The sequence below is a fragment of the Vipera ursinii genome (assembly GCF_947247035.1).
Source record: "Vipera ursinii genome assembly, chromosome: 1".
In the NCBI taxonomy this organism is placed as follows: domain Eukaryota; kingdom Metazoa; phylum Chordata; class Lepidosauria; order Squamata; family Viperidae; genus Vipera; species Vipera ursinii.
The window spans coordinates 30,657,399-30,725,163 of NC_139512.1; the positions used below are offsets into that span (position 1 = coordinate 30,657,399).

Sequence of the window (67,765 nt, forward strand, 5' to 3'; positions counted from 1 at the left end):
CGGGGCCAAAAAAAAAAAAACAAAGGCGCCAAGGAGGGCCCGCTCAGCGGCGCTTCGGAAGGCCCGAGTGGGCTCTGCCGCTTCGTCTCCGCGATCGCGCGCGAAGCCAAGCTGGCGATGGAGGCAGCCGGCAAAGGCTCGGCTTACGAGCCTCGCGGAAGATCAGCCACCCACTCGCGGGAGGGGCGGAGCGGGACGCCGCAGTGTCCACGTGGCTCCGCGCCGTGGTTAATCCCCGCTGCACCTGCGGCTGCCATGGTGGGGGAAAAGGAACGGTGGGTTAAGTTTTCAAGGGACGAGTTACTCGCCTTTTTTTTATTTCCCTCCACCCCACCCCACCCCACCCCGCTCGCTTCTTTTTCCCCAGGGAATCTGAAGCTACTTTGCGCACATCAAAAGCCTTGAGTATTTGCGGCTGAACTCTGAAAATCGCTGACCCGAAGGCAGCCCTCTCAAAGCACCAATCCAAATGGAAGCGGGGGGGGGCAGAGATTCATTCGCCCCGACCCACCTTTATTCAGGGAGGCGTGCATCACACGCCAATTTTTTTTTATTTAGGGTTTTGATGAACACACGACAAGGGGAGCAATAGTCATCCCTGGCATTCCTTTAAGCCAGTGGTGTAGCGTGGGGGGGTGCAGGGGGGGCCGGGCGCAACATTTGGAGGGGCGCATTAGATGCATTTTACTTTAATTACATCAGTATTTTCATAACAAACAATACATGTGCTTAGGGGGTAAGGGTTTCTTTAACTAATCTAGTGGAAGAGACTCGAGTGTTAAAATCCACGGGTTAGGGGGCGCAAATTACTTGCCTTGCCCCGGGTGCTGACAACCCACGCTACGCCACCGGGTGAATGTGATTTATGACAGCCTTTCTGGGGTGAGAATTGCAACTTGTTACATTGTATGGAGGGGGGAGGGAACTTTAGTCTTGGGTTCAACTATGTAAGTGCTGATACTTTGTTTCCTGAATAAAATGTTCTTTAAGGAAGAAATCTTTGCCTTGAAGTTCTTTTAATTGGTTTCATCTATCGGAACCATGACACCAGGTTTCTTGGAAACAGCCAAACATCCAGACCATACTGAGCCATCAAAATATACTTGAGTTGATTATATTCATCTGAATTAGTGAGAAAAAAATCTGTTTGAAATCTGCCTTAAAATAGTCATTGCAAAGTAATTGATTTGAAATGTGTATTCTAGATTTCACCCATAATTTGCAATAGAATGTATTGTCCCATATTTTAAGCAGAGTTAAATATATCCATCTGACATAGTCATTAAAACATCAGGTTAGAAACTGGGAGAGTGTGAATTCTAGTCCCACCTTAGGCTCAGAGCCAGCTGAGTGACCTTTGTCTAGTCACTTTCTCTCCACCTTAGGAAATTGTAAACCACTTCTGAAAAATTTTGTCAAGAAAACTGCAGGGACTTGTCTAAGCAGTCTCCAAGAATCAGATATGATTGAATGGGAGGAAAAAATATTCAGGAGCCTCAATATCAAAATTCAATCTCTCACCCAGTCAACCTCAGAGACATGACTTGCTCCTCACCATCTCAGAAATGAAACAATGTAAGACAAAACCAGCAATTGCAAGGACTTTAATGGAAATAAATAAAACTTTTCAACAAGGCCCACAAATATTGATAGTCTACTGAATTCTCATTCCACATAGATATAGCTATTAAAATATAAACAAAATCCAACTCTTTACATTGTTGTATTGCTACAACAAAGGGACGCGGTGGCTCAGTGGGTTAGGATGCTGAGCTTGCCAATCAGATGGTCGGCAGTTTGGCGGGTTGAATCCCGAGTGACAGGTAACAGAGTGAGCACCTATTACTCGTCCCAGCTTCTGCCAACCTAGCAGTTCGAAAGGACGTGAAAATGCAAGTAGAAAAATAGGGACCACTACAGTGGGAAGGTAACAGCGCTCTGTGTGCCTTTGGTGTCTAGTCATGCCGGCCACATGACCACGGAGACGTCCTCGGACAAGCGCTGGCTCTTCGGCTTTGAAACGGAGATGAGCACTGGCCCTTAGAATTGGAAACGACTAGCATGCATGTGCGGGGAAAGCTTTACCTTTACCTTATTGCTATATTACAATCTAAGAGAGATAGAAAAAATTTATCCCAATGAATCTTATAAGCCAATCACTTACCAAAATCCTGAACCACCCATGTAAACTCTAAGAATGAAATAAAGTTGTTTAGAATTATTAAAATATCACCAGTGTATAAAAATTATTTACATTCAAAACTGACCAATGCAGTATCACTAGACTACCAAAAATCAATTGCTAAGTGTTCAAGAATAAAATAAAAAAGCAAAGAAGAAAATGGATACCATGCTGTAACTCAAAGGCATCAGAAATTAATCTGTTTATTACAATTCTCACAGGGGAGTGCAAATAATACATTTCCAACCAGTTAATAAAATACTGGGAACCCATATCTATTCATCATTTGCTTTAGAAAATTAATCTGGACCCTATCAAAAGCTTATTCAGTATCTAAAAATACTGCAGTGTCCGTTCTACCTTGAGCTATATCCAGCATATCTAATGATAAATGTGAATTATCCGATGCTTGTCTATTTTTAATAAATCCAGACTGGGCAGGACAAATTATGTATGGTAAAACCTTCTGGAGTAGCCTGGCTAATAAAGCAGTTAATATTATAGTATCAACATTAATTAACGAGATAAGTCTATAACTTGTACAAAATTTAGAATCTGTACTAGGTTTTAAAATTACCATTATATTATGCCTCATAAAAAGGAGCTGTTTACCTGACTAAAAGAGATATATTATACATCTTTGTAATAGTGATTTTGATAAAAAGTACACAAAAAGATATAAAAACTAATATAAACTAAAAAAGAGTAAAAAGAAAAAAATAGAAGGTGCAGAAAAAAATAGAAAATACAGTAGAAAAGAAAAAATAATAATATAGTAAAGAAAACCACCGACTTCTGGACCTGGACCAAGACCAGACCAGACAAGAAGTCCACCTGCCCGACAAAGCCAACAACAGGGATGACTGAACCTTCAAAAGCACCTTCAGGACCTCTGATCAAGTGTTTCAGATGTGGCCAGTTGGGCCACCGGGCAGTGGTTTGTCCAGTTCCACAAAAAAGCATCTCAGCTCCGCCAGAAAGGCAAAAGGGAAGCCAGCCACCCGCCAGAGACAAATCGAATTGGATTACTCAGGAACAAGCTACTCAAGTCACCTCACGTACTCGAGAGAGGGTCAAGGCCCCAGCTGAAGCTGCCATCTTATATATATAAAGAAATCATTTTCACCTTCATTACAAGTACCGTATAAACAATTTTAGTAACTTATCACCTTCTCTTAAAATAAACAAATAATCTCATCTTTCCATATCCCATCTCTTATCTATAAACAATTCCTTAAAGCCTCATCATTTTGGTTCTAATTAGCAAAAGTCCATTAAGGGTTACTAGACATAACAACATATCTTCTTTAAGGGTTGATCAAATAAACTAACTTTACATTCCTTCCTCTTACTTTTAACAGTCTTGATCCTTAATCTCTTCTAATGATATCCTAGCACTTGGTTTCTTTTTGTTTTTTCTTTGTCAAAGTTCTTCAAAGCTTTAAAAGACTCTTTTGTAAATCCAGTATAACAAAGTTATCCAAATCATTCTCTTAGGTTGCTACCCCTTTTAATTATTAATATATTGGCCAGTTTCTTTTATATGTCCAATATACCATCTTTTTCCATATCATTCCTGTAACTTGTCATTTTTACATCCACTTTCAGATTAGTCTATGTCTTGTCCAGCAAAATCGGTTCTGCATCCACAATTTTTTTTAAACACACTATCTACAGATGCATACTCTGAATTAATTTCTGGGCCCATTGCTCAAAAATGTCCTTAAATATATGCAAAGTTAAAATGCTTGTTCCATTCTGTAATATTTAATGTTATTCTCCTTTTATTGCAATCTTTAGTTCCTTTAGTAAAAGTTTTTTTTAAAAAAAACAAATACGATGGGATGGGAGTTTGAAGTGTCCAAATTTCAAACTCCTATCATGTTTTTTAAAAAAATCAAAACAAAAGCATTTTTCAACAGGAAGGAGTCTTATAATTAATTCCAAACTCTTAGTTCAAATCCATCTGGACTCCATTTGTAACTTTCAAAAATCAAAGTTCTAACCCCTCTTTTGCTGTTTATTCCAAAAACATTTTTTTAAAAATCCTTAAACTTGTGTTTAAAATTTCTTTACTAATGATTGACGGAAACTCATCTATTGCTGTGATTGTGTCAGTCCAAAGATTCCTAATAGCTTAAAAACAGTTAACAAGCAATTTCTAAAAATGACTAGAAAAGGAAGTATGTGAACTCACTATCCTTTTAAAGGCAATGACTCTAGTTTGAGCAATTTTTTGACTAATTTCCAATAACTGAAAACTAATTTCCTCAAAAGAATTTCTATCTGCTCAGAGTAAAAAAAAAGCATATTTTTACCTTAGTTTATATTAGAGCATTATAAATCTACTTAATAGGGTTTTTTACATAAACCTATCAGTTATGTGCTATAAAGTCTTTCTCAACTCTTAGCAACCAGATAGATTTCTTTAACTACATTTTCCATGTGCTGATAATGAAGAAGCATTAAAGTTCTACATATCTCTAACTAATATTTTAAGTTAGTATGATTGGAGCATGATCTGATCAGTGATATCTATCACGCTGTAACTGCCTTTCTGAATTATTTTTTTTATTTTATTTTAATTCCATTTATATCCCGCCCTTCTCCGAAAACTCAGGGCGGCTTACAAGCTTAGCAGTAGCCTTCATTCTATATATATGCCTGCTTATTAGGGCTTTCACACACACACACCCAAGCGGCATTATTACAAAGTCAGCTTAATTGCCCCCAACAATCTGGGTCCTCATTTTACCTACCTCGGAAGGATGGAAGGCCGAGTCGACCTTGAGCCTGGTGGGATGCGAACCTGCACTAATTGCAGGCAGCTGGTGTTACTTAAGGAGGCATTAGCCCACTGCTCCACCAAGGCTAGAAGCATCTTCCTAATATGTGATGTGATCCTTAGATAAGATAAACTTAGCACTACATATGAATGGAAATGAAATGAAATGAACCTTTATTGTCAAAGTACAACTAGGTGTACATTGAGATTAGTTGAGCCTCCCTTTGTGCTCCCACCCCCCAACACAAAGTGACAACAAACCCTCCACCTTACTACACCATGTGAACCAACTACACCACACACCGGCCTCCCAAGTCAATTCTGCATAAAATTCACAAAAGTTATTTCTCATTCAAAAGCCTAACAGCCCACGGATAAAAGCTGTTGGTGCGGCTGGCTATACTCCTATATCTCCTACCCGATGGTAGGAGAGTAAAGAGATACCATCCAGGGTGTGAGTCATCCCTGAGAATGGACATTACGATAAATAAAAATGTTATTGGCATTTTTCTTTCTCTTTTTCTGAACTTCAACTCTAATATTGCCAATGATGATAATCTTCCTTATTGTAATATATTTTGCTGTGAAAAATCTTTTGAATCTCACTTAGAACATAGAACATAGAAGGGTGGGAAGGGAGCTTGGAGGTCTTCTAGTCCAACCCCATTTCAGCAGGAGACCTTTTACCATTCCAGACTGATTGTCCAATCTCTTTTTCATAAGTTGGCAATAAAAAATATTCATATTTAGAAAAATCAACTTTAAGAGAATATTAACTTTTTATTCTATACAGTTCATGTGAGATTGATCAGGTCTGCTCGCTCTTGTTTGCAATTAATTGGATGCTTTCAAAATGATTCTTTAAAAACGATTTCTTTATATATATAAGATGGCAGCTTCAGCTGGGGCCTCGACCCTCTCTCAAGTACGTGAGGTGACTTGAGTAGCTTGTTCCTGAGTAATCCAATTCAATTTGTCTCTGGCGGGCGGCTGGCTTCCCTTTTGCCTTTCTGGTGGAGCTGAGATGCTTTTTTGTGGAACTGGACAAACTACAATAAACTACAACTTTTTTTCTAAAGCAGTCTCCATTATATTTATTCCCAGCTTGGACTGGACCCTTATGAAGATTTTTCTTTCAACAGCTTCTTAAAATACTTCCATGGAAAGAAGGAATGATATTGCTGGAATGGCAAGGCCATGTTGCTAACAAATGTATTCATCTGGTTCTCCTATAATAGAATTTAGATTACATCTCATTATACAATGTGTGTTTGTGTGAGAGAGAGGAGGGGGGAGGGAGGGAGGGAGAAAGACAGAGACAGAGATTCTTAAGGGAGTTTTCCATAAAAGGAACTCGTTTAAATTAGAGAAGGGTTGTGTAACACTGAAGCACAAATACAGACAGTGGAGGCAAAGATATGCTGAAAGAGGGATGGGGTTGCAGTTTCTCCTTTTAGACTTATGCAAATGAGAATATACAGTACATGTGATTGGATACAGAAGCCATGTATTTCACTGCATGTAACCTATCATGTAAGTTACAATGTAGTAAGGTCAGTGGGGCTATTAGGTGTAGCAATGAAGGAAGAGGGCAATGGGGTTTTGAAAGAACAAAGATGAAGTGCTTCGTGAAGATAGTTTCTGTTTAGGAAGTTCCTTTATTTTCTTTTTCCAGACTTCAGTTCAATTCTCAGTATTTTTTCATGGTTATCAGCATTACTCAATCTTGTAAATGTTTTATGTCTAAGCTAATAGTTTTGGTTTCCCTGGGAAAACATTTTTGTGATGGGGATACTGACCTAATTTCACATAGCTGAGCTCCATGTTTTATTTATTTATTTCTGTGGAAGATATATTTGGATTAGGGGTTTTTTATATATTATAAATATTTTATTAATTTTCTAGTTTTACAGTCAAATACTTAATAGACAATGTCTGGGTCCATTAGTAATTCAGTGGTATATATTAACTTCTTCAGTCTAGATCCAATATTACACCATTATACTTCTTCCAGAGTACCTGTTTTCCCACACTAGGCAAATACAATTCTTATTGTTATTAATAAATATACAATTGAATATCAACATCTTTGTTACATTTTTCTCATAATATCAATAATGTCACTTTTAGATAACTTTTCTAACCAAAACATATCTTAATTGCATTTGCACTTAATATCCATATATTCAATCAGTATCCTGTTTTTGCTTTTTTTATTTTAATTTCCCATCAGCGTTCAAAATGTCTCTATTATTTATAATTTCAAAGTAAGTTATATTTGGGTAACCAAAAACTTCCCTTATTTAAACTTCTTAGCATTTTCCTGTTTCCCTTTCATACCAAAATCTAATATTCTAATTACAATTCTTATATTTCTAATTATGATAATACTTCTATTTCTAGCAATTATCTATTCTCCACCATATTCAAACATCTACTTAATAATATAATATCCCATCTAATGGATCAAAACCTCTATTTTCTTCAGTCTTACTCTAGCTTTCTTCCTTTGCCAATTAACTTTCCAAGTCAATGCATTTGAATCATCAAGTAATTTTTCCTCTGTTTTTGTGTATATTTTTTAGACTAAGAAAGACCATTTGATTAAAATATTTTTGGAAGAACGAACCCATTGATATTCATTAAACAGCCTTCCTCCTTCTCCAATTCTCCACAGTTCTCTTAACAGCTCTATTTTCCATTCAATCAGTTCTTCTTCCTTTTCCTCAAATGTGTTCTGAATTCTTGATTGGTAAGATGTCTTTTCCATTTCCGATATTATCGCTCCATCTTCTAGTTCTTCAGTTGTCTGAATCTGTTGGTTAGTTCCTTCCTTTAGATCCTCCATCTTTGGATTTTCTTCCTCTAGTTTTCCTTCTATTTACTGGGTTGCTAGTTCCTTCTTTATAGTCCTATTCTGGGTTTGTAAATTTAGATTAGAAAATTGTTCTTTTATCTCCTTTGTGTTATTTCTAGTCTCATCATGAGCTAAAGCAATAGTCTCTTGTATTGATTTCAACATGGAGAGAATTTCTTTCTGATCTTCATCCATATTTTCTTGGTGGTGTATCAAACTGAATATTTTAAGGACAGGTGTTAGAAATGTTTTATTACCATTTAAAGTTGAGTATGGGATATTCATTTCATTTTTTGTAGGTGGTCTTTATAATAAAAATTGTTCATCAATCAAAGATTTGTAATCCAAAATATTCCATCATCTCAAGCAGGGAAATAGTTTCACAACACAGCTCTGAAAGTCAGTTAAAATTTATATTCATAGTTCAGGCAGGCTGGTTTCAAAGTAGTTCATCATCTCTGCCACACCAATAATCAGCCCAAAAGTTTTTCCCCCCTTTTCCCAGCTGCAGTCTTCAAAAGTGAAAGTTTCCAAGGACAGCAAGAGTCTTATTTAAATCTGGGCTTCAAGGCAAGTTTCCTTTAGGCATAACAAATTGTAGTGCCATAATTCTCCACTAGATGTCATTAGCGCTGTTTCCAGCTTTTTAAATCCAAACTTATATTACAAGCTATTCAAATCTTTTTTTTAAAAAGTCTCAAAAGCACTTTTAGTCCCCAAATTTCAAAGCCATATATGTGTATTAATTACAAATTAATCTTGTAATGTTCTCTGTTTCCCACAAGTAATAAGTTCACTGCTTTTCTTTTCCTGAGAGAATGGGGTGGAAATTCCCTTTCCCTCTGTCACTGAGGAGGGTGCTTTGGGCAATTTTTTCCAGGAAGAAATCTTAAAGTCATAAAGAGAGGATAGGGTCTCACCCAGTTTTATCCACATTGCTGAGAGGTTGATTATTGGTGCTTATTGTCTTCCATTGTCAGCAGCTTCTGACTGGCTACATGAAGCCCTCAGTTTGGAGGGCTTCCTTGGATCAAACGGAAGGGCCACCACTCTCCTGCAATCAACGAAGTTCCCCTCCTTGCTTGTCACCTCTACGGGGTGACTTTAGACCCTTTCCAGAGTCCCCAGTGGGGTGAAATCGAACGTGAAAGATGGAAACTCATCTTTCTGCATCCACCGCAATGTCAAACTACAAGCCTGGATTAGGGATTTTTAACTTGACCCCCCAAATTTTCTTTCTGAAGCCAATTTGTGTTTCTCCTCAAGGAGCCTTTTATTTTGTGGAAAACCAAAGGAGTTTGTGTTTTGATGGTAGCCTTTTCCACTGGAAAAGAATGCATTTCCCCTATAAATATTTATTCATTTGATTCAAATCCCACCTTTATTTTGTACATCTTAAGACATCCTACATAATTCTTCCTCTTCCTATTTTCCCTATATCTACAATACAAACCTGTGAAATGACACACTGAGAGAGAATGACTGCCCCAAAGTCACCCAGCTGGTTTCTGTGCCTAAGAGAGGATTAGAACTCATGGTCTCCCATTTCTAGTCCAGGACTTTAACTATATAATAAACTGGCAATATAAACATGTTGAATACTGAAAAAGCCCAAGACCTACAGCAGAGCTGGATATTCTTGGACATTTGTTCAGAACTGTCAAGGACCCCGGAGGACTGAACCTGGATCAGTTAGGCCCACACAACTGTCCTTCCCCCATTTTTTCAGCATCTTATGTCTGTCACTGCATGTACTGCCCCATAGTAAATATGACCCAGCTGAAACAGTGTCGTATGAAGGAAAGCATGGCCTGGATGTAATTGCCACTGTCTTGAACAATTTGGTGTTGGGATAGTCCATGTAGGTTCTGGAGAGGCCTGCTGGCTATAGAGCTAAGCACAACTCTCTACAGCTTGTTCCCATCTCTCGCGCTTTCAGATTGGGAGATGGACTGACTTTATGAAGAAGGCAATGCCTGACAAGGATTTTTATGAATATGACATGAGCAGCCTTCCCTTTATTTCTCAGTCACTGAGGGCTGCAGAAGGTACAAAAGGGATGTGAAATTTTAAATTCTCTGCCTTTTTAAATTTTGGAAGGCAATAGGGGAGGATCAATTAAAATAGGCAGATAACTGTTTGTTTGATCATTATCAGATTTGCATCCCACATTTTGTCCAAAAAATGTATATATAATAATCAAAAAAGTATATATAATAATAATCCCTGTTTTATTGTTCATATTTGCTGAAAAGCCAGAAACTCACACTACAATAATCTCAGGAATTCATTTGAAACTCTTAGTGGGTTCAGATGTGTAGAAAATGACTGAGCTGAGGTAAGAAAGAGGCCAAGTGCAGTTTATCAGGCCCAACTCATGGAAATTTGAAACCGTTAAAAAAGCAGTTCTTACTCTGAGCTTCAGGTTCAGCAATGAACTCAGAGTCAAGTCATTCCTTCAGACAAAATTAGTATGATCTGGCTCACAGGATGCTTGTAATGTATTCAGCATAAATTCTATTTCTGAGAAATGTTCACTATATTTTGTTCACTATTAGTTCAATGTGGAATACAGATTGTAAATAGTTTGTCTCCTCTGAAAAGTTGCCCTCCTTTGGAATTTTTATTCTGCATCAGCTAGACAATACTGTTTGCTTTGATTATTTTCAAAAGACATTATCTGTTCTCTCAATCTAATAACTGGGTAAATACACACAGTCTACACTGGGTGCTTAATTAAGAGTAGATATACAATCACACTCACATACTCTGCAGCTAAAAGGGAGATTTTTTTTTAATGTATTCATACCTTGTTGCATTTTGAACCATGAAAAAGGTGCAAGGATAAATGGTTGGCATTTATTCTAATGAAAACAAACAAACATTAAAAGCAGAGAAGCCCCAGGTCAATCAGGACTAACATGCTCCACTCCATTTGTTTTATGGCATATTCTCTGATTGTTTTGCAACCCAGAGTTCAGCCGGTGTGCAGCCATGTAGCTTAGCAACTTGCAACAAACATAGTGAAACTTGCCTAAATAATTTCCATACCTAACTGAGAATAAATGAGAAACAGCAACTACAAACTTTGAAGAAGGGAAGGGAAGGGAAGGGAAGGGAAGGGAAGGGAAAGGAAAGGAAAGGAAAGGAAAGGAAAGGAAAGGAAAGGAAAGGAAAGGAAAGGAAAGGAAAGGAAAGGAAAGGAAAGGAAAGGAAAGGAAAGGAAAGGAAAGGAAAGGAAAGGAAAGGGGCATCTTTCAGTTTTTAAAAAGAGTTAAATTCATGAGTTGAACATCACCTCTCAACCAATACATTTCCCTTCATGCTAGTCTTAAAAGCATCCAATTTTTAAGTTTATTAAATTTATATCCCATCTTCCCCCAGGTGTTCAAGGTGGCGTTTAGTCCAACCTATCAAAAGCAATACCCTAAAAATAGATTAGGAATAAAGGTAATGATAAAAAAGTTTCCTCTTTCCAGTCCTGTCCATCTCCAGGGGGTGGTGCTCATCTCTATTTCTTAGCCAAGAGAGCCAATGTTGTCCAAAGACGCTTCTGAGGTCATGAGGCCAGCATGACTATACACCAAGGTACATGGAGCACTGTTATCTTCCCACCAAAGTGGTACCTATTTATCATTCACATCTGTATGCTTTCAAACTGCTAGGTAAGCAGAAGCTGGGGCAGGTAACAGAAGCTCATCCCATCATATGGCACTTGGGTCTTGAACCTGAGCTGTCAACTTTCCAACTGAGAAGCCCAGCGTCTTAACTGCTGAGCCATCAAGCCCCTAGATTAGGAATACAACTCAAAACAGGCGAGAAAATGATAAGGCTTGCCTCCAGAGGTTGTGTCCATCACTGGATGTTTTGAAAAAGACATCGGACTGCCATTTGTCTGGAATGGTATGAGTCTGCTTGAGCAGAGGGCTGAGCTAGAAAACCTCCAAGGTCCCTTCAAACTCTGTTATTCTGTATAGAGAAAGACAGGCAGCAAAAATAAAATAAAAAATCACCCAAACTTCTCTGATATTATAAAGGTCTTACTCTTTCTTTATTTTGTCTGCCAGCCCTTTAAAAAGAGGGTCTGGCTAAGGATGAAATATGGCAGCACAGTGAAAGGAAGTGGAAGAAACAAAATGGAAGACACCAAGACCTGAGCAAAAAATAGGCAGGAAGAAGCTCATAAAGGGCTGAAAGTTCAAGAGAAGAAACATGGGAGGCCACAGCAGTCCATGGCCTGAACAACAAATGAACACCTGCAAGGAGAGCTACCAGCTACCAGTAACACTAGTAGCCTTGCAAACAGCTATAGAGACTTTTTCAGGGGAAGAGCAGGGGAAAGTGTAAAACAGGAAGACTCAGGAGGCCGGAAATGTCAACTGTCTGTTGTTGGCAAAGTGAAGATCTCAAAAGGAGGAAGTCCTGAGCAAAGTTAGACATCAACTTTCAAGAAAGTTAAATATCTAATAGTAGCTGCAGCCTTCAAGGAGCTAGCAATGTCCTGAATTTCCACCAGTACCAAGTGAGTGTGGGACAAAGTGGGTGGTTCAGATGTAGTCCAAATGAGTGGGTGGGTTTATTTTATTTATTTATCACATTCTCATATGACCCATCTAACCTAAGTGACTTTGGGCAACTTATAATAAACAAGTATTTATACAGGAATTTATACAGCACAATGTGGTTAAAAAAAGAGAGAGAGAGATGGCAACAATGGTGCAATCAGACCTTTTCTGTTTTTCAAGTACATCCCACATGCAGATACCCCTGTGTATGGATTTATTGATTTATGGGGGAAAAATAAGGATACTGTATTCAGCACACCATACAATAATAAGTAGATAGAATATAGAAATTTCAGTCATGTAGAATTAAATTAAGGATTTAAGTAAAATACTGTAAACATAATTCCTGAGAATAAGTGCCCAAATCTAAGACTGTGTACTATTTACTTGTTTTATTTAATTAAATTTTAAGACTTCCTGACTTCACAAATGTACTCGGTAGTTCACAATTGGGGAAAAAAACATTATCAAAGAAAATGAATACAATTAACCAGAAGACCAATATGGAACACAAAGAACCCTCAAAAGATCCAAAAGCAAAGGGCTCAGGCACCATCTTATTCCAAGGTCTGTGAGAACAACTAAGTTTTTAATTGTCTGTGAAATGTTAATAAGATGGGAGCAGTATGATTCTTTGGAAGGATGGCAACCTAGAATGGAGGATTCATCACCAAAAATACAAATACATTTTGGGGTTGAAGTTTCCTTTTGTAACAAAATCCTTTTGGAAAAGAATTTTTCAACCTCTTATCTGGTTTTGATAAGACCAAACATGACATAACACCCTCTCTCTGTTTTTTTATTTCTTGATCCCTTCCTCTATTTCTTTCTTCTCATCAGTAATGGAGGTAGATTGGGCTGAGAGAAAGTAAGTGGTTCAAAATCATTAAGTGAGGTCACAAGAATTTAAATTCAGTACCTTATTCACCACAACACACTTGTGCATTTCCATCATTACCACCCATACCTTTTCTCCTTTGTCAAATAAAAAAACCCTTTTCATTCACTCTTCACTATTTGGAGAGACAGAGAAAATCATAATTATAGTAGTCTTCTGAGCTGAAAAACAAGAGGTCATGTGCTTGATTAAAAAAAAAACCCTAAAATGTTCTTTCTGAAAATTCTGACCACAGAGCTATGATTTATAGGAAAGGTTCTAGTTCACAAAATACCTCTATCTTCTTTTACCGTAGTGCCATCCTGGCAAGAGTATGACACACCATAAAGGATGACCTTTAAATGCCCCATGATTGACTTTCCCTCTATTGATGTAAGGATTCCAAATCATTTGAATCTGGGGGTGGGGGAGACGAACCATTTTAAGAGGGAGTGAAAATTTTGAGAATTTTTTCAGTGAATGATAACTGGCTGGTATCCAACAAATTTTCTTCGTCTGTCATGGTGTTTACATTGCTATAATGTAAATGTTTTCTGTTGGTACATCTATAGGAGACCACAGGTACCACTGTTCTCCTCAAAATGCTGAAAGCAGCACTAACCTGCATCACAAGCTCTGTTTCTTTCCTATATGCATTCAGTCACACAACACACATACATACAACTCACATTTGACCTCCCTTGATCCTGTGATCTCAGTACAGATAGTATTATTTTAGGTGCTGGTTCCAGGAATACAAAACTTTTTTTAAAAAGAGAAAAAAATTCAAGAAGAAAGTCTGATGATGATCTAGAGAAGGCTTAACAGCAAGACAGAACTTCCACTTTCAGAATCTATCAGTGAAGGTTTGATAATTTAAATAAGTTTCACTGAAGGCTGAGAAGATGCTACTGATGGACAATAAGGAAAGCATACATTTAAAATGCTTGACAGATAATGATGACAAATTATTATGATTTGTCACATAGTCAACCAGATATTTAAACTGGATTTGGCATTTTTATCTAACTATCAAGTTCTTCCCAAGGACCCAGGATAGGCAGATGTTGTTTAATGATGTTAAATGCTGCAGGATATACCGTAAGCTGTTCCAAGTAATGCTGTCTTTTGCAAATGACTAATGGTGATTTTTGTCAATGCTAATGGAGCTCAAGTGGTGCTCCAGTTGTTTTGGGATTACACCAAGTGAAATATTACTACTATTGGTACTTTTGGTATTACTATTGGCAGGGAGTTGAATGTCTTTTTGTGGTCAATCTAAGCCACATTCAGGTCAGTCTTCTTTCTCTTGTGGTTTTCCTAATTCACCTTATCAATTAGGAGCTGATCTTTATTTTGGGCAGTTGTTTCAGCAGTTTCCTTTTGGTTCAGGTGGGAGGAGCTTATTTTCAACTAGATGCTGTTGGACTGCATTAGTTACAACACTAATTAGCACTTTGAAAGTTGTTGGCAAGTATTTCATTTTTTTTCCTTCCCCACCTCCTTTATCCAAGTAGTATTGGCGTAGTATAGTATTTCTTTGGATTGTCTTATATGTATACCCAGTAGTTTATTCTTTGTGAGGTGTTGGCTCATTCACTGATGTATTAGTAGGAATGTATAGTTCTAATTCTACTGAAATTTAATATTTTGACTACTGTGTGCAATTTGAGCTTCATATCTGCTGATGTTAGCTATAGCTGCTGTTTGCTGCTTTATTATCTCCAGTGATTCCTTGATTTTCTTTGTTTCTAGATGGTATTTCTTCATAAAGTACTCCTTGGTCTTCTTCAACTTATTTTCTTTCATCTGTCCTAGCTTGTTTGAATCTAATCTTAACATGCTGCTCTTATTTTCCATCTGGCTCTTCTATTTTGGTGGCACACAGTTTGGCTCTTTTTCTTGTTAGTTGATTTTGCACTTTCAATTCAGGTTTAGCTGCAGCTGCACCATACATTAGTTGGTTCCTTTCTTATAGCGAGCTGATGCTTATATTTGAAATTACTGTATTGGCATATTTTAATACTGGTAGTTCTATACTTACAACAGTTCATTTAGTGAACATTTGAAGTTACAAAAGCTCTGGGGGGAAAAGTGACTTATGACCATTTTTCACACTTATTTATTTATTTTTTTATTTTTATTACATTTATATCCCGCCCTTCTCTGAAGACTCAGGGCGGCTTACAAGCTTAGCAGTAGCCTTCATTCTATGTATATGCCTGCTTATTAGGGCTTTCACACCCCTCCCAAGCAGCATTATTACAAAGTCACCTTATTGCCCCCAACAATCTGGGTCCTCATTTTACCTACCTCGGAAGGATGGAAGGCTGAGTCAACCTTGAGCCTGGTGGGACGCGAACCTGCACTAATTGCAGGCAGCTGGTGTTACTTAAGGAGGCATTAGCCCTCTGCTCCACCAAGGCTCATGAGGCTTATGAGCATTGCAGCATGTGATCAAAATTTAGACTTTAGCCAGCTGACAGTTGCAGTGTCCAGGGGTCATGTGAATCACCTTTTGTAACTTTCTGAGAAGCAAAGTCAATGGAGAAACCTTATTTACTTAACAACCATGTTACTAACTTAACAACTGCAATGGTTCACTTAACAGCTGTGGCAAGAAAGATTGTAAAATGGCAAAACTCACAATAAATATCTCAGCAATTAGAAATTTTGGGCTCAACTGTGGTCATAAGTCGAGGAGTAATACTAGTGCTAGCTGTTTCTTTGTAAGCTTTAGTGCAGGCAGCCTTGTTTTTTCATTCTTCTAGGTGCTGAGTTATTCTTCATTTCAGTTCCTCTTTTATTTTACTTAGAAGGCTTTATTCTTTCTGAGAAGAAGGCAGAGGAGAGGGTGTGTGAATGAAAATGATTCAATAGCTATGCTGGCTTCCTTAATCACCGACTCCCAGAGTTTGACACTACAGTCTAAGCCAGACATGTCAAACACAAGGCCCGGGGGCCTGATCCGGCCCGCGAAGTGGTTTCATGTGGCCCGTGAAGCCATCCTGGAAACAGTGAGGGAACGGCCCCCACTGCCTTGGCCCTGGCCCAGAGACCCTTCTTCTGCCAGAGACCCTCAGATCTGTCCCACTCCTGCCCAGGCCCCCATAGGCACCCTTGATGCAAATGATGTAGAGCTGGCCATGCCCACCCAGTAGGCCATATGCACTCTAGCCACGCCCACCCAGTAGGCCACACCCACCCAGGCCACACCCACCCAGCCCCTTGAGGGCAACCGCAATGCTGATGCGGCCCTCAATGAAATTGAGTTTGACACCCCTGGTCTAAGCTATTCTGGCAAGGCTTCAGTTTTTTCACTCAGTCTAGACCCTTGCAGTTCTTCCAATTCTACTTCTGTGAATACTTTAATTCTTATTATAAATTGACATTGATCAGCCTCTGTTCTGTTATTTCTGATTCTGGATGTTGTTCTTTCCAGAACCACCACATTCTTTTTAGATAGCTTCTTTTCATTGGATTGGATTTGTAATAATAGATCATTATTTCTTTGTTTTCAGTCTTCATATACTATATTTGCAACAGATAAACAACTTATTTTTCCTGCAGTTGCTCAGCCAATAGTCCTGAGTCCTGTAGCCCATTTGTCTCCTGATTTCCAGGAACTTCAACACCTAGCAAGGTCCTTGTTGACACAGGGTGATGACCAGTCCTGTAAGAGTTTTTGTAAATTATGTCTCACCATATTGCTTATGGAAAAGGCACTCTTTGTCTGGCTTCTCTGATGAGACTTGTTCAGTATGGTTGAAACTCTGACATACGGTAGCTGTCCTCTTCCTCAGAGCGTACAAGCCCATTATTGATCATTGCACAGTCTTTGCACTTTTTTCAAAGTCTCTACATCTTTTTTATCATGTGGTGTGCCAAACTGGATGCAGTATTCCAGGTGTGGCTTTACTAAGGCTTTATAAAGTGGTACTAATACTTCACATGATTTTGATTCTATGCCTCTGTTTATACAAACAAGGACTGTATTAGATTTTTTGGCTGCGGCCACAAGTGATCATCCACTAAGACTCTAAGGTCCCTCTCACAGTTACTGTTTTTGAGCCAGATTTCACCTAATCTGTACTTGTACCTTTGGTTTTTCCTGCCTAAGTGTAAAACCTTGTTTTCGTTCACATTAAATTTCATGTTGTTGGATAGAGCCCATTATTCAAGTCTGTCAAGATCTTTTTGGATTCTGAGCTTGTCTTCTGGGGTGTTGGCTATTCCTGCCAGCTTAGTGTCATCTGCAGATTTGATGAGTTCCCCTTCTATTCCCTCATCTAAGTCATTTATGAAGATATTGAAGATTACTGGGCCTAAGACAGAACCTTGTGGTACCCCACTGCTTACTTCCCTCCATGTAGATGGAGTACCATTGATGACTTGTTGAGTATAGTTTGTCAACCAGTTAGAAATGCATCTGGTGGTGATGCTATCACTTTATTTCTAACAGTTATAATAATAATAAGTTGGAAGGGACCTTGGAGGTCATCTAGTCCAACCCCCTGCTCAGGCAGGAAACCCTATACCATTTCAGACAAATGGCTGTCCAGTCTCTTCTTAAAAACCTCCAGTGTTGGAGCATTCACCACTTCTGGAGGCAGGTTGTTCCACTGGTTAATTGTTCTAACTGTCAGGAAGTTTCTCCTTAGTTCTAGGTTGCTTCTCTCCTTGATTAGTTTCCCTCCATTGCTTCTTGTCCTGCTTTCAGGTGCTTTGGAGAATAGCTTGGCTCCCTCTTCTTTGTGGCAGCTCCTGAGATATTGGAACACGGCTATCATGTCCCCCCTCACCCTTCTCTTCATTAAATCACACATTTTTCTAGCTTACCAAGAAGTAGGTTGTGGTTTACTTTGTTGAATGCCTTGTTGAAGTCTAAGTATACTGTGTCCACAGCATTTCACTGGTCTACTAATTTAGTCACTTTGTCAAAGAATGAAATAAGATTGGTTTGGCGTGATCTGTTTTTAACAAACCTGTGCTGGCTTTTGGTTATAACTTTATTTGTGTTCGGAGATCTGTTTTTTTATTATCTTTTCCATTATCTTCCCAGGTATTGATATTAGGCTGATTGGTCTGTAGTTTCCCGAGTCTGTTTTGTCTGACACCTCACACCCCCACTCAGGACACTGCAACCATTATAAATACGAGTCAATTGCCATGTAACCATGGGGATGCTGTGATGTCATTAAGTGTGAAAAATGGGCATAAGTCACTTTTTTCAGTGTTGTTGTAACTTTGAACAGTCACTAAATAAACTGTTATAAATTGAGGATTACCTGCAAATATATCTATTTAGGTTAAATATTAAGAGAAAAGAATATTTGTAACTCAGGGTTGAATTGTGGAGTCCTAGGTGCTCTCTGAGTTTGGTTATTTGCTTGCAGACTTTTCGTTACCTGACCAGATAATACCTTCAGACCACAAGATCAATCATTATTTGGAATTGGAAGAAAACCCTTAGGCTACGTGTACACATAGCACTTCTCTGGTATTCAACCCTCTTTTTTCGAATTCCCACATGAGCCTTTTAAAAAAACACGTCTGCTTTAAAAGTTGCATCAACTTTAATGAATCATTTCCCCTCCAGTATCTTCCCATTTATCTATATTTCACATTATTCTAATTTTCTAACCCAAATGAGAGGTAGAAGGAGAAACAGGCAAAGCAGCAGTGCCAAGACTGGTGGCTGATTGGAGAAGTTACTGAAAAAAGCCCCTTGTGGTTATCATCTTGAAGTATTTCTACACATGTGGTAAATTCAGAAGACTTAATATGACATTGGCAGCATGCTATCAAGGTAAAGTGTTGCTTCTCTTTTGCAGGAAATTTTTTTTTTATTTCTGAAGCTTTGATGGAACACTGAAGTAGGTTACAAATGATTATATTAATTGTTGTGATATGTTGGTTCATTCCTGGCTGCTATTTTTGTGGTTTTAAAATGTGTTGTCTTGGGTTTTTTTAATATTGTTAGTTGCTTATTTTGACATTGGTAGCTGCATGCATTTAATACATTAATGAAAAATTAAATCACATTACTATCTCTCTATTGGAAATACATTACAAAAAGTATCACTGGCTGTAATGTTTCTGACATTCCCATTCTCATTTCTACTAATCTTATCTACTAATTTTGCTAAGAATTCAACAATGCTATTTGTCTTTGAGAAATCATACTTCACAGTGGGTTTTTTTAGCTGGTTTTACAAAATGCTATACGCCCCTTTTGTTTTGTGTTTTTAATTGTATCTGCTAGGTTGTATACTTAAATTCATTAATTTCTGGATACAGTGGTCTTCCCATGAGGTAGTAATTCCTTGGACTTGTTTCAGAGATGAGTAACCTCCAGTCTGGAATTTATTTGAGCACATTTTTTTCCACACAAATTATCTTTGGTAATATTAGATTTGAGCTCATAATCGTTTCTCACATAATTCCACACTAGATTCTCTGCCCTCATTCTCTTGATTCAAACATTCTTACATTTGCAGAACTGGGAGTTATGATATCAGTTGTATCTATCAGGTACTTTTTGCAGAAAATATTAAAAATGTGCCCACTTATTTGTGCTATGGATGATACATCTCCAATTTCTAAATGACCCAAAAGGACTCTTTCAGCTTCTTCCTCTTGCAAATTCCACTAATGACTAACTCTAGACAAGACAACTGACTAAAATGTTCTGAGTTTTTTTATGTGTTAAGAGAACGGAAAGAACCACATGTGTATGGAGAAATGTCAGGGTTTTTTTTTAAGCAGATGGACAACCCAGCTATTAGGAGCCACCAAGACTGAGACATTAATAGTCTGATCTATGAACTCAACTTACTCTATACAGTTTTAAAAGAACATGACTGCCCATTCTTTGGGTAGTGAATTCCTTCTGTAACAATGTCCTTCTGCAGATAATGAGAAAGAAGTTACAATTTTCTACTCCCTCATGTTTATTGCAACATTTTGGTATCATGCAAGGAAGAAAAAAAGTGTTCATTGTCTTTCTTACTCAATGAATAGCCCCAAATGTTATCACCTTTTTATACACTTTTTATTCAATTTGCTAATAATTTTTATTTTTAATGTATGAAGTTTTTAGTCCTTGAAAAATCTCTCAAGATTTCGATAACCATTCTTTTGTTGAAAGGATCAGACAACCTTTCCAGGAAGAAGCATATCTTTGCAGCAGTTACAATACAAAAAGCTAATTCAGTATACACAGAGGGGATGTATGGTTGGTAAAGTTCAGTAGTATCATATATTGAAATGGGAATTCAACTTTTGTTTCATTCTAGAATGAATCATTTTCCCAGAACTGTTGAACTTTAGGCGTTGCCCAGAGTTGATCTATGAGGGACAAAGGTGTTTTCTAAATATGATAGATGATGGATAGAGATAGATAGATAGATAGATAGATAGATAGATAGATAGATAGATAGATAGATAGATAGACAGACAGACAGACAGACAGACAGAAGATAGAAATTGCCATCAAATATATAAAAATAATCTGACCTGCTCATATTGCCAGCAATTTTTTGAAAATGAATTCTCTATTTTAGCAATCAGAACTGGAGCAATATATCAAAGATAAAATATCACACACCAATTTTATTTAAGTATAATGTTCAGAGTGAATTTAATATTTTTCTTCCATTGAAATTATCCATTGTATCTCTTATTACATTCAAATTCTGCACCTACTTAGCTAGCAGTCTTTGATTTGTTCAGATTCTAAGTCACACTTCACCAACAATCTGTAAGTAAGGCCCATGAGATACATGTTATCAAATGTTCAAAAAGTCAGTAATTTCATTTGTCCTGTTCTGCATCTTCTAGTTCTCTACAGGATTAATTTTGAGATGCAATGACTGGAATAAATGAGAATATGCCAAATGTAATCACATATGTCAGTTTTATTTTAAAAATGGCTAGAAAATAGGCCTACACAGAATATACTGTACATATCATCCTTGGTCAAATTCAAGCATGGAATATATTACTTGGATAATTCCTGTGATAGCCACAAAAAATTGACTCCACTGTTTTCCTGATTAATTTTGCATTTTTAAACAATCCTGTATATTTTAGATAAAGCAACTTATTTTTTATATACCAACATTAATAGCCCACTTAAAGCAAGAGGATCACTATGAGAGGTAAATAATTTGATTCACAAATGGGCATTTCTCTTATGTTTCAAGAATTTGTTCAAATTTACTCACAGTTGGACACTGGTTTTGTTGCAAGTCCCAAGAGATCTCTGAGGAGAAGTTTTGCTCATTTATCCAGGAAGATTTTGAATCCATTGGGCCTGATGAGATGATTAGGGCCCTTAGGTCTGTGAGTGCAGCCACTTGATCATTTACTCCATCCCCTGCTGGTTTATTTATTTATTTATTTATTTTATTGCATTTATATACCGTCCTTTCCCTGAGGACTCGGCGGTTTACAGGGAGTTAAAAATCAAACATACAAAAGTTAAAAACCAAGTTAAAAAATATTAAATCAACCCTGTACTATTAAAAACCCCAATTAAAATAATTTTCTCCTCAGTCTGGGCCCGAGAGCTCAAAGAGCCAGGTCTTCAGGCCCCGGCGGAATGATCGGAGGTCGGGGGCAGTCCTCAGCTCCACCGGCAGCTGGTTCCAGAGGGCAGGCGCTCCCACTGAGAAGGCCCTATCCCTGGGTGTCACCCACCGGCAATCTCTTACCGGCGGAACCCTGAGCAGACCCTCCCTGTGGGAGCGCACTGGGCGAAGGGCGTTTGATGCCGGCAGCAAGTGTTCCCTCAAATACCCCGGACCCAGGACATGTAGGGCTTTATAGGTAATAACTTTATAGGTTTGTTAAGAAGGCCAACAGGATGTGTTGTGAATGAGTGTTAGCAATACTAAAGTCTTCTTTGGGTGATGGGGTTGATTGTTTATATCTTAAGAAGAACTTGGTTCAGCCCCTCCTCAAGAAACCATCACTGGACCTTACTATGGTGGACAATGTTTGTCCAGTATCTAACTTTCCATTTCTAAGGTAGTCCTAAAACAACTTCAGTGGACCTGAGATGGAGCAGATTATCTGGATTCCTTTCAGTCAGGATAAAGTTCTGGGTATTCTTCTAAATTGACTCTGGGGATTGGGGAACGGAGGCACAGTATTATACTGGCTGCATCCTTTGTCTGGGGTCAATTCCAGTTGGTGGTGATTGAAGAGAAGAGATCCCACCCTCCAATGTATGGGATGCCACAAAGGTCTGTGCTCCACTCCTATTCAACATCTTTATGAGACCTCTGGGTAAGCTCTTCCATTGCCATGGGATGAGGTATCATGTGGTATCATGATGATACCCAATTATATATCTCTCACCCTGGCAAATTAAAGAATGCTATGGACATCTTATCCCAGTGCCTGAAGGCTACAAGGATCTGGATGGGGAACAACAGGGTTCAACCGAACATTGGCAAGATTGAGTGATTTTGGGTTTGGGAGCTTGCCAGCTCCAAAACAATCACATCTTTGATGATCGATGGTTTTGCACTGTCCTAGACAGGCCCTGTGTACAATCTGGGGGGGGGGAGGAATGTCTTCCTAGACTTACATGTTCTGCTCAAAGACAGTGGCAATCATAGCTAGAAGGGCCTTTGCTCAAATTCATGTTGTGTACCACTTGCCCCCATTCCTAGATCAAGGGGCTTTATTCAGGATCACTCATGCCCTAGTCATCTCCCAGTTGGACTACTGTAATGCACTCCTCATGGGGCTGCCCTTGAAACATATCCAGAAGTTTCAGCTGGCAAAGAATGCAGCAGCACGAGTAGCTATGTGTGTTTCTAGAAGAACAGGTGTTAAACATCTGCTCTGCAAGCTGTATTGGTCCCAGTTGCCAATTCAAGGTTTTGGTTTTTACCTTAAAAAGTCCTACATGGCATGGGATCAAGTTAGTTGAAGGACTGCCTCAGTGGTGGGATTCAAATATGGGAACAACTGGTTCTCGGTGTGGATGCTGCTTCTCGAAGTCCATTCTGGGCCTGGGCAACAAAAATTTAGCTACCGGTTCTGCCAAAGTGGTGCGAAATGGTTGAATCCCACCACTGGACTGCCTCTCCCAAATTACATCTATGTGTCCCATGAGAAACAGCAGAGAGGGCATGCTGCGGGTCACATCAACTAGAGAACCACACTTGGAAGATCCAAGTAGGCCTTTTCTGCTGTGGAGATTTCTCTCTGGAAAGCTTCATCCCTTTTGACTTGGTAAAATATTGAGAGTGCTCCACTGTTTTTAATACCTAGTCTTCATCCAATATTTATTTTTCTCTTTTAGCTTTATGCTTTTTAAAACTTGAGCTTTTTAAGTAATATTTATTGTTTAGAAAATATTCACTGTTTTTAGTTTAGTTATACAACAGCCAGAGTCACTTGTTTCTGCAATGAGCAACTATATAAATATGACAAATAAATAAATCAACTGGCCAGTTTTGCCTAATGGTTAAGGTATCAGCTTAGAAAGTGGGAGACTGAGTTAGTCCCTCCTTAGCTATGAAAGCCAGCTAGGTGATCTTGAGCCAGGCACTTTCTCAGCCCAATGACTTGACGGAGTTGTTGTTGTGGAGAAAATAGGACAAGGAAGGTGTGTTGGATATGTTTGCCAACTTATTTGTAAAAATAATAAAGATGGGATACAAACAAACAAACAAATAAAATTGAGCTAGTTTTAAGATATATTACAACATTTTATTACTCCACACAATAATACGATGTTTCATATTGGCTGCAATACAATAGGATTCTTCTAATCTATTTAGACTATGATACCCTCACTGAACTTAGTCAGATTTATGGGCACTGCAATCTAATTCACCAGGAGGGTGCCAAAGTAAGCTATATGGTTTGAAAACTGCCTTTCTCAAATTGAGAAAATTGGGGGGGGGCTCGTGTTTTTCAACAGCTTTTGCTTCATCAACTTCTCTGCTAGTTTTGCAAGAGGCCTCAACAACCCTTTGTAATCTCCACCCCTTTCACTTCCTTTTGCCTTTCATATTTCCTTTCACACTGTTGTAAAAATATAGCAATATCAGCTCAAAGCAAAGAGAATGAAACTTTCTTCAACCTGATGTCCTTCAGCTCCCAGAATCTGTACATCCCGCATATTTGGAGAACATCAGATTGAGGAAATCCCAGTGGCCACAAGATTTTTTCTGTATTAGGGAGCCTGCTCTAACATATGCATTAAGCTGTATATTATCTTCATTGAAACTTAGTGCATTGGCAAAGTAGCCTCTACTTCATGTTCACGTAGTTTTCCAATTACTGCTGAATTGTAGTTTCCAGTATCCTTCCCCACTGGCCATAGTAGCTGAGATTCATCAACTTCTGGAGGGTTACAGGTTCCCAACACCTGGACCAGTCTATGAAAAATTAGGTCCAAATTACTATGACTCTTTAAGACATCAGGAGGATTCCTTATTGAAGTTGCTACAAGAGATCTAGCTGGAATTAATTTTAGTCAGAGGCTTTCAATTTTTTCTACCTCCAGGGAAAGTACCTCCATGCTGTTTACGTTATGCACTGATTGGTCTCATAAGGAACCTTTGCTTATTTGGCAGATTGTAGTGCACTGCAAACAGCTGTAATTCAGGAGCCCTGACCTTTTGATGCCTGAGTTCTGATTTCAGCCATTCCACACACCTCATGCAATGTTCTTTCTGAGGGGATGATTGTTGAGAAATGATCTCCAAGTCTTGATCTAGGCTCCATGGCAGGATGTGTAACCAGTACGTTACTTACGTTCTCCAGCTCCATTCCAAAGAGATGCAGTTTCATTGTTTTCAAATAATAATAATAATAATAATAATAATAATAATAATAATAATAATAATAATAATAATAATAATAATAATAATAATAATTTTATTTGTATACCGCCTTTCTCCCGAAGGACTCAGGGCGGTGAACAGGGCAAACATATAAAAATACAAGAATACAAACATTAAAAGAGATTAAGCAGGTGCCCAGAAGCTAAGAACAATGAATTAAAATACATTAAAACAATATTAAAATCTAAACCCATCACCCATCAGGCCAGGCCGGCTTGTTCGAACAAGTAGGTCTTCAGATCACGTCGGAAGGAGCAAAGGTCGGGCGCCATCAACCGGCAAGCAGTTCCACAATTCCGGCACGCCCACAAAGAAGGACCTCTCCCTGGGGGCCACCAGGCGACATTCTCTGACTTGTGGCACCCTGAGGAGGCCCTCTCTGTGGGAGCGCACAGGGCGGAGGGAAGTTGATGCCGGCAGCAGGTGATCCCTAAGGTACTCCGGACCCATGCCATGTAGGACTTTAAAAACCATTACTCATCTCCACGTCCAAAGTTTAAAGTAAATATCCTACACATATGCAAAGCTTGGCTTATCCCTTTTCTCTTTTTATCCTCACCCCAAACAAACACAAGTGCTGAAAATTTCATTTTTGTTCATTGATGTAGTTGCTGACGGGAGCTATTTTGAAATCTGCCAATTGACTATTTTAGGCCAGAGGAGAAACACTTCCTTACAGCCTATGTGCTCCATGGCCATTTTGACTTGAGCTCCCCCCTTCCCCAAAAAACCCATCTGGGTTCTATAACAAGAAAAGAGATACCAATAACGTTTTCTAAATTAGTTTTGCAGGTTGAAACAAGATGAGCAGGTGCTTGGAACATTGGGTTTAGTGGCTTATCAAGTTGCCCATCTAACAAATGGCTGGTGTGGAAATGCTCTGCACTGGCAACCTGTCAGCCGGCGTATGTTTGGACACAGGTCTAATCCTTTTCTGAAAGAGTGTTAGGCCTGTACCAAAAATTAGCCCAGCTGTCAGGTTGCAGGCACAGAGGAGCTTAGGGTGAATTAACTGTCAGTAGTAAGCAAGCTCCATCTTCTACTTGAGCTGCTACAGAACAACAGTGCTGGCTCATGGGAGGAGAAAGAAACCCAAGGGAATTTCCAATTGCTTTCTTTGATTTGTTTCACATCATTAAAGTGTTAAAGCCAGCATCACTTTCTCTCCTCCTGACTGAGGGAGAAGGGGGATGGGCGATTGGGGCAGTATATATTAAGGCTCAAGGAGCAGAGGAGATACTTTAATCTAGCCATTTAGTTCTCAGCTTACAGTCCTGAGTTAGAAGAAAGGGTACACGCACCTCAAAATTTGCAACCCCTGAAGTTCCTAAAGGGCTGTGCGTTTCCACCTTGGTAACTTTAAGAAGAGTAGACTTGACTGGAGAATTCTGGCAGTTGAATCCACCCATCTTAAAGTGGCCAGGGTTGAGAAACCTGCTCTAGAGTAATAACATATTTCCTATAAAAGACAGTAATGATAATAATGATATTGATACATGACAGGAACTTCAACTGAAGTTTTTAGACACACACAACACACAAACCCTGCAATCAACCCCAGTGACAATTCCACATGAATCAGGCTTCCTTCTGGAAGGAAAGATGACTAACGAACACTGATACTTTCCAATGATTTATCTATTAGATTTTTATCCCATCTTTATTACTTTATAAGTAACTCAAGGTCGTGAACTTACATAATACTCCTTCCTCTTCCTCTTTTTCCCCACAATAACAACAACCCTGTGAGGTGGGTTGGGCTGAGAGTGACTGGCCCAAAGTCACCCAGTTACCTTTCATGCCTAAAACAGGACTAGAAGTTCAGGTTTCTAGTCAGCAGAGGAAGAGCAACTCTTAGTAAACATCATATACCATTATCCTGCCTCACTTCCTAGAACAGGGGTGTCAGGCTCACAATGTCGTGTGACATGTCATGACGTATTGCGACTTTTTTTCCATTGCCGACAATGGGGTGGGTGCATCAGCATGATGCATCCAGCCCAAGGGCCAGCAGTTTGACACCCCTTTTCCTAGAATAACAGAATACTCTAGATCAGGGGTCTTCAACTTGGCCCTTTTATGACTTGTGGACTTCAACTCCCAGAATTCCTCAGCCAGGCACACTAGCTGAGGAATTCTGGGAGTTGAAGTCCACAAGTCATAAAAGGGCCAAGTTTGAAGACCCCTGCTCTAGGGATCTCTCTGGGAAGTGAATTCTTTATCCGGGGAACTATTATTGAGAACTCCTGCTCTCAAGTAACCATATGCCAGGACTCAATAACCAGCATACATAGGAAGTAAAGTTTCTTTTGGTATCATGGCCAAAGGTTTTTAAGGTTATTGCCAGCACCTTGAACTGAGTCCAGAAGTGAATTGTAGGCCTGAGAAGATGATGCAATTTTAATTTAATATAGTCATAATGCTCAATCCCAGTCAGTACCCAGGTTTCTATAAGTTGCATCAACTTGGCTTTCATGTGACATCCACAATGCATTGCAGAGATCTATACAAAAGATTTCCTGGATGAATGAAGCTAAGCTGTTTTCACATAACTAAAGTCATAGTTGACAAATCAGCCTAAATTTAAAAAGCTGTTGCATGCCATCACAAACACCTGTGCTTGTACAGAAATAGTGGCTTTTAGAAATGAACTTGAAAGTAGATTGCCTAACCAAACCTATTTTGCTTTTAGATTAAGAGGGGCTCCAAATGAAGGAAGCATGGGTATCAGCAGGAGATGCAATTCCACAGACCTGCCATTCGAAGAAAGCCGTGAGTTTCTGATTGTAGTATACAGCTTCATTTTTGCCATAGGCCTACCAGCCAACTGCCTAACTGTTTTTGTGACGCTCGTACAAATTTGGAGAAAAAATATCACAGCCATTTACTTGTTTGGCCTGTCCCTGTGCAACATTATGTACCTGAGCACCCTTCCCCTCTGGATCCTCTATGTGAAAAATGGCCACCATTGGAAAATGGGGACACCGTCATGCCTGGTGACTGGATATATCTTTTTCTGCAACATTTACATCAGCATTCTTCTCCTGTGCTGCATTTCTATCGATCACTACAAGGCTGTGGTACGTGCACTGGAAAGCAGAGGGAAATGCTTCAGGTCCCAAAGGACTGCTACTATGGTCACAGTCGCTTTCTTTGGCATCATTGCTGCTATCTATTGCCCTGTGTTTTTCAGCAAAAATATCCAGGAAGAAAACATAGCAACTTGCTTTGAAACTCCTCTCGATAAAAATTTGGCCTACTACAATATCAGCCGGTTCTTCTTGGGATTTCTCATTCCTTTGGGTCTCCTTCTTTTCACAAACTACAGAATTTTTCAAAGTATTAAGACCAGCTTCAGCCTCAATCCAGACCAGAAAGCTAAAGTGAGAAACGTGGCAATTGCTATCATTTCTGTATTTGTACTGTGCTTTGCTCCCTACCATTTTGTGCTCCTTGTGAGAGCTATTTTCTTCTTTCGCTATCCAGATGAGGTATGCACATTTGAGAAAAATATATATACTACTTCTGTGATCTTTCTGTGCTTTTCCACTGCCAACAGCATCGCGGATCCATTTATCTATGTGCTGGCTGGTGAAAATGTCAGGCGGGAGATATACCGCGCATGTAAGGTGTGTGGTATTCATTGGCCGGATGATTCCCAGTGACATCAGAAACACACACATTGGGAAATAAAGAAGACAATATTACTGCCCTTCACTATTGAAAGTTTATGTGGGTTCTTTAAAAGACCTGAATGGAAAGTGGATAACATTTGCAAATGCACTGAAACATTCCCTATCTCCAGTAGTCACCATCTGTTTCAGAGAATTCTGATCTTCATACATTGAATTTGGTCAATGGGCCTTCACAATAAAGTCACAATATTGTGATATGCAACTGGGTCTATGCAATCCTCAAGACATAATGATGCATTGATGAAGGATCATATGGCATCACGGAGAAGCTGCTAATATAGTTTTGGATCATTTATCAATTCTTTGCTAATGGGGAAAGGGCTAACATGAAAAAAGGCACAAGCCATAAGTGAATAAGAAATGCTACCTCTCTGGGATAACTTCTAGGCCCTAGGATGTTGGATATTTTTTTTAAAAGAAAACTGTTGCCCTAATGGTCAGGATATCTTTGACTAAGATAAATTATTCTTGAATAAATTACCCAAGTCTTTATTGTATCCCCTCACTGTTACTGTTGAATTTATGCAGTCCAGATATCTATTAGGTTATATGGCCACTGATAGCACATATTGTATATGTTCAAAGAAAACATATGTTTGTATCAAAAGTTGAGTTTCTGACTTCTGAAATATACAAGGGAATTCCACTCTATGTTGGAAGAGGCCTGAAATCATTCTAGTTCAACTCCTTGCTCAGTGCAGATTCTACTAGATCAGGGGTGTCAAACTGCCAGCCCACGGGCCAGACGCATCACACGGAAGCCGCGTCCATCTCATTGCCGGCAATGGCAAAACCGTCCAGATACATTGCATGACATCACGTGATGTCACGAGTTCAACATGTCTGTACTAGAACATCATTGATCATCCGGCCTCCATTTGAAGATCTCCTAATTAACAAGAACTCATCATTTAATGTGGCAGTTTGTTCCATGTGCTGACAGCACAATCAGGAAGTTCCTCCTGATTCTAACCTGGATAAATGGTCCCTTATAGTTTTAATCCACTGGCTCTGATCCTACCTTCCAAGGCAATTTATTTATTTTGTATTAATTTTATTGGCCACCCATCTTATTGCAGGGCAACTCTGAGTGGTTTACAATATTAAAAAGAATTTTTTTTACAAAACCTATATACAATTCAAACTAAATAATATATAATGATAAATACTCAATCTTAACTAATAAATAAAATAAAAATAAATAAAAATAAAATATCTAGAAGGAGCCAAGGCTGGCTGGCTGGCTGGAGCTTAGATCAACGCCAAACTCTCTTGTGCTTCCTGCAAAAGGCTTTGGCTAAACCAGCATTGCTTATCCTTGGCAGCCCCCAGATGCAATAATGAATAGATCTACTTCTATATGACTACTGTTCACATAATTCAAGACTGCTAACCTATTTCCTCTTAGACATCTTTTCTGTAGGTTTAGACATTCTCAGAACATTGCCTTGGCACAGTGATTAAAATGAAATATGGTAGGCAAACTCTGCTCACAGCCTGGAATTAAATCCTGATGAGGCTCAAGTTTGACTCAGCTTTCCATCCTTCTGAGATCGGTAAAATGAGGACCCAGATTATTGGAGACAATATACAACTACTGTAATGTTTACATTGTAAACCACCCAGAGAATGCTGTAAAGCACTATGGGGCAGTATGTAAGCCTCCTCTCCTGTTCAACATCTACATGAAACCGCTGGGTGAGATCATTCGTGGTTTTGGAGTTGGGTATCATCAGTTGGGTATCATCAGATGATACCCAGCTTTTCATTTCGACCCCAAACCACCCCAGTGATGCCCTCGACGTGATGTCCCGTTGCCTGGAGGCGGTTTGGGTCTGGATGGGGAGGAACAGGCTTCGACTCAACCCTGACAAGACTGAGTGGCTGTGCGTACCGGCATCTCGGGATATCCAAAATATTCCATCTCTTTCTATGGGGGGTGAGTTATTACCTCCTGTAGATAGGGCTCGCAACTTGGGAGTCCTCCTAGATTCACAGCTTTCTTTAGAAGACCATATAGTAACTGTGACTAGGGGGCCCTTTGCCCAGGTTCACCTGGTGCGCCAGTTGCGGCCCTATCTAGACCGGGATGCCTTGCGCACGGTCACTCATGCGCTCGTGACCTCTCGTTTAGACTACTGCAACGCTCTCTACATGGGACTGCCCTTGAGGACCACTCGGAGGCTCCAACTAGTGCAGAATGCAGCCGCAAGAGTTGTGTTGGGAGTTTCCCGATACTCCCATGTTACACCCCTGCTCCGCGAGCTGCATTGGTTCCCAGTTGTCTTCCGGGTGAGATTCAAGGTGCTAGTAATGACCTACAAAGCCCTACATGGCATGGGTCCGGAATACCTTAGGAAGCACCTGCGGCTGGCATCAACTTCCCTCCGCCCAGTGCGCTCCCACAGAGAGGGCCTCCTCAGGGTGCCACCGGTCAAAGAATGTTGATTGGTGGCCCCCAGGGGGAGGGCGTTCTCTGTGGGCATGCCGGATTTATGGAACCATCTTCCGGTTGAGCTCCGGATGGCGCCCGACCTTCGCTCCTTCCGGTGCGATCTAAAGACCTACTTGTTCGAACAAGCCGGCCTGGCCTGATGGGTGATGGGTTTGGGTTTTATTGCTGTTTAATGTATTTTAACTTATTGTTATAGTTTTTGGGCATCTTGTTTAATCTCTTTTAATTTTTGTATTCTTATTTTTTAACATGTATTGCCCTGTTCACCGCCCTGAGTCCTTCGGGAGAAGGGCGGTATACAAATAAAATTATTATTATTATTATTATTATTATTATTATTATTATTATTATTATTATTATTATTATTATTATTATTATTATTATTTGCTATTGCTATTGAATCATTCTTAATAGATCTTGATTGCCAGAACTTTCATCATTATGATAAGTCTGTCCTGAATTTACTCCAATTTTTCACTGCCCATTTTGAACTATGGTGCCCCAAAATGGATTCAATAATCAATATGAGCTCCATCTAGGGCAGAGAAGAGTGGAACAATTACTGTAATTTCCACAGTCTGGTCTCTATTCCCAGTTAATGCACTCTAAGATAGCGCTTGTTTAACAGCTGTATGACACATCTAGTTCATGTTTACTGATGGCCCATGAGGAGATCTAGATCCTTTTCATAGATACTACTGCCAAGATGCATATTATATATGATTTACACTTTTCTTATTCAGATGTACAATATTATGTTTCACTCTATTACATTCTACCTTATCTATGTCAGCTTGGTGCTCAAGACTATATCCAAAATATTAGCTGCTCCTCCCAGTTTTATATCATCTGCAAGACTAATAAGTGGCCCTTCAACTCTTCATCCACGTCAATGGCATATGGCCAGAAGCTGTAGTAGTCTAGTCAATTCTTTCCCTCAAGCTGAAGTGGAAACATTAACAAGCAGCCTTTCATGTGGTCATTCACCAGCGATGAATCCATCTAGCAGTGGTCTCATCTAGTCCCTATTTTACCATTTAATTAAGAGGACTAGAATGAGACATTCTGACAATGGTTTCTTGATATCGCAGTATACCGTGTTTCCCTGAAAGTAAACCCTACTCCAAAAGTAAGCTCCAGCTGATTTTTGGGGGGGTGGGCCTAATATAAGTCCTACCAGAAAGTAAGCCCTAGCGTGGGGCAGGGCGAGTCGACCCAGATCTTCCGTGCGACAGCCAGAGCACCCCTCCACTGCCGTCCTGCCAGGGCCTTCGCCAGCGGCTGCCAATGGAACCAGCCACTGCTGCCCCCGCCCTCTCCATCCCACTGTCTGCTTGCCTACAGCTGCAATGAACCAAACCCTCAATGAGCCCCGGCCTCTGTCCACTCTGCCTGCTGGCCCTACTGCTGCTGGGACATTTCTCGGCTGTGTCGGGTGCCGTGTGGCAGCCAAGTGGCTGCCTATGCTCTTCTGCCTCGCAGGGCTATTTGCCCTCCTGGCTGCGCTGCTCTGGGCTGCCCTGCTGGGCTGCTCCTGCCTGGCACAGGGCGAGTTGGCCCAGATCCAGAGTGCGAGAAGTTAGAAAGTCTGATTGACCTTTTTTTTTGTCCCACAAACACGTGGTGAAGGCTGAGAAGCGAACGGAGAAACGTAATGCAGATGAAAAGCAGGTTACTAAAAAAATGCTTGGGGGAGGCGAAGGTATCTGGGCGGGTGTGGGCAAGCCAACCTTATTCTGCGTGGCTTCGGCAGGTGTCTGGCAGGTGGAATGAAGCAACTCCACCCCCCTGCCACCTGCCTCACCTCCTTACCTCATGGTGGCGGCAGAAAGCAAGCCAGCCAGGTGGAAGGCAATCCACCAGGAGTAGCTGGTAGAGGCCAAAACTGCCCAGCCAGCATGAGAGCAGCAGTGCCCGTCAGGGCCCAAAGAGTGCCAGGTTCAGCCCTTAGCCTGGCCCCTGCAGCACCAAGTAGGCATGCAGGCTGGCACTTAAGCAGCCCAAAGGCAGAGGCATGGCCAGTGCAGTTCCATTGGGGACCGCTGGCAAAGGGCCCTGGCAGGGCGGCAGCAGGACGACACTCCAGATCTGGGCTGACTCGCCCCACTCCAGGCTCAGTGCCCTTTCTGCTACCCCCCACCACGGCCGCACCGGTACTGTACCTGGTCCACCACCACGCTCTTGCCGCCACATTGCTTCTCCACCGCATCTACAGGTCCTGCCTACCCCCATGCGCTTGCGGCCTACTGGTATCGGTACTGGCAAAAAGTAAGCCCTTCCTGAAAGTAAAACCTAGTGCTTACTTCAGAGCCCAAAAGAAAGTAAGACGGGGTCTTGTTTTGGGGGAAACACGGTACTATGTCTCCAATGCTTCCTCAAAATTCCAAATGAGTTTAACTCTTTTCCAAGAAATTAATCTGGCATAATCTGGCCCCTGTTATTTGTAGCATGTCTCTTCAAGTGTGCATAAAAATTATTAAGAGTGAGCCTATGTTCACTTCTACTAGTTCTTTTTTTTAAAATCCCATTTATATCCCGCCCTTCTCCGAAGACTCAGGGCGGCTTACAATCTAAGCACAAATCAATGTGCTTAGCAATAGCCTTCATTCTATGTATATGCCTGCTTATTAGGGCTTTCACACACACACACACCAAGCGGCATTATTACAAAGTCAGCTTAATTGCCCCCAACAATCTGGGTCCTCGTTTTACCTACCTCGGAAGGATGGAAGGCTGAGTCAACCTTGAGCCTCGTGGGACTCGAACCTGCACTAATTGCAGGCAGCTGGTGTTACTTAAGGAGGCATTAGCCCACTGCTCCACCAAGGCTCTTTGGATACATTGAGGTGTAATCCAACTGATCCTGGAGACCTGAATTCATTGAAATTAACTACATTCTCTATTACCATCTTCCTTATCTACCTCAAGCCACAGTGCTCAACTTATGAAAAATATCACAAATGTATCCCTAGAGATTCTCAGTCAGCAGGGTCATGGTTGTCCCAAAGGTACTTTTTCAAGAGACAACTGGACTTTCTTGTTTTTCTTTGAAGATGTTTCACTTCTCATCCAAGAAGCTTCTTCAGCTCTGAAGAAGCTTCTTGGATGAGAAGCAAAACGTCTTCAAAGAAAAACAAGGAAGTCCAGTTGCCTCTTGAAAAAGCATATTTGGGACAGTCACAAATGTATACATCAGCCCTCCTTAATACAACATCTTACCCAGACCACAACTTCCCAACATATGCAAAGGAGTGTCAAGTTGGGAATGTTTGATCCTGGATTCTATTTTCATATATTCTGTTCATTCACCATGAAAAAAGTAAAGATGTCTTTTTTCCAAGTTTCCTTCATTATATATAGTTTCCTGTGCTCCTGCAAAATCTGTTTTAGAGGCATTGAGAGTTGCAGAAAGAATCATGCAAAATGCCAGATCTGCCTTCCTTCAATCTAATAGCATCTCTGGTGACTCAGAACTGAAACCCCAAATCATTTACAGTAATTACACTCTAATCCTACCCTTGTTTCTAAGATTGCAGAATGACATCTACAAATTCAGCTAGAATAGTCACTGGTCCAGTTTCACTCAGAAAGTATCATGGCATTTGAACCCAACTCTTTCTTCTCTAATACTGTACCACATAGCAATTGTATAAAACTCGGCTTTGGAATTAATTCATGAATTTCTAGTAGCCAATGTATAAATGGCAATGATGCTTTTTTTTCCACACAGAAAATTTCCTTTACTATTAATCACTTTGTTGGTAGATTGTTCACTGAATGTTCACTGAAACCACAGTTCCTCAAAATATTATTCCAGCTGCCTAGGTGCTAATTCTGAACTATAATATTGGTTCATGTGCTAAAAGGGAAAATAGATCTCTCTTTTTTACAATAATTTCATCTGCAATGCATAGATATCGTCACCAGATGGCACCCAAAGCTATCTTATTTCACTAACTATCATTTTGAGCAAAGAAAATCAGCATGCCCCTTTCTATTTTTTCTCTCTCTTTCTATTTAATCCTATTTCTATCCCACCAGCATATATTGGGAGCAATATAAACAATGTAATACAAAAATATAAACATCCATAGTTAGATTAAAACTAATTTGAAGACCACCATAACAATAGCTACATCAAACCCCCCAAAAAACATTTTATTTTTTATTTATTTTATTTATACATAAAATTTACTGCTGCCCATCTTACAATAGGGTAACTTTGGGCAATTGACAGTTACACCAAGCTAAAACATAAGAAGTTAAAAACAAACATTAAAACCAAGGACACATGGGGGAGGATGGCAGCAGAGTAGTGGAAGAGGTGGTATTAAAAGAAAATTCTTCATTGAGGTCCAGTCCAAGCTAGGAATAAACAAAATGGAGACTGCTTTAGGAAAGAAGGTTCTTGTTTATTGAGTTGCCAGAAACTTCAGTGATAGCAGCATGTTTCTGGGGTGGCTAACCACATGGATCTGAGAGTGGTGGGTTTTTATACCTTCTTGGGCTTTTGTGTTTGGAGTTGTTGCTGTTCCTGTGAAATGAACTTTGACCTGAGGTTCAGTGTGCCCTTCTGGTATTCTGATAATGGTGGATTAATCCTATTATGTCGTAAAGGTCAAGTCCTCCTTCCCTGAGGTTGTGGCTGATGGCTATGTCCTATGCTGGATTTTGGGGTGAGGGGTTGCTGGTTCTCATCCTATCACTCAAATGTTGTTAGCTATCAAATCGTGCTCCGAGGGATTTTGAAAGATCCTGTCTTGAATGGGTTTGTGCAGGTAGCATTTGTTCATGAATGGGGCCTCAGTCTTTCTGAATGGGATTATCAAATCTGCATTTCTACAGAGCTGGCCTCTATTAAGAAAAACTGGGCCTGATTTTCTGCCTTTAAGATCCTATGGGGAAATATAATATTCTGCCTTTTTAATATTCTCCAAAATATTTCTTTCTCTGGGAGGGGGGGTTGCTGTCTTCTTACATTGGGATCTATTATTACTCAATCAACCAACGACCTCCATTGCACTGTTCCCCCACTGGGACCCCAAGCTGACTGGCAAAGCCATGTCTTTAGGCCCTTATGAAAAGGTAGGAGGGTTGGAGCAACCTCACATCAGGGGGCAAGATGTTCCAGAGGGCAGGAGCAACAGCAGAGAAGGTCCTGCTGTTTTAATAAGCTATTTGATTAATTGGACAAAATAATATGTTGATTTGATGAAGCATGATGACAGTAAGCATGAGAAAGTTACCTCAGTACAAAACACACTCAGCTGGGGAAACCTCCTGAGACAATGTTTAGGAGATGTAAAGGAATACAGATCACTCATACATTTTATTTATTTTTATCCCACCTTTATCTTTCATAAATAACCCAAGGCAGCAAATGTATCTAATACTCCCTTCTTTTTCCTATTTTTTCACAACAACAGCAACCCTGTGAGTTGAGTTGGCCTGAGAGATAAAGCGACTGGCCTGAAGTCACCCAAGCCATCTTTCATGGCTAAGGTGGAACCAGAATTCATGGTCTCATGTTTTCCAGCCTAGCTAACAAAGTGGTGGTCGTGAGTGAGTCACAAATAATATGGGGAAAATCCTGTCTTGTATTCTTTGTAGCAGGAGGGTGCAGGTGGAAGAACTCAACTGACTTTGCTTGATTTTGAAGTTAAACAAGGTTGTTGTAATGATTAGACCAGATAGATTATATGAAAAAGAGCAACCTTAGCCAGAGAGATGTTAAAATATATTAATACTTATATCTGCTGTGAAGCCATTTCTTTATATCTTTTTTCTCTTTTCTCTTTTTCTTTACTTTTTGCTTTTCTTTCACTTTTTGCTTTTGCTTTGATTTCTTTTTCTTTTTTCTTCTTTGCTTTATACTAGCTTGTGTTAGCTTTTATCTTATTTAAAAGTTTTAATTATATATAAAAAAATTAAACAGTCAAAATGTATAATAGGACCAGGAAATAGTATGTGGTAACCTAGACTAAAAATCTGGGGGGGAAATATCATAGAAGAAGGTAGTGGCAAACCACATCCCTTTTATTACCAGAAAATCTGTGATGGCTGTGCAAAAATGAAAATTATTCAGAAGTACTTTGGATGTAGCATCAGCCCAAATGCAGCACGTCACAATGTATGCCAGCATATTCGTCTGTCAGTGACAGGTTGAAGGAAAACACTATAATCCACTTGCTGCAGGAGCCCATATCTGCCTTCCTAATCTTCTATCCTTTTCATTAAGAATGCAAAAGTGTTTTCATATACGTAGTCTTAACTTTTTCATGTACTTTGCATCCAGTTTCATGGCTTGGTCCTTTCACAGCAACCTCTTTAACTAGCTATTATATTGGATTATTTTTGTTCTGCCTAGCATCTGGACCAAATCATTGTGCTTAGTCTCATTTGCTTTGAACCTGTTTGTTTTCACTGGGGGTGGTGAAGAATAATGCCTCTACTAACCTCAGCAGCCACAATTGGTTCGAAAAATAATTTCCAGTTTTCTAAGCTCATGAGCCTTCCTCCCCCCCCCAAAAAGCTGGGTCTTTGTTCTGGTTTTTCTCCCTCCCCCCTCTACTCAGGGGCTGCTTCTTTTGTTCCTACACTAATTCCCCTTTCTTCGTCTTCTGTTTTGAGTTTCCAAGCTGCCTTCTCTGGTCTTTCCCCCTTCTGGTCCTTTCCTGAAGAATTTAGTTCTGCAGAAAGCTGCAGGCCCAGAGTTACTGCTACTGCTGGCTTCATTTTCTTCCCCTCCCTGTTTCCCCGGAGCAAAACGGAATTTCTTTCCCTTCCAGGACCTTCACCCCACTTCTTCCTAATCTGGAGAAAGAGGCTGGCTGGCTGGCTTTGTCTAAGGAACACCCAATACTTTTAGCAAAAGCTGTGCCCAAAGGGGAGAGTGGAAGAGAATTGCAACAGCCCAAACCCCAGAAAGCAAGTGAGAAAGAAAAAGGGGGAATGGGGCAGCACCAGAAATATCTGGATAACCGTTTGTCAAACATCTCACCTGTTGATGTTCTGTGCTCTTGTGAAGTTCACCAAGGCTTACGTCTTTCAATAAAATGTGATGGTGAGAAAAGGCACTACCAGATTCCTGATTTTTAGCCACCGTAGACTATCATAGCTCTCATCCTAAAAAACTCTATGAAACTACAACCCTGATTTTTGTCTGGAAAGAAATGTTGAGCTTTAAACTAGATTGCACAAGCTTGGATTATATAAGCACAGTTAAATACACTGGAATATCCTGCCCACCAAGCAGTTCAAAAACATGCTGGAAAGGTAACGGCATTCCATGCGCCTCGGTGTATAGTCACTCTGGCCACATAACCACAGAAGTGTCTTCAGACAACACTGGCTCCTTGGCTAAGAAACGGAGATGAGCAACGTCCCCTAGAGTCAGATATGATTGGACAGGGGAAACCTTTACCTTTGCATGGGAATAAGTCCTTCCATTTATATAAAGAAGAAGTATGCGCAGGTCAAGAGGTCTTACCTTTTGTGGCTGAGCTAGCCCCCAGGGAGCAGAGTCCTCACTCAGCGTCTTTCCACAGTGTTGCATTGAAGGGCTCACTTACCCATCCTTGAGTCAGCTTAAACATTTGTTGGCATGTAGCAGCATCTGCAGAGGGATTCAAAGGGGCAAGAATGGATGCAGTGTTGCAGTTTAAGCCCTGGTTGGGGTTGGAAGGATGGGCAATGGAATCCATTTCTGCAAACGCCATGTCTTCATTGCCAGAGTTACAACACCTGTTCATTGTTCTTTCAGCAATGAGCTAGGATAAGGAAAAATAGAAGATTACACTGCTTCCCACTATCCAAATTGTTTAAGATAAGAATCAGCAGGTCATAGTTTAATTTTCAAGTGACAATGTAAGGAACACTGTTAGTATAATTAATAATATGGGAAGGAGGGAGGGAGAGAGAGAGAAAAAGAGAACAGTCGCTACAAACTCTTTGGCCCAACTAAAGATAGCTTTGGTTGCCCAGAGTGCAGTTTGTCCTGGGCTGGCTTTCCAAGATTTTTCCTATCAGCTGTTGACTGCCTTTCCCCCCCCCCCCACTAGAATTATGATTGGCTAAGGCATGTAGGATCCCCTCTGAGCCATGCCTTCTCACTAACATGTATTTAAATATTTTCCAACTGCACCTATTTGATGGATGCAGGGTAATCAAAGTGAGGCCACATGGCTGCATCAAATTGTCATTTAAGGCTACAATATAGCCTTCCTGGCTTTTTGCTCTGTTGTCACCTATTGCAGTCTCCCCCTGGACAAATCTGTGGTGTCGGTTTGGGAATCAGAGAGACTCAGACTTCAGGTGTGCAACGACTTTATTAGGAGGAAACGTGGTCCAGAACTGAGGAACAAAGGTTACCTGCCTTATTTTATATCTGACCAGGTGAATGCCTGGCCAATAGGTTTAAACTCAGGTTTCCCGCCAGCTGGGCAGCCAATCCCTTTAAATCCGGCTTTCCCGCCGAATACTGTTCCTGCACGGAGCTGTCCAGCTCCGCGCCTCCTTATTCAGCTGTCACATGTGTATGCTATGCCAGCATACACTACAAAATCCATTAATCTTACTTGTTCCTTAGCTTTGAATGTTGAAGATGCCTGCACTATATTGAGGCCTGCGCCTCATTTTGCTAATACCCTTGTTGGTGTCACGCTCTTTGCTTTCAGCTTTGACAGCTTGAGACTTCACAATGTACAAGGAAGAGACAAAAGAAATAAGAGCTGGCAATGTCTTTAGATGCATTTATATACATAATAATATCCATTTTGTTATGTGCTCCTGGCTACTTTCTTTCGTGATCAGAGGCAAGCTCACCTGACCAATAACCAGCCAAGACACAGTGAAGGCTTTTTGTTTCGTTTATTGCAATAAGCGGGAAGAGAAACTATCAAAGCTTGGTTCTCTCCAAAGTTTCAACCAAAAATGTTCCCTTCTTTATACAGCCCTGTCCCAGCCGCAATCCCTCCTCTTTCCCCATTGGCTGAAGTACTATTAGGTTACACTCTTTTCGTCCACTTCTTACACATTTCCTGCTAACATATTAAATCATATTCACATATACAATAAGAAGAAGAAAAATTGGACATTTAAATAGCTATTTTGAGCTCTGTGGATATTTATGTCCCCCTTTTAGAACAACAGATTCTTTCCTGTTTTTCAATTCAGTATGCCATTCTTCTTATCTTATTCAGCTTGTTTTCCTGTTTTCAATTCCTTTTCCCACTCTAAGACCCAGCTACGTGTTTTGCCTACGTGTTTCTCTTACATCCTTTCTTTATGCTATCCTTTCCTGTTTCCCTTCTATTATAGTTGCTTCTACACTCAGTAAATTTCCACTGCAGCAAATTCAATTTTAAATTTCTCTTTCAATATTAAATTTCTGAAGACCTTTCCTTTACTTCTATCATTTTGATCCACAAGGGCAATATTTTAGTAGCTGAAGATGCTGCATTTCATGGCAAAAGGATGAAGGCTACAGATGGCAGAGCCACATCCCGCACCTGCGCAAAGCTGGGCTTTTCAAAAAAAGAATACACAGATGTGCTTTTCTCAATTGTATGCATGAACTGTGCCAAGCGTACCTTGGGGTTATGTAACTATTTGTTCATGTATTTCATATTTCAGAAAAGGGAAGGAAACCAAAAGTTCTGCACTGCAATCAGAGGAAGCTCTGGGGGGCTAGAAAACAGTGGATAGAAACCAGAGTTGAGACCATTTAATTGTATGCCATTCAGAGTTATCTAAGTGAAATGGACAGCTATATAAATTTAATAAACAATAATAATCTTTTATACAATCCAGAAATGCATAAATTTACTGGAACAGTTGGCATGTTTCTGTAATTCTCAAAAATGGCTAGCATAGCAAAAGTGGCCATCTACAGCAGGGGTGTCAAACTCAATTTCATTGAGGTCCGCATCAGCATTGCAGATACCCTCAGGGGGCCAGGTGGGTATGGCCAGGGTGGGCGTGGCTAGAGTGCGTATGGCCTACTGGGTGGGCATGGCCAGCTCTACATCGTTCACATCAAGGGTGCCTAGGGGGGGCCCGGGCAGGAGTGGAACAGATCTGGGGGTCTCTGGCAGAAGGAGGGTCTCTGGGCCAGGGCAAAGACAGTGGGGGCTGTTCCCCCACTGTTTCCAGGATGGCTTCGCGGGCCACATGAAACCACTTTGCGGGCTGGATCCGGCCCCCGGGCCTTGTGTTTGACATGTCTGATCTACAGTATTAGAAAGCAAAACTAGTATTATTGGTCTCCAGCATCCCCCTCTTGCTCTATGAACCCTACCATATCTGTATCCTTTTAATGGGTGTTCCCCCTCTGCCCCTGGGAAGTGGCCCACGCTTCCAGACAAAACTCTGGGTTGTTCCAACATCATGGCATCTTTGGGCCTTTCCATATTTGGATCTAACAAGGGCTCAAACGTCTCTCTTCTATGTGTATCCATGATGTTCCATATCATGATGGTATTCCCTTATTTTTTTAGGGTTACCAGTGGGTTAGGATGCTGAGCTTGTTGATCAGAAGGTCGGCAGTTTGGCAGGTCGAATCCCAAGTGCCGCGTAACAGAGTGAGCGCCTGTTACTCATCCCAGCTTCTGCCAACCTAGCAGTTTGAAAGCACGTAAAAATGCAAGTAGAAAAATAGGGACCACTACGGTGGGAAGGTAACAGCGTTCCGTGCACCTTTGGCGTTTAGTCATGCCAGCCACATGACCACAGAGACGTCCTCAGACAAGCGCTGGCTCTTCGGCTTTAAAACGGAGATAAGCACCGGCCCCTAGAGTCAGAAACGACTAGCACGCATGTGCGGGGGAACCTTTACCTTTACCTTTAGGTATTTGATGTATTGAAATAGACACAGTAAGCAGGGGTGTCAAACTGCCTGCCCACGGGCTGGTTTCATCGTACCGAAGCCACACCCACCCCATTGCCGGCAATGAAAAAAGAGTCGTGATACGTTGCAACATGTCACGTGACGTGGTGAGTGTGCCACCCATGCAGTAGAGGTAGGATGGGAATCAACACATAGAAAATCTCATGTGAATACAGATAGTGCTCATTTAGCAACTGCCTTGAACAGTTTGCAGTTACAATGGTGATAAAAAAGTAACTTTGCAACTAATGTGTTCATCATTTTACAGTCAAATTAATACAAGTTTTTCTGTGCCTCACCTATTTTTAAATTTTTCCCTTCCTCACAGAGCAGAGATTACTTAAACAAGTTATCTCTTCCTGAGCAGCTTTTTTCTCAGCACAGAGGAACTCTAAAAAGCGCTAACTGCAAGTTAACATACTCAGCTCCTTTAGCTTAATTAGTTTGCAACTTCTCCTAACACTGACAAGACCCTAATCAGTTTCACACTAAATGCTTTTGTTTGCCTTCTGGCTTGCAGCTATGACTGTGCTATGCAAAGCGCTGCCACTTGGGCATTCTTTTTGATGAATATTCCATCTTGTGTGCTTGCTTATTCTCTTGAAATCCCTTCTGCTCAAAAAAATGCAAATACAAACACTTCCCTTCTTACTGATTATCCCAGCACCAGCATGAGTTTTCCAACCAAGTGGGGGAGTAGGGAAAGGGGGCTATAAGATTTGTCGTTTCACCTGAAAATGACAAAAATGTGAAAACGTGAGAAAAGTGCCTCTACCATCTCCCAGCTGTTTGGGGTCTTCTGACATTGTAAAGGAAAGCTGAAGTAAAATCATAAGTACAGTCACAGTCATGTAATTTTTCACTTAGCTTCCATTTGGTTAACAACTGAGTTGTCTGTCCCAATTGTGGTCACTAAATTAGGACTACCTTTATTGCCTTTGGTCAGTTGGAGCATGGAGAAAAGCAGTTCACTCAGCAGTAGGGAAAGACCGTCTGAGGGGTCCATCAGATAATGTTAGAGGCCAGTGTGCTGCTTTGCAGGATACCAATTTCCCTTTCATATGTTTATAAATTAAAATAAAGTTTTGATACTATAGATCACGGGTGTCAAACTCGCAACGTCATGTGATGTGTCGTGACGTATCACTTTTTTTTCATTGCCAGCAATAGGTTAGGTGCAGTTTTGCTATGATGCATCCGCCGGCAGTTTGACACCTCTGCCATAGATGAAGCACGCAGTCCTGTGAGAACCAGTGGAGGCATCGGTGGCCAAAGGTCAAAGACCACATCAGGGACAAAGGGAATCACAATAGGATTCAGGAGGGGGAATTGGCAGCAAAGAAAGCATGAGATAGAAAGCAATGCAACAGCCTAAGGCAGATGCATGAAGTTCTGAGTCCATACATCTTAAAATTACCAAAGTGGAGAAACATTGCATTTGATTCCCATTTTAGACTCTCGCATGCTGGGCATCCCATTTTACCAATAAAGGAGAGTATTCTAGTTCAGGGTTGAAATGAGGGGTCCTTTATACTCTCTGAGCTTGGTTGTTTTCTTGCAGACGTTTTATTACCCGAAGTATGTAACATCAACAGTGCTAGTCACTAACAGTGATATTAACTAGTTTGGTAATGAGACGTCTGCAAGAAAACAACCAAGCTCAGAGAGCACCATGGACCCCCATCCGCTATTTTTCCCGAATAATTTTCAGAAGAGAAGCACGATTGACCTCTACTCTCTGCATGTAGCAGACGATGCGTAATTTTCTCCCACTTAAATGATTTACAACAGAGAGGCAACAAAGCATGTTTATTGAGGTGTCACAGAACGAAAAGCCGAAACAGTAGGACTACTAGGCCATCAGTCCCGCTGAGCTCAGACGACCCACGGTGATGACCAAGGCCCGCGCCGGCCTTTGGCAGATATTTTTAAAATTTCGCCTATACCAGGGGTCGGCAACCTCGGCTCTTTTATGACTCGTGGACTTCAACTCCCAGAATTCCTGAGCCAGCATGGCTCAGGAATTCTGGGAGTTGAAGTCCACGAGTCATAAAAGAGCCGAGGTTGCCGACCCCTGGCCTATACTGAACCGACCGCTAACCGCGAGGAGGCGGAGCTGAATACCGTAGTAATTTTGGGCCCCAATGGTAATACGTATATAAAATAACGAGGAGGAGGAGGAGGAGCCAAGGGAGATTAAGCAGCCCAGCACTCCTCCAATCAATAGAAACATTTGATCTCAGAAGAAAGGATTTCCCTCGCTTACTACCCAATGAGAAGCTAAAGTTGTACTGGGCGGGCTCATAAGTTGCACAGATGCCTTCTCTTTCCCAATGGGAAGTCCGAGACGCCATTTAGGGCGGGGCTTTCGTTTCTTTGTGGAGTTTTACAAAAGATGGCCAGAGTAGGGAGCTGGAAGAAAGGGGGAGGGGCTTCCGCAGCCGTTGGTCCCTCCCCTTTTTCTCAAGCGCGGACATCATTGAAGCAGGAGCGGGATCTCCGTGCGGCAGGCGGCTTTCGTCAGCGGGTAAACGGGTACGGGGGAAACGGTGGCGGTGGGAAAAGGAAGGAGGGAGCTGCCAGTTTCGAAACCCGAGAGGCAAAAGGAGGAAATTAACGTGGTAGAGCTAGTCGGGGAAGAAGTACCCGCACAGGATCACTTAAGCCGTGACTCCAAAATGGCGGCCGTGGAGGTGGAGAGGGGATGAATCATTTCCTCGTTCCCGGAGTCCTGTAGCAGCTTTAGCAAGTTTTCTTCTTTCTTAACTTGCTTCAGTCAGCTACTTTTCTTCAGGAGCTACTCCACGTGCCTCTGGCTCCCTCTTTTCGCGTCTCTTTCAGATTCCTTTTATCCCCTTGGAGATTCTCTAAATGTGGGACTACAGGCCCCATCATTCCCAACCAGCGTAGTTATTAGTCACGCTCGCTAGGAAATAACAAAGTTCCTACTCGTCTGGGGCTGTTTTAAGGAAGGCCGTCATGTAATGTTTTCTTCTCGGCTACTTTTTTAGGGTCACTGCCGAATTACCGATCTTCTGATTCGTTTTTCCTCTGCCTCTCCGACGCTCCTTTATACAGCCTGAAAGCACTTTCAGATTCTGCTTCTCCATCCCCTCAACTTTCAGAACTTTCACCATCTGATCTCTTTTTCACAGGGAACTTTCACGCAAGCAACTTGGTCACATGGTTTTCTACAATAGAAGTTTTATTTTCACCTGCTTTGTGTTGCCTAGTTACATTTTCTCTTCTTATCCGGTCCCATTAAAATTTGGAAGTACTTTTATCTTGGTTGTAACTTTTTTATCCCCAACATACATTTCACACAAGGAAATGTGGCACATGTATTTCCCCTCTATGATTGACATTCATGCCAAAAGATCCTTATGCCATATGATTCACATTTTTGTAGATATTACAAGCACAAGGTGGGTGTTAACAAAAAGTGGAGTTCATGGATTTGCTTTATTTTTCAAGAGAACATAGGTATCCTTTTATCTCCCATCTGTGTTGAAACAGATTCAAGTCTGTGGCTGAACATTATTGGAGCTATTGTGAGAAAATTAGGCTTTGCATCTGTTTGATATTTAATATTTTCAGCTCCTAAAGTGTAAAGTTAGAAAGCGGGCCACAAACAATGCTTTGGATTTAGCCTTCTTTCATAAAATATAGTTAAGCTCAATAGTAGTTTCACAGAACAGGATAGCCTAACCTATTAATCAGAGATAGAAATCTGCCAGAATTCCTTCATACAAACAGGAAGTATATGAACTGAGGGAAAAGGATGCTAGATTTATAATGTTACATCTGAATGAGTATATCCTCACCAACACTTAATAAAGTTGTTCTAAGTAAGATACTGTGAGGGATGCGGTGGCTCAGTGGGTTAGGACGCTGAGCTTGTCGATCAGAAGGTCGGCAGTTTGGCGGGTCGAATCCCGAGTGCCGCATAACAGGGTGAGCGCCTGTTACTCGTCCCAGCTTCTGCCAACCTAGCAGTTCGAAAGCACGTAAAAATGCAAGTAGAAAAATAGGGACCACTACGGTGGGAAGGTAACAGCGTTCCGTGCGCCTTTGGCGTCTAGTCATGCCGGCCACATGACCACGGAGACGTCCTCGGACAAGCGCTGGCTCTTCGGCTTTGAAACGGAGATGAGCACCGGCCCCTAGAGTCGGAAACGACTAGCACGCATGTGCGGGGGAACCTTTACCTTTACCTTTAAGTAAGATACTGTACTATTTTATGTTAAACAGTAAAACAGGAAGTAGTTTTGCTTGTGTCAGAACATTGTAACTCAATTTTACTATATTATCCATTTTTTCTGTACCAGACATAATTGTTAAGCCTTTTACTGCTCATCATCTTCTTAATAATAAAAGGCCCATTTAAATACTTACCTTCTATTGTATAATAAATTTAGGAGTAAAAAAAAAATCACAGCCAACTTTGTTCTGGGATCCAGCAATATATCCTGGTAATTCTAAGCAACACTTCAAAATTCCTAAAAAAAATAGATCTTATCAGTTTTGTAACTAGTCTACTCACTGCTAAATTGGTAATTTCTTAGCTTTTTATGTTACCTTCCAGGTCACTTTTTTCATTGCATTTATGGGATAAGCTTCATTTTCATGTATCAATGTAATTGTTTTATCACAACCCTCATCTTCATCCCACTTTTTAATCAGTAGATTCCATACATCCCTAGTTATTCAAAAGCCATTCCATAACCATGTTAAATCTGACTAATATTTGTCAGTTCCTTAGTTGACCAGATCCATAAAAATTGTCTTGTATTTTCTTCATGGTTTTGTTCAAAAAAGTCATTCTAGATGTTTTGTTTTCCTCAGCTACTTTTAAATATGCTTTTTCACCTTAGTTATTTGCTAAATACTCTTTGGACCCAATTCATAGTAACTATGGTATATTTTCTAAGAGGAACTGGCAATATTAAAAATGACTTCAGATCCTTAAATGTTTTAAGATTTAAATGGTTGATAAACTATAGTTGCAACATAGTTGTCTTTTGATGCTGCAGGATTAAAATTTGGAAAAGTGGGTAATATTTCTCAGTTCATTTAGGAATATACAGCTAATGAGTAGGGACCTAAAAACATGATTCAACTGTGTGCATATGTGTGTATGCAGTGTTGTGTTGGACTGAGTTTCAAACTAGAACGTCTCTAGCATCTTTCCAGAAAAGTTACTACATGGATTTTCTCTTTGCTATATTGACTTCCACTCCTAATCTGCAATTTGAGAATACTGACCTCTCACGTTCAATACTTGCAAGAATTACAAAATATATAAAAAGTTTTGATGCAAATGCTCCATAAAACACATAATCATAACTAAACAAAATAGTTAACATACTTTCATTTATATTATTTTGTTCATAGGAAAAGTGGAAGTCCCCACAATGTATGCCAGATACTTTATTTAATTACTGCATACATTTCTTACTGATCTCAGGTAGGTGGTGCTAGACCACCTGCTGTATGGAAACTTCCATAAAATGGGAGAAGAGGAAGGACTGCATCAAGCACCATTATTGGTAAGTAATAAATAATGTAAGGGATAAAAGTTTTCGCTATTTATTCGGTTTATATACCGCCCTACTCCCAAAGGACTCAGGGCGGTTTACAAGGCAAAATTTAAAAACAATACAATATAAAATTAAATTAAGTCTAGCCGCAAAAATTAAAATCACAATTTAAAAACATTAAACCCCTCAGTCCAGACCAGATATCTCAAAGAGCCAGGTTTTTAGGTCCCGGCGAAATGAACGAAGGTCGGGGGCAGTCCGGAGTTCCATTGGCAGTTAATTCCATAGGGCAGGCGCGCCCACAGAGAACGCCCTCCCCCTGGGGATCGCTCGTCGGCAATCCTTGACCGGTGGTACCCTGAGGAGGCCCTCCCTGTGGGAGTGCACAGCCCTAAATGGCATGGGCCCGGATTATCTAAGGGAGCACCTGCTGCCAGCGTCAATTTCCCAAGACAAAGCAGGCTGAAATGGAGTGAGGGAATCTCCCTTGCTTTGTTTCAGCCTGCTTTCTCTTGTAGCAAGTGAAGCTGAACCCAAGCAGAGGGGAGCGCGAGATCGAGCGATTCGCATTTCTTGCTCCGTTTCAGCCTGCCTTCTGCAAGAGAAAGCCGGGCCGCAGGGAGATCGCAGGAGCCAATTGCAATCTCCCTTGCTTTCACTTGCGGAGGTTGGGGCTGGCCATACAGATCTGGCCATACGGATGTCCTGAGACAAAAACCCGGCGGGCCGGGTAAATGCACTCCGCGGGCCGTAGTTTGAGGACCCCTGCCTTAGAAAGTACAGGTAGTTCCCAGTTAACCATTCATTCATTCATTCATTGACTGTTCAAACTTAAAGTGATGCTGAGCGAGTAGTTCTTATGACTAGTCCTTGAGGTTCTGGCTGTCACAGCCGTCAGTCACATGATCATCATTTAAAACCTTCCCTGCTGGCTTCTCACTAGCAAAGCCAATCAGAAAGCCAGCAAGGAAGGTCCCAAGTCATTCCGGTAAGTCCCCTGCCTCCCTACACTTGAGCAGGACCCTGCTTTCCCAAGCCTCTATGCACTTGCATTGAGCCACACCTCCTTTTTCCTATTTCTCTTCTGTACACAGCCTGCGTTGCCCACCCCTCATCTCCCTTCAAATTGCTCGTTGCCACCCTTCTCCCCATAGCAGGAAGTGCACTCTGTGGTTGCTAATTCAGAGAAGCTGTCAAGATTACATGACCACAGGGTGCTGCAACAGCCATAATTTTGAGGACTGGTCATAAATGCAATACATTCAGTTCTATTGTAACTTTGAACAGCTGCTGAATGAATAGTCATGAAGTCAGAATTACCTATATTAGAATGCTAAAATATTTTTGCTGTCCTCTTCAAATATTTTTTCTACATCATAGTCTTCCCCTTAAAGTGATGGGGAGGAAAGAGGAGGGTTATATCTAATAACAACTCTGAGGAAGGTTGGACTTGACTAGCTAAGAAATCACTGAGTATATTTCCATGAATAAAAACTGATTTGAACCTGGTCTTCCCTCAGTTCAGTATTGGAACTATATTGCTCAGAATTCTTTTCTTCTAAGAAAAGAACTTATTTATTTATTCCTCTAATAGCAATTACATATGCTGATTCTTGTCTACGATAACCTAAATCGTTTTTGATTTATTGGGGGCACATTTTCTAGGACCACTCTACCTATACCTGATGTTGGCTATGAATGTCTTGGAATTTTGTATCCAATTTTTCTGGTGACACAATGGGAAAATGCTAAATTAAAAGAGCTTAGGTCCAGTGTACCTCAAGAGCAGCTAGATTTTTCTTTTTATAAACACTGTTCTTATCATCGAAATAAGACAGCTTTCTCAGAAAAGACACTCATTGTAGTCCATTTATTTAAAAATTATAGTGCACTGTTTATAGTGCATCATGCAGCATATAATATTCTGGAATGCTTACATAATAAGGGAATGTTATAGTTATGAACCCATGTAAACATGGCCTACAGATCAGTTCTTGTTGATAATAGTTCCTGGTATCAAGCTGTAAAAACCAGCAATTCTGTGGTTACTGAGCCCCTATTACTATGCTACCCAGAGTCACTTGTTTTGTGAGATAGGCAGCTATATAAATCTGAAAAATAAATAAAATACAGAAGCACCCCACCTAAAAGGCATTTATCTATTGGAAATCCTTATGGCATCCTAAATAATTCAAACATACTATTATAAAAGGAAGTTATCTACAATATGAATGCAGTGCTCTTACTTGAGAGTTAAAATGCTGCTTTGACATTCCAAGTATTTCTTAAATCCATTACCCCATAGCTGATGCAGAATTCAGCCATATCTCTAGTTCTTATTCCTAAGTGAGTGAAGAATTTGTGAAGTAAACCATCCACTGTGCAATCTTCTAGGCATGGAAAATCTTTATAAAATCTGGGATGGTAGTCCAATTCTTATTCCAATGACTGTACCCTTGTGATAGAGATAGTTCAGTCTGGATCACATTGGCAAGAGATCAGATAGTTTTGGATGTAAACTATATTCTTCAGGCAATCTTTCTGTTCTTGTTATTTTGCTTTGTTAGCCCCTTTTCTTGTCAAGTTACCACAGAATAAGCACCAGATTGTGCAATTTTTTTCAGGCAAAGCAAAATGATTTGCTAAAGAATTACTTAAAAGTGTGTCACATGTCACGGAGTTTGCCTCAATGGTCATCTCTTGTTCTTTATCATATAGGTAGTCTTCGATTTACAACAGTTCATTTAGTGTTCAAAATTACAACGGCACTGAAAAAGTGATTTATGACCATTGCAGTATCCCCAGTCACATGATCAAAATTCAGACGCTTGTCAACTGCCTCATATGTGATATTGCAGTGTCTCAGGGTCATGTGATCACCTTTTGTGACCTTCTGACAAGCAAACTCAATGGGGAAACCTGATTCACTTAGCCAACCATGTTACTAACTTAACAACTGCAGTGGTTCACTTAACTGTGGCAAGAAAGGTCATAAAATGGGGCAAAACTAACTTAACTTTCGCTTAGCAACAGAAATGTTGCACTCAATTGTGGTCATAAGTCAAGGACTACCCATATTTGGTACTATTCTATGAGGGTATTAAGGTGAAATCCTGAATAAGATCTTGTCTTTTGATGGAAATGAGCTGTCATGAGGAAAATTGATCATACATCTTTAGGCTAAAAAACATTTTTTGCACAAGGAACATGGGGTACCACCAGTATCTTACATTTTGAAGGATTGGAATGGAGTTCTGTGCAGGAATAAGAATCTGAATGAATGAATTCATAAATGACACTTAAAAAATGTGGGGTTTTTTTTTGAGTTTTCAAGTCCTGGCAACTACCTGGACAAGTCCCTTGGCAAGTTTTCTTGGCAAGATTTTGGAAGTGGTTTGCCATTGCTGTTGCCTTCTTTGTATGACTGACAGAGAGACTGGCCTAAAATCACCCATTTGGCTTCATATCTAAGGCAGAATTAGAACTTGAACCTGGTGCCTTAACCACTACACCAAAAACTATTACTCTTAAGTAACAATTATTTGGAAAAGAATAGTGCTGGGGATGGGAAGTAAGAGATGGAAAAGAGCGTTTGTTTATAGAGGAAAGAAACAAGCTGAGCAGAATGACCGACAAAATGACCATGCATCTCCACATTCCATCAATCAGAACTGCACTATGTAATGGTAAGAATTGAAAGAACTCTTATGAATAATATTTGGAAGTAGATACATGGTTTCAGATTTTTTTCTGGCAGCCAGAGTGGGGAATGATGGCCCCTTTATGATTTGTGGACTCAGCATGGCTGGTTCAGGAATTCTGGGAGCTGAAGTCAAGTCATAAAAGGCCCCTGAGTTAGGGCAGTACAGCTTCTTAACTAGAGACTATTGCTAAGTAAGATAAAATAATTGTGTCTCTTCCTGCCCCCAGTTGACCAATTATTTGGTGAAAGATGATCATTTATGTAATTTAAAGCATAGAAATAACAAGGTAGTTTCTTCTACAATGCCATGTTGTCTGAATTATTAAATTCATTTCTTGCACTTCAAGATGATTGAATACTGTACTCTTGTGGTTAAATAAGTTAAAATCATTATTCCTGGTTTAGAGAGCATATTTAAATATTTAGCTCAAAATGTTATTTTAAAAGTATTCTGAAAAATTATTAGTGGAAAGATTATGCCTTTTTCTTATGAGACATTCTACTTTCAGAGTACAAGTATGTATCAATTGTATAACCAAACCACTTTTATTTAAACTGTTGATTTTCAAATACAGAAAGTTAAAAGATAAAGATGAGAAAGAAAAGGTTTTAAAAAGAAAAAAGACCAAGAAAGAGAGATAAAGGTGCAAGAAAGAAAATAGAAAAAGAATGACTTGACTTTGTTTAGTATGGTTATGAATAAAAATATATCAAACTCTTACTTTAAAATTAACATTTGACATTATTTCTATAATCATATTAGATATACATATATATCATATGGTTTAGTCAAATCACCATTAACCATGATTCAGGCCTTTTAAGATGTATATATCAACTTGATTTGTTTAATAAAATTCATATCTTCCAGAACTTTAAACAAAAATTACAAATTCAAATTGTCAAAAGCTTTCTTAGTATCTAAAATGATTAGGGTTTTTTTTCACTAAATTGTTAAATTGATTTCATTTAATATGCAAAGCCTTTTTAGAAGATAGTTAACTAATGATATTTTTCTCTGTTTTCTCTAGGACACAATGTTTGTACGTGGACTGAAGAGGAAATGTATTGATGGTGAAGATGATATTGAAGGAAGTTTTACTGGCTTTAAAGCTATTCCTTCGTATAACCTTCAGCGCCAGTCACTGCTAGACATGTCATTGGTAAAACTTCAGCTCTGCCACATGCTTGTTGAACCTAATCTGTATCGTTCAGTGCTTATAGCCAACACAGTACGGCAGATCCAAGAAGAAATGACTCAAGATGGAAGTTGGCAGATGATAAGTCCTCAGAATACAGGATCAGCCTCTCTGGACCGTCTTGTTTCAACAGATATTCTCTGTCGTTCTTCCAAAGAGCAAAATGAAGAAAAGCTCGCTCAAGAATACAGTGGTTTCTCTAAGAATTTTGAGGACACACAATCACAAGAGAACGTAGACATCTTAAGGCCTGCTGTATTACAAGCATCCAGAAGCTTGCAGGGAAACATGTGGGAGATGGATAGCATTCCAGAAAATAGAGTAAACTTCCATAAGTCGTCATTAGATCAAATATTTGAAACCTTAGAAACTAAAACTTCTGACGCTGTTGAAGACCTTTTTTCAGAAGTTGACAGTTCTTATTACAATCTTGATACTGTATTAACAGGAATGATGGGCAGTACAAAAATGGGACACTGTGATGTTCTTGAAACCTTTCCTCAAGGAGCCACAAATTCTAATTCTAACTGTAAGTCTGATCTTAATGAGCTTGATCATTTTGTAGAGATTCTGGTTGAATCTTGAAACTAAGAAAAATCCCTTGAAGAAGCTAGGTTGTAAACAATAAACTTCGAGATATTTTGTTCTCTTAAAGATGTGATCTTCCCTTGCCCGTTCACCCCCAATTCACATCATTTTTGCAAAATTGAGTTAATTTATAAAATTAACCCATTATTTGTAATGTTCAAACTATATATTTTAGTGGCCACAGTTCAGAGATAATCAAAAGCATACATTTAAATTGTAAAGAGCCCAAGCTTTAAAAAATTAGTTTAAACCTACTACAACCCATTCTATATTGCCAATTGCTTTGGAAACTCCCTAATTTTCAGCAGCAAACTGGCATGTCAAAAACGATTTCTGGGTGTAATCATGTACTCAGTATTCTGACCATACATATTTTTATTTTTAACTCTTACCAGGAGGCCCTTCTAACATTAAGGGACAAATTAGTATATCAGGATTCTTTTTTCTTGCCTATCTCATAACTGCAGGGTACAACTGTTAAAGACATTCTAGTCCTTAAAATATCACAGAGGAAGTCAAATCCCATGTCTAGGAATGCTTCTTGCAATCTACCAGAACCTTGAGATTGTACCATTGAAATTCAGAAGCAGAGTGATCAATTTGAGTACATTATTTCCCAGAAGTATTTTATCCTTAACCACCCTAAAAGGAAGAGGCAGAAGTGAAACTTTTAGTGCATCTCTTCTAACATAACACTTTTCTCCAAAGACTAAGTTGCAGCCTTGTGTAACCCAACAAAAAGTATTTATCCCTGGCTTAAATTAAGAAACTTTCAACTACCCTTGTCCTTAGTGCCTGCTATTTTATGAAATTAATTTGGTATAAAGACAAACTGCTTGTTTTTTCCCTCCTTAGTTTCACATAAATACTGCTATGTTCTGTAAGTTTATTTACCACATGAGCTCTTGAAAAATTGTAAAGCAGCAAATTCCCATTTTCTTAGTCTTTTCTGTTCTTTTTTTTTTAAATTATAGGGTGTTTTTTTAAAAAAGTGTTTATCAGTATTCAGAATCTTATAACTATTTTCTGAAGATATATTTTTGCTATGAATTCTGTCTCAAAACTGCTTATTTAATATCTTGAAATATTTGCAGTTGTATTTTTCAATTGTTTTGAAAAAGGGACTTTTCTCCCTTACAACTGATTTCCCCTGCATAGTGCAGTACAGTAGAAATATGTGTAATTGTAACTACAAGCTGAACTCTTATCAGCATTCAGCCTTGAAGTAGAGTATTAGAGATCAAGTTATTCTTGAAACCTAAGCATATGAGAAAGAGCTTTCAATAGGCTTCAGGAACTCTTGATGCATTTAAACTTCAGTTCAAGCCATGTTTTTGTTATCTTCAAGTATAAATTATATGGGTTTTATTTATAAATATTTATATAACTATGCCATCAAACAAATTATTGGCTGAAGTTTACCATTTACTTTTATATTTAGGGGAAGACACTTTATTGCACTAATTACTAACCAACTGTTACAGAGACCTTCAAGTTCTCCAAACTGAAATTGTTCTATTTGCCAGTCTGTAAATGTGCATTCCTGTGAGTCCTTATAAACATATTATCTCTGCAAATTAGTATTTAAAGTAAACATGCATTCACATGCATGTAATTATCTACTAAAAATCTTAGTGGATACCATTTACAATAAATTGCCCAATTTTTTCCTTGTTAACTGGAGATACAGGTAAAACAACTGCAAGGTGGGGGGGAAAAGAACTAAAGTACATTGAGAAAGATAAACATTTGCTGCGATATAAGTATTTCCATCACAGGCAATTTTAGCTGTTGTGCATTTGTTCCCTGTAATTAAAATTGAATGGATTACTTGTTTAAAATAATATTTTTGAAAATGATTTCTCTGGTGGTGATGCTGAGATCAAATACAGATTTCAAAATATTGGACACATTCTCTCCCAGCATAAGATCATAGATGCAATATATCTTTGTGTAAAGGAAGTTAACCCTAACTCTTTAAACCAGTAAGGTTCATTATGCACAATTAAAGCAACTGCTGTATGCATAAAGATCCATGTCTTCTGTGTATATCATTAAATGTCTTTGTCTTGGTTTATATTAGAACTTAAGACCATTTTGCATGATTATCCCTTGAGATTTAATGGGGCAGCTTATAAGAAAGTAGCTTCATGACTGTGGCCTTAATAATTTAAGTGCTTTTGAAACAGTTAATTTGAAAATAGCACTGTATGTTTTTTAATCTTGGCAAGTACTGTCTAATTTTGTAATTCAGTTTTGTGCCAGACCACACAATTTGTAAGGAGATCTTTCTTAAACATTTGGAAGTGACTAATATCTTTTTATATTAAAGTTGAATATGAAATGACTGATAATTGTAATTTTTGTGTACTAATTTTAGTCTTAATGAGAACAGATTGATGAAATTCCTTTCTGAGTAGTAGCTTAATGAAATAGAAAATATTTATTGTAAGCTTACTCTTTTAGGGTAAAATGTTATATTTACCCAAAATGAGGATTTTAGAGACCGAGTGCCTAAACTGTAACCCAAAGCCCACTTATGTATCATCGTGTGCCAGGTGGGTGTGGCCCATTGGCTGGGTGTGGCCCATTGGGTGGGCGTGGCTGCAGTGGTAACGGCAGACTGGGTGGGACTAAAAAGTTCCATCAGTCAATTCCAACTTTGCGAGATCTTTCTTTTTCCGTAACAAGTTGAAATTGATTGATCGAACCTTTTTTTTTTTTTTGCACATGGCGGAGGCCTAAAGCGAAAAGGTTTTATAAAACCCAGCTGAAGGACTAGGATTGGGGTGACAGTGCAAGGGCCCACAGAGAGGGCTTTGCGTGCCACGTGGCACGCATGCCATAGGTTCGCCACCACGGCTCTTAATCTTTGATATACTTCAGTCCCAAAGAAGTCATACAATCACATTCCTCATGGTAATACTAGAAAAGGACATAAATGGCTATCTTATGACTCGTCACAGCCTTCTATCATCACCTTGCTACCATTCAGGTTTTTGCCAGCTTCCAGCAAATGTCCATTCAAATGAATGAGTTTGCTTAATGACTGCAGCATTCACTTAATGACATGGTAGATGGCTTCTACCTCTTAGGATCACCTATCAAAATAATGGAACAAGCAATCAATAAATTCTACAATTCTCTATGAGGGGACCTTGGTGCTCTCTGAGCTTGCTTGTTTTCTTGCAAATATTTAATTGCCCAAACTAGGTAAATCAGTGCTAGTCTAGCACTTGTGTTATCTAGTTTGGGTAATAAAATGTCTGCAAGAAAACAAGCTAGCTCAGAGAGCACCACGGACCCCTCGTGTCAACCCTGAGCTACAAATATTCTCCTTTATTAGAACATTTCCTTGGTGATGCTTTTTGTTATTCTACCATTGGAATCAATGGACAGTGCAGGCTTTGCTTTCTTACCCATCTTTCCAACAGTTTGAAGTCTCCCAAGCTGCTGAGGAGAAAAAAGAGAAATTCTCTTGCAGTCTTTGGAATATAACTGAAGCCTGAGAAATGGAGAGAAAAGCTGCATAATGAAAGACAACATTCAATAAACTAATCTACACAGACTATTTTACCACCTTGAAGCAAATTAAGTGCAGTATCATCTATCCATGAAAATTTCTCCAAAATTGTCTTCTTTGTAATACATTTTTACAGGAAAAAAATAGATCAATTGAGAACTAGTAGGAAATGTAAGATAATTGTACCCCAGACTAGGGCTCTGAATATGCTAAGGGCCTTCTTTCTGGGCTTTGCTGTTTACTGTTAACTATTGTTAATTATCTCAGTTGCTGTATAATTTTATTTTAGATGTTTTTGTTTTAAAATGTTTTGTTTTATAATTTTAGAACTATAAGCTGTCTAGTCAGTGGTTGAAATGGGCGGCTATAGAAATTGAATAAGTAATAATTGAAAACGAAATTCGTTCTCCAGAAAAAAAGCTTTTATATACTGAACTCCACCTCTCTAGTTTATTAACCCTTAAACACTCAGCAAGTTTCATGCCATACCAACTGATTAAACCCATTCTCTTTAAACATATTGTACACAGCAACATTATTTTATGATCAGGCCTCTTGACATCATCAGTACGTTGAAAAAACATGACAAAAAATGTGGAACTCTGGGATAATTCGCCTTCAAGATATTGTTGGAATTAATTTCCACTATCCCTGTTCCACTGGTCATAAATGATGGACTGAAATAAGTCTCTTAATATATTTAAGGTCACCATGATTGAGAACTATGAGAGTTGAAGTCCAACAGATTTTGAGGGCAGCAGTCAGTAAAAGTTGTTGTATGATGTAACTACAAACCAAAATTGTCAACAGATATCTGGTGTTGTAATTTTTCCCCTTAAAAATTAAAAAAGTTAAGAAAGTTGTCCATCCATAAATGAATTAATGCAAAGTTAGACAGAGGAACTGCTCTATTTCAAAATGCTCACAGCCCTTTCCCTACAAACTTTTATTTCCCTTAAAATTAAAACGTTAAGAAAGTCCATAAAATGCAAATTAGGCAGTGGAGTTGCTCCATTTCAAAATGCCCACAACCCCTCCCCTATTAAAGAACCTTGGACCTTGATTATAGAACCTTGTGACCCACAACTAGATGCTTAGCTGACGTCAGCAAAACGATAAAAAGATTTTCCTGGATTGTACCATTTCCAATCATAGAAGTGATTGCAAGAGCTTTCCTCATCTGTGCCTTTGGGCACAGGGTATATATGCAGCAGTTGCAATGAGTACCTTAAAAAAGGAATGCATGACAGCATGACAGAGCCTAATGCTGGGAAAGATTGAGGGCAATAGAAGAAGGGGACGACAGAGAATGAGGTGGCTGGATGGAGTCACTGAAGCAGTAGGCGTGAGCCTAGATGGACTCCAGAAGATGGTAGAGGACAGGAAGGCCTGGAGGAACATTGTCCATAGGGTCGCGATGGGTCGGACACGACTTCGCAACTAACAACAACAACATGACAGCACACTTCATAACTTGACATAATACTATATAGGAAAACTTATTTGTGTTGATTGTATGAAACTGGAACTTAAAACTCCATGGTAGCGTGTGTATATGTATACTTATATATCTACACATATACATACAAACACACACAAAAGGTTATCTTGACCATTTTCCTACAAGTATATAAAACTATGAAGGCTGTTGCTTAGCAATGATTTACTGAGTCATAGCATTGTTTAATTATTCACTTGAATTACTCTCTACAAATGATTTCAAAAGTGCACACACAAATTTTGCTTGCCATAGCCAATTATGCCAAGATACTCTGATGGTGCAAGTTTTTTAAAGGGAAGCAAGTGCAATAGTTACATGAATGGCACAGTACTTACCTTGGAAAGCAGCAGGGGTATCCCATATTTGTATAATACTTATGAAATACATATTATTTTCTATTCTGCAAAGCTAGAAAGTAACTGCTTAAAAATGAAGGATTTCAATCTGTTTTTTAAAATGAACTTTATTAGACTTTTGAAAACAAAAAGTAACAGAACTTTTATTTGGAATGAAAAAGGCGAAAAAAGAGCAAAGACAAGAAAAGAAAAAGGAATATTATAAAGAATGAGGGGGTCCTTGATGCTCTCTGAGCATGGTTGTTTTCTTGCAGACTTTCATTACCTAAACTAGGTAACATCATCAGTGCTAGGACCAAGCTCCGAGATCACTAAGAACCCCTCATTTCAAACCTGAGCTGCAAATATTTTCCTTTATTGATTATAAAGAAGTGACTTCCAATTTACTTTTATAGCAGTTATAAGTATAAAATATACATTAACCTTATTCTATGATTACAGCATTATTTTTATTTATAATAATTTTGTTTTAATCAAAACCATATGTCATAACTTTATTTTTTTATTTCCTGCAAAAAGTCAATAAATGGTTTCCAATCATCATTAAACTTAAGACAATGTCTTATTTCTAAAGTAGTCAATTTGGCCATTGTAATAAGTTCCATCGTTTTGCCAGCTATTTCTACATTGTAGATAGTCAAATCCTTCCACCTTTGTGCATATAATAGTCTTGCTGCAGTTGTCATATATAAAAACAAAGTTGCATGATTTTTTCCCAGCTGTTTATCTATCAATCCCAAAAGAAAACTTTCTGCTTTCAATTGTATACAATGAAGGAAAAAATTATTTGATCCCCTGCTGATTTTGTACATTTGCCCACTGACAAAGAAATGATCCGTCTATAACAGACATGTCAAACACAAGGCCCAGGGGCCGGATCTGGCCCGCGAAGTGGTTTCATGTGGCCCGCAAAGCCATCCTGGAAACAGTGAGGGAACGGCCCCCACTGCCTTGGCCCTGGGCCAGAGACCCTCCTTCTGCCAGAGACCCTCAGATCTGTCCCACTCCTGCCCAGGCCCCCATAGGCACCCTTGATGCGAACGATGTAGAGCTGGCCACGCCCTCCCAGTAGGCCATATGCACTCTAGCCACGCCCACCCAGTAGGCCACACCCACCCTGGCCACACCCACCCGGCCCCCTGAGGGCAACTGCAGTGCTGATGCGGCCCTCAATGAAATTGAGTTTGACACCCCTGGTCTATAATTTTAATGGTAGGTTTATTTTAACAGTGAGAGACAGAATAACAAAAAAAAATCCAGAAAAACACATTTCAAAAAAGTTATAAATTGATTTGCATTTTAATGAATGAAATCTTAGTTTGTTACCTGTCCATAGAAGCAATCAATCAATCAGACTCCAAACACTCCACCATGGCCAAGACCAAAGAGCTGTCCAAGGATGTCAGGGACCCTAACCCTAACCCTAACCCACACAAGGCTGGAATGGGCTACAAGACTATCACCAAGCAGCTTGGTGAGAAGGTGACAACAGTTGTGCGATTATTTGCACCAAATAATGGAAGAAACACGAAATAACTCAACCTCCCTCAGTCTAGGGCGCCATGCAAGGTCTCACTTCGTGGAGTTTCAATGTTTCAAAATGAGGACCCAGATTGTTGGGGGCAATAAGCTGACTTTGTAATAATGCCGCTTGGGGTGTGTGTGAAAGCCCTAATAAGCAGGTATATACATAGAATGAAGGCTACTGCTAAGCTTGTAAGCCGCCCTGAGTCTTCGGAGAAGGGTGGGATATAAATGGAATTAAAATAAATAAAAATAAATAAAAATAAAAAATGTTCATGAAAATGATGAGGAATCAGCTCAGAAATACACAGAGGATCTTGTCAATGATCTCAAGACAGCTGGGACCATAGTCAACCAAGAAAACAATTAGTAACACACTATGCCATGAAGGACTGAAATCCTGCAGTGCCCACAAGGTCCCACTGCTCTAGAAAGCACATGTTGAGGCCCACCTGAGTTTGCCAATGAACATCTGAATGATTCAGAGGAGAACTGGATGAAATTTGTGGTCAGATGAGACCAAAATTAGCTCTTTGGTATCAACTCATCGTGTTTGGAGGAGGAAGAATGCTGCCTATGACCCCAAGAACACCATCCCCACTGTCAAACATGGAGGTGGAAACATTATGCTTTGGAAGTGTTTTTCTGCCAAGTGGACAGGACAACTTCACCGCATCAAACGGACGAAGAAGGGGGCCATGAATCGTCAAATCCTGGGTGAGAACCTCCTTCCCTCAGACAGGGCATTGAAAATGGGTTGTGGATGGGTATTCCAGTATGGCAATGACCCAAAACACACAGCCAAGGCAACAAAGGAGTGGCTTGAGAAGAAGCACATTAAGGTCCTGGAGTGGCCTAGCCCAGGGGTCTCCAACCTCCGGTCTGTGGACCAGTACCAGGCCACGGCATGCCAGCAACCGGTCTGCACAAACAAGCAAAGCCCCATCCATGGGATGCAGGCAGCACACAAAACCACGCACCCTCCAGTCCACAGAAAAACCTCTCTCCATGGAACTGGTCACTGGTGCCCTAAAAGTTGGGGACCTCTGGCCTAGCCAGTCTCTAGACTTTAATCCCATAGAAAATCTGTGGAGGGAGCTGAAGGTTGGAGCTGCCAAACATCAACCTTGAAACCTTAATGACTTGGAGAGGATCTGCAAAGAGGAATGGGACAAAATCCCTCCTGAGATGTGCAAACCTGGTGGCCAACTACAAGAAACGTCTGACCTCTGTGATTGCCAACAAGGGTTTTGCCACCAAGTACTAAGATGTTTTGCCAAGGGGTCAAATACTTATTTCACTCATTAAAATGCAAACCAATTTATAACTTTCTGGATTTTTTTTTGTTGTTATTCTGTCTCTCACTGTTAAAATAAATCTACCATTAAAATTATAGATTGATCATTTCTTTGTCAGTGGGCAAACATAAAAAATCAGCAAGGGATCAAATAATTTCCCCCTCTTTAAAATTTTCTGTATTAGTAAATGTAATTGAGTCCAAAATTTTCTGATTTTACACTTTCAACATAGATTCTTATTGGTTACATTTCCAGTGTAAAGTTGTAAGAAACTTTACACATTAAGACAGTTTTTCCACTGATATATACCACCAATACATCATTTTATAAAAATTCTCCTTAGTGTAAATTTCTATCCATCCAACAACATATTTCCCCACTGATCAATTTATATACTACTTATATACTGTAACCCAAGTTTTAGACCTTTTTATCATTACAAACTTCCATTTGTTGTTTCATATTTCAGCAAGATTTATACATTTTAGCAATAATATATTGACCATTTGTACACAATTCCATTTCAAATTCAATCTTAATTACTCAAAACTAAAAGTTTTTGTAGCTACTTTAAATTTTTCTAATAATTGCAGACAAGAAAATTATTGACATGTATATTCTTCTACCACCACCACCTCTTGTTTTTATTCTAAATTCTCCTTGCCAAAATTCTAACATGTCTTAGGAAATCAACCATTTATCTTTAGTAATCATTTGTCTTTTGTAAAATACTTCCTGATCTGAAAATACAAAGGTATTTTTGAGAAAAAATGAGGTTTATATCTGTTCCATGTTCTCAGTATGGCAGGTCTAACAATTTTTAAAATCTACATTAATCTTAGCATTATCCATACCATAGATATCCATGCCTCCTAAATTCAAGGTCACATCCTTCTAACTCAAAAAGCCGTTTCTCAGCAACATTTATTCTTTCTTCCAGATCAAATAAATTGCAAAGTATAATTTTACTGCAAAATATAATTTCAAATTACATAAACCCAATCCTTGTCTTTCTTACATATATTTGCAAATATATTTACAAATGTATTCTTATGTCACCTTTTTGAAGATTATTCTTTTTAAAGAGCAAGTATAAGTAACGTATGTAGGTGGAGTCTGGAGTTCCAAATCTAGCATCTTTAATAAAATCTTTTTAAAAATGTAAATTGTTGTTTAGGAACATATATGAGAAAAAAGGATTGTTAACTGTTGCAAATGGGATAAATTATGGGGCCGGTCAAGCTTTAGAAACAATACAAAAGAAGTGCTTTGGGCCTAGTGTGAACATAGCACAAAAATCATTGAATAAGACAGAAATGACTGTCATGAAAGTAAGCGATAAGCCATATTCTACAAATCACTGCAGCTAACTTCCCACAATCCTTTAATCCAACTCATACAAAACACTCTATGGTTTACCAGGTGGTTTACAGATTTAAACTTTTAGGAGAAACGAACAATAAAGTTTTACTGGGCTGCATTTTCTGGTGAATACAATGAAGTAAGGAGAGAAGGCTGAAGAGTTTTTTCTACATATAGTAAAGGATTCAGTGCAATATCCTTGATATGCTATTTTATTGTGTCTAGAAATGAATGCAATGACAAACTTAATTTCATTATTGTTGCAAGGACAAATGTATAGACATACTTATTAAGTCATCAGGAACTGAGCTCATGTCAGAGCAGAATTCATATACAGATTTCTTCTCAAAACATATAAATATAGCAAACTAATTTCTCCTTTTCTGCCTGAAAAAGCTTACCAATCCTGACATAAGCAAAAGGCTAGCAAACTGCCCTTGAAAATTGTGTACTTCTTAGTGTTGAGGTTCCTATATCCACTGCAATTTTTTATTTTGGCTCAGGATGTCCTGACTAGATGATTGATTGATTAACTGAGAGATTGATTGATACGTTTTTACATAAAATATGGCTTATTGTGATATGAGTATAAGCATTCACGGGGTAGGGAAAAGTTGTCAAAAGTCAAGATAGCAGGCTCAATAGCACAATGAAAACTGGCTCTTGTTAACAGTGTTGTTGCATGCATATTCAAATAGGCAGGCTTCAACTGCGCTACTGTACTGTGATTGCTATCTTGCCTTTTTTACCTCCAGTGCCCATGATTATATGTACAAGTCACAGAGACCTATGCTATACGCAAATATCAAATAGGGTTGTGCAATTTCAAAAAGGATTCAGAAGAAATGCTTTGGACTTTGCACTAATGTGATCATAGCGTCACTGCTACCAATTAGGGCAACCATTCTTTTTCAGTTTCCTTGTGAGCCTTAAAAAAAGGTATCTGCTTTGCTGAGCGAACTCATTAAGGTAAATTTTTAAATATCCTCATTTTCTTTTAGCCTTGTTCAGAAACTTGAAAATAGGGTGGAACTGCTTTAATGAATTTGAAGTGCTTCTTCCAAATCATTTCTGAAATGTGCACAGCCCTGGTATCTCACTGTCAACAAAGACCAACTTGAATAACAGGTAGTCCTCGTTTAGCTATTGCCTTGTACAGGGACCTTTTGCAGATACAAATGTAATAAAAAATAACTTTGTGACCAATTTAAATATTTATGATTTTCACAAGTCTATAAAGTAAAGGAAAGCTGAAGGAAGGTCATAAGCACAGTTGAATTTTTCGCTTAGTGACAGCTCTGCTTAATGACCAAGTTGCCATGATTGCTAAACAAGGATTACCTGTACTTTTAGCACTTTCCCCCAAGAGTTATAAAAATCAGGCAGGTGGAAAAAAACGTAGATCTTCAACATTTCATAACCGCACTCATAGAATGAAAGAGGGGGAAAGGATGTTTATTTATTTATTTATTTATTAATTTAATTTATATACCGCCCTTCTCCCAGGGGACTCAGGGCGGTGAACAGGGCAATACATAAAAACTAGATACAAAAATTAAAATTATTAAAACATGATTAAACAATGCCCATAAAATTAATACAAATTTAAAATTAAAATCGTTTATAAAAATCCCACCCCGTGCCATCAGGCCAGGCCAGCTTGTTTAAAGAGATGGGTTTTAAGATCGCGCCGGAAGGAGCGGAGATCGGGCGCCATCCGGAGCTCGACCGGAAGATGGTTCCATAAATCCGGTGCACCCACAGAGAACGCCCTCCCCCTGGGGGCCACCAGTCAGCATTCTTTGACCGGTAGCACCCTGAGGAGGCCCTCTCTGTGGGAGCGTACTGGGCGGAGGGAAGTTGACGCCGGCTGCAGGTGCTCCCCAAGGTATTCCGGACCCATGCCATGAAGGGCTTTGTAGGTCATTACCAACACCTTGAACCTCACCCGGAAGACAACTGGTAGCCAATGCAGCTCGCGGAGCAAAGGTGTGACATGGGAGTATTGGGAAACTCCCAGTACAACTCTCGCGGCTGCATCCTGTACCAGTTGGAGCCTCCGAGTGGTCTTCAAGGGTAGCCCCATGTAGAGAGCGTTGCAGTAATCAAGACGAGAGGTCACGAGCGCATGAGTGACCATACGTAAGGCATCCCGGTCTAGATAGGGCCGCAACTGGCGCACCAGGCGAACCTGGGCGAAGGCCCCCCTAGTCACAGCTACAATATGGTCTTCTAAGGAGAGTTGTGAATCTAGGAGGACTCCCAAGTTGCGAGCCCTATCTACAGGAGGTAATGACTCACCCCCCATAGTGAGGGGTGGGATATCCTGAGTATCCCGAGATGCCGGTATGCACAGCCACTCACTCTTGTCAGGGTTGAGTCGAAGCCTGTTCCTCCCCATCCAGACCCGGACCGCCTCCAGGCACCGGGACATCACGTCGAGGGCATCACTGGGGTGGTTTGGGGTCGAAATGAAAAGTTGGGTATCATCAGCATACTGATGATACCCAACTCCAAAGCCACGAATGATCTCACCCAGCGGTTTCATGTAGATGTTGAACAGGAGAGGCGAGAGGACCGACCCCTGAGGGACTCCACAAACGAGAGGCCTCGCGGTCGACCTCTGCCCCCCTGCCAACACCGACTGCGAGCGTCCCAGGAGATAGGAGGAGAACCACTGAAGAACCGTGCCTCCCACTCCCAATCCCATGAGACGCCGCAGCAGGATACCATGGTTGATGGTATCGAAAGCCGCTGAGAGGTCTAATAGGACTAGGACAGAGGAATATCCCTTGTCCCGAGCCCTCCAGAGATCATTCACCAGCGCGACCAATGCCGTCTCCGTGCTGTACCCGGGCCTGAAGCCCGATTGGTACGGGTCTAGATAATCCGCTTCATCCAGGACCAGAGGGAGCTGATGCGCCACCACACTCTCAACAACCTTCGCAAGAAAGCGAAGGTTGGAGACCGGACGAAAGTTATTCAAAACAGCCGGGTCCAAGGCAGGCTTCTTGAGGAGAGGTCTTACCACCGCCTCTTTCAAGGCGGCGGGAAAACTACCCTCACTCAGAGAAGCAGATATAACCGCCTGGAACCAGCCTCGTGTCCCCTCCCGGGCTGCATAAACCAGCCAGGAAGGGCACGGGTCCAATAAACATGTGGTGGAGCTCAGCCTCCCCATGATCCTGTCCACTTCCTCCGGAGTTACAGGATCGAACTCCTCCCAGGTGACATTGACAAGACCGCTCGTGTCCTGATCGTCCGATACTGCCCAGTCGGAGTCCAAACCGGTCCGAATCCGAGCGATTTTGTCCGACAGATGTTGACTAAATTCCTCGGCACGCCCCTGCAAGGGTTCCTCACTCACCTCCTGATTAAGGAGGGAGCGGGTCACCCTAAACAGGGCGGCCGGGCGATTATCTGCGGATGCGATGAGGGCAGCGAAGTAGTTAGACCTCGCTACCCTCATCGCTGCGAGATAAGACCTAATATGGGTTCTTAGTCGCAATCGGTCGGATTCAGATCGGCTGGACCTCCAAACGCTCTCTAGGCCCCGTCTCCGACGCTTCATCTCCCGGAGCTCCGCGGAGAACCATGGAGCCCATTGGGATCTGCGCCGGGTCAGGGGCCGCAAGGGTACAACTCGGTCAAGTGCCTCCGTGGCCATCCTTTCCCAGGCTTCCACTAAGGCATCCGCCGAGCTGTGAGCTGAGGAGGCAGGTGGGGACCCCAGTGCTGCCTGGAACCTCTCAGGGTCCATTAAGCGCCTGGGGCGGAACCATCTAGTTGGCTCAACAACCCCACGGTGGGGAGTGGCAAAATGGAAGACCAGCCGCAGGAGATGATGATCGGTCCATGACAGGGGCATAATAATGTTAGAGGTCACCTATCAGAATTAGTTCTGTTTTCTGTATGTTAAATATACCTTGAACCTTTAACTGTTTCTCCCAGAACTTGATTTCCAAACTCTTCACTATTTTGGCAACCTTGTCTGAATTTGCTCCAATTTCTCACTGTTCCTTCTGAACTGCAGTACCCAGAGCTGAACAGAGAACTCTAAATAGGGTCTGCCCAGTGGCATTCCATTTCATGTTTCCTTCCAATGCAGTCATAAAATTGTAACATAAAAACATAAGGAATGCCCGGCTTTATTGGACCCCCACCTATCTAGTCCAACAGTCTGTTTTCATCATGGCCAACTAACTGAATAAGGAAACCCGCTGGTCTCCCAGCAGTCATGCTGCAATTTAGGCTAATAAGGGTAGATCATTTATTCATCTGACAGTATAATCTAGTCCATATTTTATCATTTTATGGAGATATCATGAAGCACTTTGGTGAAAGCTTTGACATATAGGTATACTGTCATAAGAGAAAATAAGGTGCTGATTAGGACAAGCCCTCTTTAAGTTACCTTCCCAAACAATAGACTATGTCACCTTAACATTTAGAAGGCCAAGCAATGTTGATTAAGCTGAGAAAAGATACTAGAAGTAAAGATTCTGGGAAGCAAGGCCACACTAAGATAAACCCATAAAATTATCTCTTTAGAAAGAACTGCACTACTAAAATACTGTGTTTCTTGTCTCAATACACTCTTATTTTTCTAATTCCAAGATTACCACAAAGAAACCATTCTATTCCTGATTTTGTCAACCATATGCACCATTCACATGTACTGTGTGGTTAGGTATTGGTAAATCATAATTTACACAATTATATGATGGTGTTTGCATTTCCATCCCTTTTAAATTGCTTTTTCTGCCTCTAGTTCCATAATAAACTTTGACCCAAAAGTGTATTGGTCTCCATTATAAACAATTCTTGGGTGAAACTGGTGAGAAAAATTTATCCTAGAAATTGGTGTTAGAAGTTTTGGCAATACTTCTGTGGCAAGTTGTTAAGACGTGTGATAATTGAGGCAGGGATTATTGGTGGGCAAACAGCAGAGATGAAGATCAGTCCCAATTATTGATCCCCCCCCCCTAAATATTTCT

At 40.1% G+C, this 67,765-nt stretch overlaps 2 protein-coding genes across 10 annotated transcripts; both read left to right on the forward strand.

Moving 5' to 3' along the window:
- The first annotated feature begins 27,837 nt into the window (after positions 1-27,837).
- GPR132 (G protein-coupled receptor 132) lies at positions 27,838-31,603 on the forward strand. Its single transcript, XM_083375257.1, has one exon. The coding sequence runs from the start codon at positions 27,860-27,862 to the stop codon at positions 28,802-28,804; it is 945 nt and encodes a 314-aa protein (XP_083231383.1). The 5' UTR covers positions 27,838-27,859; the 3' UTR covers positions 28,805-31,603.
- A 12,993-nt stretch (positions 31,604-44,596) lies between these two features.
- Positions 44,597-56,885, forward strand: CDCA4 (cell division cycle associated 4). Of its 9 annotated transcripts, none has more exons than XM_083379622.1 (4): positions 44,597-44,709; positions 47,569-47,723; positions 52,449-53,145; positions 56,639-56,885. In XM_083379622.1, the coding sequence occupies exons 2-4, from the start codon at positions 47,685-47,687 to the stop codon at positions 56,641-56,643; spliced, it is 741 nt and encodes a 246-aa protein (XP_083235748.1). In that variant the 5' UTR covers positions 44,597-44,709; positions 47,569-47,684; the 3' UTR covers positions 56,644-56,885. The 9 variants fall into 9 exon arrangements, with proteins under 9 accessions (XP_083235748.1, XP_083235743.1, XP_083235740.1 ...); XM_083379617.1 differs by lacking the exon at positions 56,639-56,885 and adding an exon at positions 54,646-55,552; XM_083379619.1 differs by lacking the exon at positions 56,639-56,885 and adding an exon at positions 51,317-51,400 and having other exon boundaries at positions 44,649-44,709; positions 52,449-55,552.
- Positions 56,886-67,765: the final 10,880 nt, after the last annotated feature.

Excerpts from the sequence above, each read along its gene's own strand:
- GPR132 (XM_083375257.1), top strand. The coding sequence starts at position 27,860 with ATGGGTATCAGCAGGAGATGCAATTCCACAGACCTGCCATTCGAAGAA.
- CDCA4 (XM_083379614.1), top strand. The coding sequence starts at position 47,685 with ATGGGAGAAGAGGAAGGACTGCATCAAGCACCATTATTG. Across the intron at positions 47,724-52,448 it reads TGCATCAAGCACCATTATTG|GACACAATGTTTGTACGTGG; the intron begins GTAAGTAATAAA and ends TGTTTTCTCTAG.